This window comes from Octodon degus, unplaced genomic scaffold (assembly GCF_000260255.1).
Source record: "Octodon degus isolate 3935 unplaced genomic scaffold, OctDeg1.0 scaffold00167, whole genome shotgun sequence".
Lineage (NCBI taxonomy): Eukaryota > Metazoa > Chordata > Mammalia > Rodentia > Octodontidae > Octodon > Octodon degus.
This window is the reverse complement of record NW_004524743.1, coordinates 542,901-614,363: the sequence shown is the minus strand read 5'-3', so window position 1 is coordinate 614,363 and position 71,463 is coordinate 542,901. Positions and strand designations below refer to the sequence as shown.

Genomic DNA, 71,463 nt, shown 5'->3' with positions numbered 1-71,463 from the left:
GCCTGCCGAGGGGTCCTTTGCAATCACTCAGTGCTTAAAGGTTCTAAATAATGCAAAACGTCATCAAAGACAAGTCTTAGAAAAATATGTTGAATGATAGGGTAGATTATGTGTTTCAACGTGACTGAACATGACTGCCTAGGACGGATGGGTGTTACAGGGGAATAAGGGTTGACAAAAGTTTCTGTGATAAAAGATGTCACAATATTAGTAACAGAGGTAGGCTGGGGACAGTTGATGAGGGGGAAAACAGGGATGAAAAAAGACTTTGAGGACCTCTTAGTTAAAATAGGCTTCTGTAGCTCTTCTGCTCCAAGGAAACTGTTTAAAGAGGGGCACACATTCTCGGACTTGTCACATATCACAAGGTTCTCCTTAACAGGTTGAAAGAATCAATGTGAAAGAGACACATCATCTGTGTGAGTTAGGCTCCAATTATGAGGCATTATGAGGCCTCTTTTCAATTTTTGTATTTTTAGAGAGTACACGGTTGTATTAAAACAGGAAAAAATACAAATGATACAGAATTTCACTAAACAAAATAATACGAATTTCACAGTATTTGTTGCATTGTATAGTCTTGTCTTCAAATCAATTGTTCAGATTACCAGATATATGCATACAAAATTAGCAGAATAAAGAAAAAAAGAAATATATGAGAAAGTAAGAAGAGAGAAAATGGGAAAAGAATTGAAAAAAGGAGACAAAACAAATTAAGCACTAACTGCTCCTTTCCACAGACAAGCAGAAATCCACAGTAAAGTTGTCCAAACCATCCTGCTTATATACATAAATAAATCTCTTCCCTCCACTCCCTCTCCTGTCCTTTTCCTCAACTCATTGACTCTTTCCTTTTGAACAGTTTCATTCCCTTTTCCCAGTATCCACTGTACCCTTAAGATTTTATTTTCACTTTGACGTTCTCACACTAAAGAGATAATATGATGTTTGCATATGTGGGTTTGATTTATTTCACTTAAGAGTATGGTCTCTAGTTGCATTCATTTACTGATAAAAGTCTCAAATTTATCCATTTTTATAGCTGGATAATGCTCCATTGTGTAAAAATACCACATCTTCTTTATCCATTCCTCAATTGATGGGCATTTGGGTCGCTTCCAAGATTTAGCTATGACAAATTGTGCTGCTATAAACATGGGTGCACATATATTTCTGTGGTATGATGTTTTCAGTTCTGCTGGAAAAAAATACACAGGAGGAGAATAGCTGGGTTGAATGGGACCTCCAATCTTAGCTTCTTAAGGAATCTCCACACTGATTTCCATAGTGGTTGTACCAGCCTGCATTCCCTCCAACAATGGAGAAGGGTTCCCTTTTACCCTCAGCCCCTCCAGCATTTGTTATTGTTTGACTTTTTGATGATAGCCATTCTTTCTGGAGTGAGATGGAATCTCAGTGTTGTTTGAACTTGTGTTTGAGACCTCTTAAACCGAGGCTTCCTATTGGTGGAATGTGGGCCAATGGCAGAATTGTTACCTTATCAAGCCAATGTGCTTGCATCTCACTGCAATACCTAATGTGGCACCATGGGATTTGTCCATTAAAAGAGGAAAATGTGTCCCCAGAAAAGAATACTCTCACAATAACACCACCAACATAACACACTGTGTACTAAGGAGAGAACCTGAGATGGTTTTAGAAATTATCACACCTACCAATAATACATTACTATTCAAATTTCAGGAAAAAAAATTTATCAAGGGAGGAGGTAGGCTGAAAAGAAAGTTCTGTGTTAGTCTCTGTTTCTTTTTTGTATATGGTACCAGCAGGTAACACTCCCTCTGTGACCTTCCCAAACTTCACTTTCCCTGAGGGCCAGCATTTAGAGTACCTTCATATAGATAAAGTATATAGACTATCTTTATATTACTATTCAAATTTCAATAGAATTTTCTCCAAGATCCTTAGGGGACCCAAGAGAGGAAGAGACCATGATGCCTCACTCTAGGCAAGGTCTCCCATTGGTTGAAGAGGAGCCAATGGCTGCCCTACTTTGTGATGACATCATCTGCCCTACTTTGTGATGTGGATCCAGTATGCTTGTTTAACATCACAGAATTTTAAATCATAGGGTATGAACATTAAGAGTAATATATCATCAGTTATAGAAAGTGTTTCCCACATTACACTTAAACACCTATTCTTTGCACTCCACTCAAGGGAGGACTAAACATTCTCAAGCAATCATCCCTGATGTGATTATTCACATTTCTCCACAAGGTGCTCTGTGTGTGTCTGAGGGAACCCTGAGCAGGAAGAAGCCATGATGTCACCACTGTGATCATGGATGACCTCTCTACTAAAATTTCTCATTGATGACAGCTGTCTAGTGGTTGCCTTCCCACTAAATCAAGGCCTCTCTGTGACCAGCCAGTTCTCACTCCAGAACCTCTAGTCACAGAGCTAATAATTACAATACATTTTCGTGGCCTCAGAAGTTAATGCTTCCTTTAGAATCTCTGCCTCTCCACATGCTACACCCTCCCAGGTAAAGGGATTTATGATCTTACAGGTGCCATTACCTCTATTGATGATACATTAGCAGTAAAGGATTCTCTCTCAGTGGCTCTCAGGATACCTGACGTGAAGGACCTATGAAGTTCCTATTGTGAGCAGTGGTGGCCCACTGAAGTACCCCAGTATTGGAGAGAGACCCTGCTTCGGAAACATAGCCTCTCCATCATCAGCCAGTGTGCTTGAGTCTCACCCCAGTGCCTCACTTCACAGACTTAGGAAGCCCCGGAGGGTTTAGTCCTTTTCCATATCGTTCCCTTTTCAGCATAGTGCTTCCTGTCCTGGAGGAGTTCGTTGGGTTACAAAAGTCATCTCTGAGAGTATCATTCACATATTTGACCAAATTCCTTTATAATAGTGGGAAGTGCCATCATGTTTTGTGGTAGTGAGTGGCCTCTTAATCCACAGATCCCCATTGGTGGAATCTGAGCCAATGGCTGGCCTCCAGCTGGCTACTAGTCTTCTGTCTCTGCCAACCACCAATGGGGTTCATGTCAGATCTAAAGGTGAAAAGGTGTCTTTCCCATTACCACTCTCTTGAGTATACAAAAAGCCTATATGGGTTTTTATGAAAAGATTAAAATCTCACAGTCTTAAGATGTTTTAAGTGCAAAATGTCACTGATGGTTTGTGGAATAGGGTAGAATTGTTACACAAAATGGGAAAGACGTTTTAAAATCTCTCAGTCTAATTATATGTAAATGTATATAATATCTGACATATAATTTACATATTCAACAAATATATGAATTGATTATTAATGGCATTGCCAGTGAGAAAACATGTGAGCCTTTTCTTGACCCCATGTGAATCTTTTGAAACTCACTTTAATTTACTTTGGGGTATATATGAATTGGGCCATGGTTGCTATGGAGATCTCAAAGCTCATTGAAACTTCTCTGTGGTTATATCTGAAATTATGTCTTTGGGGAGATTCAAATTATGAGAATGAGAACTGTGGGTGTCTGCCTCTCAAGGTGCCACTTGTTATCAGCTACCATCATCTACTAAACTAGAAAGATTCATAGATTCCCAGTCTTAATAGATGATTACATTTCATAGTAGATCTTTTATCCTGTCAACCATTCTGAATAACATACCAAATTAATTTGGGGGCATAAATGGATGTGCTTTTTAGGAGAATTTGGCTCTATTTTCAGCTGTGAATTATGCATTAGTAAGAATTATTTGGACAGCATTCATCATCATTTCCAAAGTTAATGAAATTCCATTACACTTTGGTACATTTTCATTTTACCCAGTGGTAAATTAATTCTCCCTTGCTCTTTCCTTCTGCCTCTGTCTCTCACTACCCTTTTGCATCATTTACAGTAGTTACTTAGTGGGAACATAACTAGAAGTTAAATAAGGGCCAGGAAAATCAGATGTTAGCGATTCTGTCTAGAATGACGATGCGCTCCATAACTCAATGCCAAGATAAGCATGGAAGGCTGCTTGTTTTCTCATTCCACTAACCCAGAGTTCAGGGCAGGGCTGGGTTGGAGTTGGGGCCCGTTCATCTGGGTTACAGCTTTGAAGCCTCACGCCTCACCTCCTTGACACCCCCCTCACACCTGCGAGCTGTCAACAGAGCCAGCACGTGCCACTCCACCACTTGCTGAATGGACTGCTTGACTTGGCAGGAAGACTCGTTTGGCAAGTGCAGGGCCAAAAGCGCTGCACAGTCCAGGCTTGCCCAACTGAGAAGCGAGCCTGAGACTCTCCTCAGTGCTGGATGTTTCTGTTTATCATTAGCCTGGCCCCACTCTGAATCCAGACCCAGTCAAGGTCAGATCCTGCTCCCACAGGTACCCTGCCCAATAAGCAAACAAATGTCTTCTGTCTGGTTCCCTAGGAACAGACCCAAAGTACATCCTGGCAACCACTCTGACCTCCCTCTCATAAGTAGCCCTGTATATTTCTAGACTCTTCTCCCCAGCTAATAGTGTAGTGGTTCAAAAGTAGTTCTGACTCGGCACAGAAATATGGAGCTTGAGTGCCTTGGATGTTCTCTCTCGCCGATACTATGTGGATGAAATGAGATGGTGTAGGAGAAAATATCAAGCACAGGGGCTGAGATTTAAGAAATGGTAGTTGTTATGGTTATTACAAGCTCATTCTAATGATGTGTTCTGAGCACTTCTGAATCCTTTTGCCATTGTGCACAATTTCTTACATGTCCTCTGTGGGGCTTAGAGGGGTAATGGTAGTTACCAGCAGACCATTACACAACCAGCCCCAAATCACATGCACACAGTGCGGGAAGCATAGGGCTTCTTTCTGTTTTCTTTAGTTGATACATCTATGCATTCACATGAGTCCCACCATGCACTGTAGGAGGAAGGAAGGGAAGGAGAGAGGAAAGGAGGAGGAGGAAGAGGAGGAGGAGAGAGAAAGAAGGGGGGAGGAGGAGGTGTGGTGGCAGTGTCACATAAACTTCAGAGCCCATATTTGGTTTTTAGTTTTTTAGTTTTGGGGGGTTTTTTGTGGCCAGCTCAGCCTGCCCTGGGGGTGGGGCTGGTGCAGCATGTGGTGCCAGGGTTGATCTGCAGTCCTTGCACTTTGCCTAAACTTGCCTAAGTAGGTACTTTAGACCACTAAGCTATCTCATTGGCCCCAGATCCCATATTTGAACAGGCTCTTACTTCCCTGTAAGTGCTGGGAAATGCTGGGAGTCATGGGGTATCCTAGGAGGAAGGAGATAAAGACATTAAAGTCACCCTATAGGCAGGACTTGAGGATTTAAACAATTGTTTTTAGAGTGGTGATTTCATTACACATGCAATAGATGATATACCATTAACCTGCTTTGGGCAGATGTATGTTTTCCTTATGAAGGAGAACAGACCTTTTGAATCATTTACAGAGGAATAAGGATTCCACATTCCTATCAAAGCCATAAAAAAACAAGTTGGTCTCTCTGGTTGAAAAAGTGCTCAGTCAGTTCTGTCTGAGCAGTTAGAAATGGCCATAGTCAGAGGGATTGTTTTGTGGTTGATGGCATTCAGCCAAACAGGAATGAAATTCACCAGATGGTAATCCCATTGATCATACAATCATTGGTCATTTTCTAATCCCAAAAAATGGCTTCCCAGTGAGCAACTCAGGCATGCAATAACAACACAGACTCCTACCATATAGTGGTCATTACTTTAGATTACTTTTCAGCTTGACTTATTTGCCCTATGTAATACTATGAATGTTTATTCAGATTATTTGATGCTCTGTGTTTCAATTAACTCTAGACAGGTCCACTCCAGAAGCAAAAGACAGAGAACATTAGTTTATTTGCCTATATTAACCAAGTTGGCAAGTAGTCAGGCAAATATGACCATAGCAACATCTTTCTACTAAGCTGTGCAGAGCTCCCAAGCCAGGAGAGTAATTTGAGTCAGATGGAGATAAGAAGGGACCTTGACTGTAATTTATAGTTGTTGGGGAAATGACAGAGCCAGGGAGGTGCCCTACCTTTGCAGAAAGCGAAGGCCATTAATGAAGGGGAAGTAATCAATATTGATTGTGAAAGGCACAGTAAATCCTATGACCACATGCACCCCTTATCAGGCGATGTTCTCCAAGAATCACTGATACTGGGAAGCTGTACATAATCCTGAATTAGACCGGGCATCATCTTGGCTCCAAGCTATGGTGTAACCTTAGCAAAAATCATTCTCTCTCCCTTGGCCTCCCAGGTCCACCTGCAAAAAGAGACTGAGTTCTTTCCCTCCTCCTCCTCTCCTTTCTCCTTCTCTCTACTAGGAGGGTACTGAGGGAGTAGTGGCTGAAAATTGGAAGAAATAGGGACTCTGATGGAAGACCTTATTTCTAGAAACATGCAGTTTTCCTAACCATAATGATAACTAACCTCTTCTCTTCACACCCAGCTTCAAATTGAGATCAAGGACTTTATTTCTTTCTGGTTCTTCATTTTGACTGTTTTAGTTGACACACAACACATGGACACCACTGTTCTTAGGTTCTGGTCCTTTGGGAGCTATTCATACAATGCTTTTATTCCTTAGTCCTTGGAGGCGGGGGAGAAAAGTTCTCTTCTGGGCAGGAAACCAAATCATTACATGTTTTTATCCCACTTTCTTTGGAGAATTTTCATCTGGCTAGAAATATTCCGTGCATCATTGTCAGCATTTGGTATTATCAGTTTTTCCTTTGTTTCCGTTTTAGCTATATGCAGTGCGATCTCACTGCGATTTTAATCTGCACTTCCCGGCTGACTACTGATGTTGAGCATCTTTTCACATGCTTATTTGCCAACACTATGGCTAGTAGCTCCTTCCAAGATTTCAGCAGGCTTCTATCCTTTTCTTCCCAAATACATGATTTCAACAGATGCCCCCTAGAGGAAGAAACCCTACGACTTCAAATAGAAGCTTCATGCGTGGAGAAAAAAACTCTAAAGAGGAACTAGGTAAAAAAGCAAAAGGTTCTTTTGGAACTTCTCACACACTGCATCATGAAAGTGACCACAAACTTCTAAAAATAAGAGTTGCTCTAATTCTAAAAGTTCTTTTTAATTCTAACTTCTCTAGATTAAGCACATGTGCCTATGCGTACTTGTACACACACACACACACACACACACACACACACACACACACACAAAGTAACTGCTCTATAGAGCAGTTTTTTTTTTAATTTAAAATTATTTTAGCCGGGGAGATGGCTCAGTTGAATAAGCGCTTGCCTGGCAAGTGCAAGGACCTGAGTTCAAGCCCTGGCTCCACAAAAAAAAAAAAAAATATTTTAGTGTGAATCCACTCCAGTAAAGGTAGAAAGCTAGATTATAGAGGATCTATGACGTCACCAGAAATGGCCCTTATGTCCTGCATTCTCAATTATGTAAAATGAGATGAGAACATTTACATCTTTATAATTTTTCTTCATACTATGAAAAAAATGTTCCCATAGTTCTCATCTCTTTTGATTTTTTTAATACAGCTTTATTCTTGAAGCCTGGTGTCTGTTACAAAGGTGCTTTTTGATTCACTAAATATGTCCTAAGCACCCAAAACAGTTCAAGTGCTCAGTTAGACAACACGGGAGAAAGGACCGATACGTGAGACATTTTCAACTCCTAGGGGAAAATTGTACTCTTTTGTAGCTCCAGCTTGTTGTAGAAAACAGCCGAAAATTCTTTGTCATCCAGTCTTAACAACACGCAGGCTTGGCATGAAATGAGTCCTCTATTTTTTTTTTAAAAGGCTTTTTCTCTTTTGGTGACCCTCCAGCACAAAACTTCCTTTAGGGCCAGACTCACTTCCCCTTTTTAAAACAGCATTCTCAGCTTGCATTCAACTGTTTCCTGTTCACGTATTCAAAATGCCTTGTATTATTCTTTACCTTTAAAAACTACAAAGGAACACATAAAACGTTAAATTTGTTTACCATACATCCTTAGTCTAAGGAACACAGAGAAAACAAAGGAAGGGTGGGTGGGGACAAAAGTGAGATCATGCGTATCTTCTGTCCACATTGTATAGCTAGATATGTAATAAATAGATAGATGGTAAATGTATCCATACATGCATGCATACAGACGTAGCTTGTTTAAGGGATCTACTTATCTAATTAGTGGCTCAGTGAGAGGAGGAAGGGATTGTGTTTAGCAAGAAGCACCAGAAGGAAGTCCGTCTCTTTCCATGAATAATTCCGCAGTGATTGTCTATTACTGAAAACAATTTTGTGCGTGAAAGAGGAAGATTTGAATTACTCAACTACATAGCTAATTCTTAATCATTCTTGTTAATAAAGAGAAGCAATCGCTGATCATCTGAAACAACAGATAATCAAAAATTCTTCCCATTCATTAGTCACCTACCTTCCTGCAGTCAGGTTCCCCCTCTGTCTTCCCACCCAGCAAACAATTTTTGTACATTCGGGGAGATGTTTTCTCGAAGTAATCTCTCCCCCTACAGGCAACTCTCCTACCAAGCTGTGGCTCAGTTCCCTGAGGAGAGGCAGCAACGCCACTCCACCTGTGTACTGATTTACACCAGGGTCCATCCAGGCCTGGCGAGAGGGACCACCTCTCAGAGACGGCACCATGCATGGTCCCTAGCCAGAGTGTACAGTCACCTCCTGCCTCCTTGTTTTAGGTCATCCGGGCAGGCTGACAATGAGCCGAGGGAGTGAGGGAGAACCATGTGACTTTGGACACGCTGTTCTCTGAACCTCAGCTTCGTCAGCAGTGAAATGGGGATCGGAATAAGGACTTATTGTCAGTTCTATGAGAAAATGAATGCAAAGCACCGGAGACAATGGATGCCCGTGGTGATATCAGCCATTGCTGTTACTATTGTCATTATTATTAAGGTTAGTCACTGTGCAGGGAACCACTGTAAGAATAAGTGGTTCATCTCCACTAGGGGCTGTGACAATCCTCCTTTTGGGGGATTTGACAGCAATTAAAGCTTTCCAGTTTTTAAAAATGCGTTCTACCAGATTTCATTTATCCCACAATAATCTGCCTTTTACTCTCACGTCCCATATTCTTTCCTAAGAGCAGAGACCAAGATTTCACCTGGGGCGCTGCAAGCTCTGGGCACTCCCGCAGGGGTGAATGGATCTGAGCAAGGGTGCGATTGGCTGACCAGGGACATTCACTGCGTCCTAGGGGTGGATGAGGGACTGCTTCCTGCAGCTCAGCGGAGAGCGCCTCCTAGTGCCAGAAGCTCTTCTTCAGCTTCTCTTTCTCCAGGGACCCCTGCCAGAAAGACTTGTTTGCCTCTAAATACAAGTTCACATCATTGATATGTCTCCTAATCTTGGCAGAAGCCTAGGAGCTCTATTCTCCTGAGGAAGGTGATTTGATAAATATCCAATGTTATTTATTCTGAGCAGATTTTTTCACATCAGCTTTCCAAGTTCTGGAGTGAGTGGAGCCTGTGTGAGCTATCTCTGTGGCCTGGGTCAAACTGAGTTTGCTCTGCAGTCTGACCCAAGCTGGCCCTAGAAATTCTGAGAGGATGATTCCTTCCTTCTCAGACTTTCTAGGGTTCTGAGATTCTAGGTAGGAATGAATAGAACCAGGTCTTCTCCTAACCCGTTCATTTTTATCGAAAGAAAAAGATACTGCCTTGAATGTGATGGAATAAAAACTGTGGTATTCAACAAATACATCGTTGAAATCCCACAAGTTGAGTTCTGCTATTTGTCAGAAGGACCGGACCTTGCGCGAAAGCCATGCTCCTTTTACTCGCTAGGTGGCAGCAGCGCTCGGTTTTGCCAAACAGACACAGGCCTTTTAGTTGTCTTTTCCATGATGATCTCTATTATCCATATGTTAGATTTGGCAACACCTTCGTACTTTGCATTTCTATTTTTATTTTTCTGAGCAACTAAATAGGTTTAATTCCAATTAGATATAACTTCAAATAATTGAACAGTTTTGAGGGGCGAAAAGCATAGGCTCTAAAGCCCCAAAAGAATGGGAGCATAACCTTTGCAGAAGGTCACACAAGTAGTAAGCAGCCCAGAATTCTTAGCTGAGTGTCCCACCCTCTTCCTTTTTTCTTCTTTTAGGGGATGAATATGCCAGGTGTTTTCCCTTAGTCACTGTGTAACCGGGGGCGTGCTTGTTAACTTCTCTGCACCTCGAGTTCCTCATCCTCAATATGGGGATAATAAAAATATCTAACTTGTACACATCATTGAGACATAGAATTAAATGACACTAAAAACAATAGAAAAAAATTTTAAAAAGAATTAGATGAGACTACATGTAAGGGACAGAGAGGCACATCACAGTGCAGGAGGCACGTCTCAGGGAGGGACAGCACAAGTGGGTAGGCATGTCACGCACCGAGATGTCTGGTGGCATTATGTACCACTATTTCCTTTGACAGAGTCTGATACAGCACAGTATCTAGAGCTTTTCTTCTTTTTCCCATACTTGAAAGTACATGGATTGTTATCCAAAACAATCAGGCTATCTTCAAGAAGTAAGAAATGGGAAGCAGGTGGGCACCACGTGAGAGCTATCCAAGGCTTCTCCCAATGCCAATGAGTTCTTCAAGTTGTCTCACTTCAGCTTTCTCCCTTAGGAGAGGAAGTGGAAAGGACAGCAGCTCCTTCAGGCAACTGCCCGATTCATCCACCAATCACCTATGGGCACCAAAGACCTGGTAGAGACGAACTTCCTCTGACAGCCTCGGAGAACCACCTCTGCTTCATCAGACCCTATGACAACATGGACAAGGCTCTCAGAAAGAAAAACAGCTGCACAGGTGAGTCTCATTCAAGTGGGCATCTCATTTGCAAATGCAGTGCAACAGCACCAGCCACCCACTTCCAGGAGATCGCTCCTAGGACAAAAGCTATCGAATTTCTCCAAGCTATGGAGCATAACTTCTGGGCCAGATGGCTGTGGCTGGTAGCACCCTATAGAATCACTGTAGCAGGCCCAGTGAGTATATGGGAGAGCTTCTGTGCTCCCCTTTGCCTGCTGGATTTCTCTGGACCCAGCCCAGGCCCCACTTGTGAGTGAGTCCTTCTGTCCTGCTCTCTGGACCCCTCCAGACCCAGCCCAGGCCTGGCATATAGGCCTGGTGTGAAACTCTGCAGCTGAAGTCCCTGCAGAGAGGCTAGGGGCCAGAACCACCCAGCTAGTCCAGGAGCAGAACATCTTGGGAGAGGGGCACAGCAGGTTCACTTCCACAGGCTGCAGCAGGAAGAAGCTGAGCACAGCAGCCAGGCCCAAGCCAGGCACAACTGGATAAATTCAAACTTCGTAGAATCACTGTAGCTAAACGAAGTCCAATTGATGGTGGTGCCTTACATTAACCAAATAGCTATATATTTATACAACGTACTGTTCACTATTTACAAGGCACTTTGCAAATTTTGTCTCACTTGACCCTTGAAATAACACTGAAATCATTATGGCAGCTAATAAGTGACTATCTCAGAAATGAGATTATAAAAAAGAGGCAGAACTAGATCAAGAACAAAGGGGCACTGGGCAGTACTGGTAATCTCAGTACTCAGCATGCCAGGACAGGAGAATTACTTGAGCCCAGGGCAACACAGCCAGGCACCTTAGCAAGAAAAAAAGAAATAAAGAGAAAGAGAAAACAAAGGTCCTGAGTTAGAAGAAGTAGAGCTCTTGAGTGCGTTCATATCACAGCTCTGACAGTGACTCTGAGCAAATTAAATTATCTTTGTGAACTTCAGTTCATCCTTTATAAAATGGGCATGAAAAAGTTCAATCTAAGGTTTATTATGAGAATTAAATTGAATTTAAAAATGTGCCGAAGCTGGGGTTGGTGGCGTATCTGTGATTTCAGCTGCTCGAGAGGCCAAAGCAGGAGGATCACAAGTTCAAAACCAGTCTGAGCAATTTAGGAAGGTTCTGCCTGAGAATGCATAAAACTAAAAAGCCTGGGAGTATGACTCAGTGGTATTGCACTGTCCTGGGTTCAATCCCCTGGAAATATATATATATATATATATATATATATATATATCTCACAAGTAGTGAGTTCAAAACTCAAAATTGTTACTTCTTGGGGGCAGGGCAAGATAGTTTAGCAGACTAAGTGCCTGCTTAGGCAAATGCAAGGGCCGGGATTTGATCCCTGGCACAACACACCGCACTAGCCCCAACTCTAGGCGTGCTGAGCCGGCCATCAAGACTGGGCATGGTAGTGTGTGCCCACAACCGCAGTGCTGGAGAGGCTGAAAACAAGAGGATCACTATGAGTCCAAGCTGTGCAGTGAGACCCTGTATCAAATGCGCACACACACTCACACATGTACATACCATATGCACATGCGCACACACACACACACACACACACTCAAAAAAGTTACTTCTGGGGGCCAGGGAGATGGCTCAGTAGAATAAGTGCTTCCCTGGCAAGTGCAAGGGTCTGAGTTCAATCCCCAGTTCTGCCAAAAAAAAAAACCCACATGTTTATATAGATTCAGAGTCAGACTTTTCTTTCTTTAAGACAAAAGGGAGGAGCAGGGTTTTCCTTTCCATCGATCATTGAAAACAAAATCGTGTTTCACCCAAAACAAAAATTCACAGAGGAGTTTCACCATTTGATTTGGTGAAGCACTTGGGCATTCATGCTTGCTTGCTTGCTTGTAGCTTTTGTTCGGTTTTGCCTGGTCCTGGTGCAGAAACTGCTCATCGTGTTCTACAGCAGCATGGCCACATCAGCTGCAAGATTCTGCACAGGAGGAGGAAGTTTAAAAAGTGCCAGGAAAGCACTAACTGTGAGGGCAGTAGAGGGCTGGAGTGAGTGTGAGGAGATGAGTTGGAGCCAAGAAACCCAAACTTCCTTTTGCATGCCTGTGGAAGAGATAAAGCACTTCCGCCAGCACCACCACTGGCTATCTGGTCTACCAGTGCTGGCAACGTGCAAACATGGTAAACTGGTGGTAGTTCTTAAAGAGTAATTTGCTCTCAATCCTCTTTATACTTCTCCCCCATTCCTGAGACCTTATTCCCAAGAAACAATTCCCAAAGGACTATGGAGGGAAGGGTAGAAAATGACTTAAGGTCACTCCAAACCCCATTAATGGTGAAAAAACTGGAAACAATCCAAATGTTTGACCTTGGTAGAGTGTCTATAAAAGGTATCCTACTGATCCGAGAGAATGTTATCTTGGCACCCAAATGCTGAGTGTGTGGGGTGTGTGAAGTGAAGAAACAATATTCTAATGCAATATACATGCAAACTTGAGATATGTGGGCATTAGCACAAAGGAAAGAAAGCAAGTGTAGCGGGTAGAACATCTTAAGTGAGTTTGCTTTACCCATTGTGCAGACCACTTTATAAACACATCTCACTTAATCCTCATGGCAGTTGATAATCTTGCTAATTTCTCCATGAAAAACCCTGCCTAAAGTGACCAAAGTGGTGCACATCTGCAGTCCCAGCTACCCAGGAGAATGAGGCAAGACGAGGGCAAATTCCAGGTCAATTTAGAAAGACTCTTAATAAATAAAGAGGGTAGGGATGAAAGTCTGTGCAAGGTCCTGGGTTCAAGATTCAGTACAACAAAAATTAATTTTTGAAGCTCTGCCTGGATTATCATTTGTTTATGTGTAACAGCATTTTGCAAATGGAGCTTTGAATTAAATAGCTGGGCCACATACTGGCTATTTGACCTTAGGCAAGTCATTCCACCTAAATTATTTCCTTTGATAAATGATGGATTAAAGGTTAAATCTGAGTGCCTTGAAGCTAGTAAGTGAGTCATAATTTTAGTTTTCCAATGCTTCCGAGAATGGAAGCTCTAACTGTCTACCAGGAAGTGACCATTAACAGGTTTTAGAAAGTGTGAGGACAGATGCCACCATAGGAAAACATAACTGACCTTCCTACTTCCAAGTAAGGTGCAATTGGAAGTACCCTCTCTGTTGTCCATACTTCTGTGAACTTTGGGAAGCAGACAGAAAGTGGTCCCTTTGTACCACATCCAGACCATTGCCTGAGATTGGGGTCAGCGGGACAGAGTTATACCTAGGCAGAATCGCAAGCCATACGTGGAGAGTTGAAGTGAAAACTGTGGAAACCCTGTGCTGTGGCATTCCAAGGCTAAGGGGAGCTTGAAGCAGTGTGGTTTTCAGGTATCGCTGAGACCACCTCATCTTATGGGGACACCACTCCCATCCTTCTAGCACTAGGCACCCTTCTGAGGTGGGTCAGGTGAGCCTATCCCTACCCTGACCTTCCTCATGACTCCCATGGCTCTCTCTTCACCTCAAACTGCTGAGACTGGAGTTCCCGTCAGATGCTGCTTCCTCCTTTACCTCAGCCTTGGGAGAGGCCTCCTCCTCTTGCCAGAGCTATCTTGTGGCAAGGTGGTTTCCGTCTGTGAGAATGGAAGGAAGGGCTCAAGCACTTTGGTGGGTGCAATCTAACTTCTGGGACTGTTTGCTCTGCCTTCTGGCTTAGGCAAGAGGAAGTGTGTCTGGGAGTGGAGGTGGGTGGGTCTGTGACTGCACCACTGGCTTTGCCACCACCTCTGAGGAGTAGACCCCACCTTGTCTCCTTCTGAGCAGGCCTTTTCCTCCCCAACAGCAGAGGGAAATGGGGGAAGGAAGGGGGTGGGGCAGGAACACAAAGAGCGCTGGTGCTCTGTGAAGCTCTGCCATTCTGGCTTTTGAAAAAAAGATTTCAAGTATATGAATAGCTCCTGTGTTATTGCCCCCAAACAAGACTCTTTGTGAGATCGTTACACACAATTACTATTCTTTGCCTGAAAACTTGAACTCTTGTCTCAAACAGCAAACCTCTCTGACAGCATTTGGGTTACAAAATACCCCTGTCTTTATTTGCTGATAACCTGGTGAAATCCAGTATCCCCAGCCCTCTGCCCACTGATGCCGACACTGAGAGGCAGGGTGGCAGTGAGGGCTGATGAAGCAAAGGCTTTCCAGTAACTGGAGTAGGGACAGGGATACAAGCTTGGAGCTAGCTATTCCCAGCTGAGCTGTGCAATGTCTTATCATTATGTATAGTGTTTGCATTTTAAGGGATAGTTCTCCTGATTCTACTAAGCTTGTAGCACGATTGCCACAAACAAGTGAAGCAATGACAATAAAATGTTCAATTCAGTGTCTAACATATTCAGGACTGCCTCCTAGTATTAGCTAATATTATGACCACTAACCCTTTTATATTAAGCCTTTATGAGCATTGTACCTAATCCTCTATATCAACTGACTTGAATAATTAATAAAACAGTGATAAGGAGCTGTCATGTTATCCTCCTTTTACAGATGAAGAAAACAAGGCGTAAGGATTTGTAATCCTTAAGTGGCAGAACTGGGACCCTGGCCCAGCTGCATTACAGTCCAAGCCCACACTCCCCTTAGCACACTGAGGTGGCTGCAGGACACAGGAGGGGCCATGCATACTAACCAGTTACTGTCCTGGCCAGTCTATTGCTGAAATTTGAATGCTTATAAATGACAGTATTTCTCCCCAAACTAATTCCCTCCAAATGTCATATCCTCCTTATATAAACACATTCCTGACTCACATTTGAACAAAGTCATTTCACATTTCAGATTTTCTTTCCCCTGCAGTCAGCCCTCTGGCAACTCTACAGGCCCAGGGCCAAATTTGTGCTCAAAGTGAACATAGATGTGTTGAATACCATAGGCTAAGAAAATAGCACGAGATCAACTGACAGAGGTCCCCCAAGTGCTGCTTGGCCAGGCTACATCCGAGCAGGCTCTGGATTAAGATATAAATGGATCATACGGAGATGGGAAAAAGCATATGCCAGGCATGCTGTGGCTGATATTCTTGTCAAGTGCACACACTGGGTCATTTGTAATCCCCAAAACACCACCAAACAGGCTACCCCCAAATTTCCACAGAACCAAAATTCAAGCTATTGCTTTGTTTCTTAGGCCTGCTTAAATCAGTCTCATCTGCAGTATGACAGTGTACACACATCCAGAAGGAACGAGAATTGGTCACACCTACCCCATCCTTGAGACAAACAAGGGAGAAAAGAAGAGTTTGCTCCAAAAGAATGAGCAGCTCCTCCTGGGTCTGCTTCCATTGAATTAATGATACCCAGGCATAATAGTAAATGCCATCAGCAGCAGCAACAAAAACTTGCTGAACATAAACCCTGCACACAGCACTGTGTTGAATGCTGTGGAAAACACATACAAAAACTCTCTAGCCAGCCAGGCATGGTGGTGCACCTGTAGCCCAAGCTATTTGGGAGGCTGAGGCAGGGGGATAACTTGAGCCCAGCAATTGGAGACAGAGGCCAACTTGAACAGCATAGTGAGGTCCTGTCTCAAAACAAAACAAAATACAATAAAACAACAACAAAGCCTCTTTGGCAAAGCCTCTCAGGTCTGCTTGTGCTCACCCATCTTCCTAGCTTTCTGTCCTCACCAAGGATTTGCCCACTAATTTAGTTTGTGGCCTAGGCTGTCAAACATTCTCTCCAGCAACCTTCTTTCTTTCCCTTTGGCCCCTCAATCTACTGCAAATCTTTCTCCATCCACAGTGAGATTAGTGTCCCAAATTTGTTTTTTTTTTCCAGAATTTTATTGAGAAACGAATAGCAATGAGGAATTTGCAAATCAAATTAATGGGACAGTTTCAATAATTAACACATTGCATACTGTCTTCCTAGTGGTTATTTGCTGTACAAGATGCAGACATGATATTCCATTTAGAAACACTATTAGAACAAATCCCTCTGTTCATTGAATTAAGAGAATGTAGCTGTATATCTATCCTATTTTTTAATAAACAGATACAAAATGGACATTCTTCTGTATCCCTTTTTTTGTTTAGTTCCTTCATTTAAATATTATAGGTGTGTTAACTCAGCAAAATATTCCAAAATAGTCCAGTAGTCCATAATAGTATTGGATCTTCTGCTTCACTGGCAATATCGGAAGTTGCTGACCCCTACAGCTCAACATAACAACATGGCTTTACTTTTTATACTTCGTTTTTATACTTTTCTGCTGGATGGTTAAGACCAAGGTAAAGCAAGACCCATGCAACAAGAGTTGTAGCTTTTGGGTCTGATAAGGTCAGTGAAATCCCCTCAGGATTTATCCTGAGATCCTGTACCTCAGATTGTAGAACCTTTGTCGCAGTCAACCACGTGGATGAGTCACGGCCATTGCTTGGCCAATGTGCTCTCTGTGAAAGCCTGAGAGAATGTTTTCTCTCCATGTGACTCTCCTTAGGCACACTCTGCATCATTGATCACTTTCCTCTTTGGCCCCATAATCTCCTTGATCAGAAAATTTGGGACGCTACTGAGTTACATGATGTTACAGTACAAGTTCTCCTATGTCCTGAGTCTTAATTGACCTTGGAAGGCTAGGGCCAAAATGTTGGCTTTCCTTGCGGCCCTTCATTTTCTCTAATTTTGGTTTGAAAATGGCTTTACTTCTTATACTTCATTTTTATACTTTTCTGCTGGATGGTTAAGACCAAGATAAAGCAAGACCTATGCAACAAGAGTTGTAGCTTTTGGATCTGATAAGGTCAGTCAATTGCCCTCAGGATTTATCCTGAGATCCTGTACCTCAGATTTTAGAATCTTTGTCAGTGTCAGCCATGTGGATGAGTCACGGCCATTGCTTGGCCAACGTGCTCCCTGTGAAAGGCTAAGAGAATGCTTTCTCTCCATGTGACTCTCCTTAGGCACACTCTACATCATTGATCACTTTCCTCTTTGGCTCCATAATCTCTTTGATCAGGAAATTTGAGTGTCCCAAATTTGAGCCTGTCTCTGTGAGGTGGGTAAAGGATTAGGGTCAAGAGGCAGAGGTGACTGCTAGGGGAGCAGCAGTAAGAAGAGTCAGGGACAGCAAGGTGGGGCCAACTCCCAAGAACCTTCATGAAGAATGACTGCTGAACAGCCTTAGAAGTGTACCTTTCACGGTTTAACAGCATTTCCCTCCATTTCTGCCTTTTTTGTTTTTCAGTTTCATTTGGAGGGTATGGTGTGACTTCCAGCTGGATCACACAGTGGGTACTAGAACTACAACAGCAATACTTTATTTTTCTTCCCAAACCCTGTTTGGGCAGCCTCTGTGTGTGTGTGTGTGTGTGTGTGTGTGTGTGTGTGTGTGTGTGTGCATGCGTGCATCTAAAGAACATAGAGCATTAGCCTGGCTGTCAGGAGATCTGGGTTCTAGCAATGGGGACTTGAGTCAACTCTTGCTTCTGAGCCTCTGGAGCAAATGAAAGGCTTGGATGGTCACTCCTAGCCTGGCCATTCTGTCATCTGTCATCCAAAGCAACAACTGGAAACCAAAGCCCATGGGTTATGTGTCTTTTGTGACAGCAGAGAAATATAGTTTGTTTATCCCTTGATCTGAAGAAGGCATTTGCATTTTCTTTTTTCCCTCACCTTTTGCCTTGAATATTCCTGAAGTCTCTTTGCACCTTGGAAGGACTGACTTTTGGGATAACTCAAGGCTTAGAAGTTTTACTCTGCTTTTGTTGAATCCTTAGCCCCAGTGCATGCAGAGATGATGAGAATCCATAGTAGAACTCTGCTTTGGCTCTTGGCTGCCCCTTGAGCAAGCCAACAGACCATGAGTCCTAGAGCGCGTGTGCACGGGTCACTCCGTGACTCTGGCCCTTCTTCTTTCTTCAGTGTGCATCCTTAAATAGATGTTTGAGCTGACAAAGAAACAATGAGGTGTGCAGGGCAGCTTTGCAGTTGCACAACAGCAGTGGCCCAATGACAACTGAATTCTGCAAATGTTCTAAAGAGCCAGAGTAAGGACAGATTTGTAACCATTACAAATTCTTTGAACTTGGGTCTCAAAGTCTTAATGATCAAATACTTTTTAGAATGATAGGAGTTGATGATTCATGAAGTTTAATATATAAACATGAACAAAATTCCTTCCACCATGCAGCTTCCAAACCTCTGTATCAATCAATACTCAAAGCAACAAACAGTCCCTCTAAATCACATGATAAAGTAGGGGCTACATGTCTCAGGTGATGGGATGTGGTCACCTCTCAGTCTGGACCAAATTCCCTGATAACTTTCAATAGGAGTGCTTTTTGCCTTTCACGCCCTGCACAAGACCTCTAAATGTCTGGACTTTTCCCCTCTTATCTACTTAGCTTATTAGAAAAATGTAATTTGGTTTGTGTACACACTGTTCTGTATGAGGAGAAAAAGACCAATACTTTATCCTTTGCATAAACATTCCTGCTGCCTCTCCTTGTGTGTCATGTGGCCCCCATTTTCCTGCCTTGTAGTGTACTTTCTTTTGATGCTTGTCTGGTTTGCCATGTATCCAAGGATAAAGCTTCTACCTGCTCTTGGTTAAAAAAATAAAGGAAATATCCAGGATGCACATGACACTAGATCTGCATTAGCATTTCTAATAAGGCCCAATATCAGCACAGAATGTAAGCCCGCCAATGTAGTTGGCATCAAGTTTGACATGATACAGTCCCCCCCCCTTCCTCAGGAGTGTGTGCTCTAGAAATAACACCGATAGAATCAACACATCTAAGAATCTGTATGTTGCCAAACCACCCTGACTCCTCTTTTCTGCTCACTTTCTCCCACCTGGGTTTTACCAGTCAGAGATCTTGAAGTGTGGTAGTACTTGATGTTTTGCACTTTTGCCATCCAAAAATCTTCCCTTATATTCCAGGCCTGTATTTAGAATGAGAAAGCACAGCCTGTGTTTGCTCTACTTTATCTGAAGTTGTGAAAGAAAATGAGAACATTTTCTTATCCTTAAGCAATTTTAAGTCTAGACTTTACTTGCCAATGGCCACCCAAAATACTCTCATTTCTTTCTCCTTCAGTACCCAGGGAGTCTTTATTTTTTTGAGTCTTTATTTTTTAAGGTTTTTTTTGTGCAAGGTCTAACCACACAGCTAGGACTTGTAGTGATCCTACTGATTTCTGTCTCCCTAGTTCTGGGATTACAGGTATGCATCACCACGCCTGGCCTCTTGCCAGCTCAGCATGCTGCGGGGATGGGGCTGCTGCAGCATGTGGTGCCAAGGATCGAACCCTGCCCCCTGCGCTTACCTAAGCAAGTGCTTAGTCCACTGAGCTATACCCCAGCACTCCAGGGAGTCTTTTAGTATTGTCTTTCATTCGGTCAACAATATTCCTTATCAAATATAGAGTGTACCAAATGTGATTCTTTTCCCCTTATACATGTATTTTGATTGGGGCTGAGATTTTCTAAAAAGAGGCTGTTTTAATAGTCATTGCTAGACATATTAAACTCACACTTTCAATAGTTTCTTATTCAGTAATTTGAATAGTTGGTTCCATTAAGGACTTATGTGACAGCTGTGCTGATAGTTGGGCTGGGAGATGTCATGGTGGTAAGACCTTACCAATTAGAAAGTGCAACTTTACAAAGGTTCAGTAACCAGAATGTGAACACTGGATAAAGGAAGTAGTGGAAATCATTAGTTAGGCCTTCAGAATATACTAGAACTTATCAACTGGGAAAGTGACATGCACAATCGAAAGTGTGCTCCATGGTATTCACTTATACCTGAAGTGGAATCCAAAGTGCCACTTCCTGACTGAGCTATCCTTGAGCTAGTTAGTTATCACCTTGCTCCTGCTTTCTCATCTGTAAAATAGGGATAAGAACAGGAGCTACTCACAAAGTTGCAATGATGATTACACATTATCTATGCCAGACCTTTATCATGTGCCTGCCATTTAGTCACCTGACAAATGACAGCTCTTTCTGTCTACCAGTAAGTATCCAAGACCTTCCTACAGCTGCCACCTTGGCCATGCCCTTTCTGAGCTTTATCTGAATTTCCAGTGTGGAAAGAAATGTCCTCAGTGGTGGTTTCTTTCTCCTCCCCTCATAGGTTCACAAACCCCAGTGTGCTGAGTTTAGGCAATAAAAAGCAATGCCCCACCCCTATGCAGGGAGAGACTGGGAACCACTCCCCAAAAGAAGATGGCACAGATCTGCCTGCTGAAATTAGAGAATGAGGGGTGCTACAGGGCCCATTGGAGGTGGGAGGGCTGGCACAGTTGCTGTGGGCATTCCAGAACTAAGAAGGCTTCCATCAACCAAGTGAGAAATGAAATGACCAGATAGAGCTGTACCACAGGAGTCAAGAAAGTGCAGATTTGAGGAAGGGTAGGACAGTGTATGGGCTTGGCAAGAGAGGAGTCCAGAAGGTGGCATCACACCCAGGCTACAAGGGGTACAGGGCGAGACTCAGAAATGAAAGGAGAGGAGCCATGGAGATAGCTCAGCAATCTGAGCACCTGCCTAGGCAAGCACAAGGACCTGGGTTCTCTCTCCGGTACTACATGCTGTACCGGCCCCACACCCACCCTGGGCGTGCCAAAAGGGCCACCAAGACAGGGCATGGTGGCACACACCTGTAATCCCAGAGCTTGGGAAGCTTAAACAGGAGGATCACTATGAGTCCAAGCTGTGTAGTGAGATCCTGTACCAAATACATAGAATTAAAAGAAAATGAAAGGAGAAAGAACGCACAGCAGAGCTCTGTCTCAGCTGTGGGTACACTAGATGAATCTAATAGGTAGTTCAGAATGGACAGGAAAATCCTCCATATGGCTGGCAAGCTGAAACTTAGCAGTGTAAATGCAACTTTATTAGACTTGGGTAAGTTCTCTGAGTGTGTATTAAACGTGAAATTGATGTTTTAAAGCTCCATCTTATAATAGAAAACTGTCAAGTCCTGCTGGTATAAGGTCTAAGGCCCAAAAAAAAAAGTAGAAGAGGAAAAAGTGGGCATTTCTCTTTCACTCGCTGAACATGTTTTCCCAAAATAAGGAGGAAAGGAGCTGCTTGGATTCTTTCCTGTTCTGAGCCTGTTTTCACACCAATTTGCCTCTCCCAAGCCAGCAGTCTTCAGTTCCAGTATTCCCTATGAAGTGCTCAGTCTGGAGAGGGCTCTTAGGGAGCTGCTCTAGCCCAAGGCAACTTTATTTTATTGAGAAACAAATATCAACGAGACAGTTTCAAAGCTGATTAATAGGACAGTTTCAATAATTAATACATTGTACATTGTTATCTTCTTAGTGGTTATCCATAGTACAAGAAGCAGGGAGGATATCCTGTCCAAACACTATTAGTACAAATCTTTCTTCTCATTGAATTAAGCGAAAGTAGCTATATATCTATCCTAACTAATCTGTATATACAGATGCAAAATGGTCCTTCCTTTGCATCTCCTTTTATGTTCAGTCCTGTCAGAGATGGGTATTCCATTGACATCTAAATACTATAGGTGCGTGAATTCAGCAAAACAATCCAACATAGTCCAGCAGTCTACAATAGTAGTGGATTTTCTGCAGACGTTGTTGACTTGAGCCTTTCACAGCTCAGCATATTAATATGGCTTTAGTTTATATACCACGTTTTTATACTTTTCTGCTGGATGGTTAAGACCAACAGAAAGCAAGACCTATATAACAAGAAGTGTAACTTTTGTATCTGCCAAGGTCAGTCAAATTCCCTCAGGATTTACCCTGAAACCCTGTACCGCAGTTTGTAGATCCTTTGTCAGTGTCAGCCATGTGGATGAGTCACAGCCATTGCTTGACCAATTTGCTCTCTGTGAAAGCCTGAGAAAATGTTTTCTCTCCATGTGAGTCTCCTTAGCCCAAGGAAACTTCTAAGGCCACCCCAACATGAAGCAATAGCTTCGAGACACTGAGGTTTGCAGGTCTGGAGGACAAGGATTCTCTGTCAGTCTCAAAGACGGTGGTCAGTAGAAGTTTAACTGAATGCCTTCCTTCTGAATGTGTGGATGCTAAATTCACAGCCTATCAAAGATGTTACAGAAAAAAGGGCTATCTATACATTTAAAGACATTCAAAAAGAATTTTAAGGCAATGTATGGACCTTCTTAGGATCTTTATTCAAACATTAAATACAAAACAATCAGGAACTTTGGACACTGCTTACATATTTGATAGCTTTATTTGCCATGCACAGCATTTTACTTAAGCTTTAAATGCTCTCATCACTTTAATATAAGAGATCTGGTATAAAAGCTAGATCTGCTGCTTATTTTGAAAAAATGGGGGTATCTGGCCCCAGATGGGCCATCTCCGCACTCGATGACTATGGTCAGCCACGGTAGCTCTGATTCCCTTAGTCTCCACCTCAGGCCCACCATAAATGTCAGTTCTCCTGACACTGAAGCCCCAAACAGGACCAGTTTCTCATCCCTCTAAGCTCTTAGAAGCCACTGAAGTTACTAACTCCTCACGTATGCCGCCTGCTTTTGGTCATCTGTAGATGTCTTATCTCCACCCCCTCTCTCCCAACTCTTGCCAGACCACTAAACTAAGGCCTTTAAAAGCCCTAAACAATGAAAAGATTATGTAAGTTTCTCCCTATACGTAATTCATAATAAAGCCTTATTTTCAAGGTGGTGGTGTTTACAAGTAAGCTGAAGACAAACTTACTACACTACAAAAATATCCACTACAGAGCAGTTGGAACAATAGTAAAATGAACTTCATGTAACTTTTTAGATTTTTAACATCCCACAGTATTTGCTGTTATGTTTTTCCTCTGAACTACTCAGCAATATGTTTCAGATATTTGGGGGTTCATCCCTCGTTTTTTCAGTGTTTAAGAAAAAGGATATTATATAACTAAAATGCCATTCTTATACCTCAAACTGTAACTTTCATACAATATTATACAGCTCAAATTCAGAAGTTCCGAACTGTCTCCATAATGTCCTTGAAAGCTATTTTTCAATCCAGAGTCTGATCAGGATCATGCATTGCATTTGATCTTCTGTATTTTTTCTCGTCTAGAAGGCTTCCTGATGTTTCTTTCAATTGCTGTCATTTTAAGGAGTCCAGGTCACTTGTTTTGGAGAATGTCACAGCCTAGATTTGCCTAGATGTGCTATTTCTATAGGTGTAATACCTAGCAGTGTTTCTCTTTTGTCTTGACTACTAAAGAGTTATGTGTTATATGTGTTTCTCTCCAATTGGCAGGTCTCCTTATGCCTTTTGCCCACTTTTTTTTTTTTCAGAACTGGGGATTGAACTCAGGCCCTTGTACTTGCCAGGGAAGCACTTATTTTACTGAGCCATCTCCCCGGGCCCTTGCCCACTTTTTAGAGGTTCTTTTTCTTATGTACTTCTAGATCTCTGTGCATTCTGGATATTAATCATTAATATATTTTCTGGGTCTCAACTTTTAGGAAACAGTACGATTTAAGCTGAATCACATGACTACCAAAGCAGAATGTTTGGAGTTCAAATTCCAGTGCTGCCACTTACTATATGCCTCAGGACAAATGGTTTAAATGATGTCTCTGCTTGAATGATCTCATGTCTAAAGCAGGGGTGATAATGGCGAATGTCTCTTAGCATAATAGGGAGACTAGATGTATTGATAAATGTCATGCTGTCAGAACAGAACCTGGCACAGCAACTAGTGTCTGCTAGGATAGCTCCTATGTTATAGCTCCTATGTCATTTTGACAACTCAGTGGGCTCATTAAAGCTTTCATCCTCCGAGTCATCCCCTGCCTCATTTTGAACTCTCCTGCAACCCCATGACAACTTTTGGTCGTAACACACTTTAATATGCAGGATGACTCCACCTGCGCACGAAATGATGTACCTCAGACCTTTTCTTTCCCTCACGAATGGGAAAAAACCCTCCTTCACCTTGAAAGCCTACAAACACCCTAATGATTTTGTACTCAACTTTGAGACCTAACAGTATAACGGTTGGTTCTGCAACCCTGTAAGAAAGTTCCTCCTTGTGAATGGCGACCCCAACACCTCACAGAAACCTATACCCCTCCCAGCCTCTCCTTGGGTCTCCTACCTCAACTTGGACCTTTCTTTGTATAGTGTTTCAAATCTTAACAAACTCATGACACAAATGCACACAGAAGGTACGTCGTAAATGCTCCCTAACTAAATGAATGGGTGGGGAAGGATGGAATGTTACTGAGTTGTTAGGTAGGGTGATAAAGGGATGCTGGCTGGCCAAGCGGGCCACTGATTGGCTGGAGCTCAGGATGCGGATAGAACGCTGAAGACCAGAGGTTTCTTCAGAGAAGTTAGTTGCTACCCAGCCGGTGTAGCAGTGGGTGAAGAGCCCTGCCGCCTAGTTTGAAGGTCCCAAAGCAGCACCCAGGCCTGCGTGCCCCGCCCCGCCCCGCCCCGCCCCGCCCCCGTCCCCGTCCGGTCCCCGCCCCCGCTCCCCCCCCAGGGTCCCAGACGCGGCCGGCAGAGGCTGCTCCAGCGCCTGCGCACTGCGGACCCACAGCCACCGGTGGTTCCCAGCCGGGCTCTGAAGATGGCGGATCGCGCTGTCGCCGGTGGTGGCAGCACATCCTTGCGGGGGCTGCGGGAACGCATGGGTGAGCCGCCGGCAGCTGGGGAGCACCTCGGCCGCGCGGGAGGCGGGGTTCCGTGGCTTCGGGGAGCGGCGGCGCGGCGCGGCGGACTCTTGTAAACTTTTTACCGGAGTTGCCTAGCGCCGTCGGGTCCCCCCTGAGCCTCGCGATGGGACGCGACGGGGCGTCCTCGGCCTGGGGCGGGAGGGACACGGCCGAGCTCGCTGCTGCCCGCCACGCCGCTGGTGCTGGAGCTAACGGTACAGACCCGGGCGCGGCCGAGCCCCGCCTCGCACCGCGGGGCGCAGCCGGCTGTGGAGGAAGAGCGCCCGGCCCGCGGCCGCAGCGGCGCTTCCCGCTCGGAAAGTTCACCCTTTCCCCGGTGGCGCTCACGCCCTCTTGGTCGCGGCCCAGGGAGGAAGGCGCTGGGGGAAGGGGAGTTGAAAGTTGCGGGAGGGGGAAAAAACTTGACTCTGGGCATCTCCTGATTTGTCTGCTGTGCCACATGACTTAGACAAGATGTCACCTTCCGTGGGACATCTTGCAGTCCGTTAGGCCGAACTGAGCAGCACTTTGGAGTGCTCTCTTCTCCCATCACCAAAAATACTCCCCCATCCCAAAAGGTGTTCATTTAATCAAATTTGGGAGCGGAGCGCATTGCTTGGTTCCGGAGACTGCACCACGACTGAGCTACATAGTATTTTTTACTCGTAGGAGGTTGCTTTTAGCCTGTTTTTCGGCTAATTCCTACTACTGAGTAAAATGATTTTGTTGATTATTATTGTAATTCTTAGGGATTTTTTCACTGCCAATTAAAAAGCTAGTTTAGACTGACACTGGGAGGCCGCATGCTACCGAATAACGCTGTGCATCACCTCTGGAAGACTGGGTCAGAAGCAAATATGTTCTCACGGTGCCTCTCGCCTTCACCAAGGGAGTGAGCTTGCAATGGATTATTGCATTGCTTGTCCACACCTAAGGTTCTCTGATAATTAATTGATTCATTGATTGCTATTAACCAGTATGCATCCCAGTATGTTGAAGGAGCTGTGGTCAGGATAGTGCCCAAAATTTTTGTATGTGGAATGTTAGAGTTTAGTTTAAAATTGCTGGGCAGTTGCATGAATATACAGCATTTCAAAATAAATTTAAAAGTGAAACCCTACCAAAAAAAAGGCTAGATCTAAAAGCCTCATTTAAATCCTTCCTATTAGGAATTGAAGACAGATACTTGACTTTCACGGCGCTAGCATGCTTAGAACTGTTGAGTTAGAATTGTGTCCTGAACAAAATACCTTATGTAGGTCAGCGTAGAGTGTGCAAACACTTACTTTCCTCAGTTATAAATGTAACCATTAGTGGATATCATCTATAAGACATAAACGTAGACGTCTGCATTTACCAAGCTGTTTTCTATGGCTAGCACTGTGCTCGAGCTGTAAGAACATATTTTAATAAACTGCGTTTCACATTTAGAAAGATTTGCTTTAAAATGAAGGTTGTTTGCACATTTTGACCAGAGGAGCCACTGACTTGTCATCTTTTTCTTCTTTCTTTTCTCAATTCTCACACGACTTTTTAGTTTAGAATAAGATGTTCAAAGAATAGTTTCTGCAAATCAAAAAAACTACAGAGACTGAGAATCAGATGACTGTAGAATTTTAGAGTGGAAGGAAACAATGTTACTCTAGTGGCCCACACATCCGCTAGAAAATCCTGAGCAGCTACAACTTAAATGTGTTCTCTAACAGGGAGCTGAATATTTTTCCACATAGCCATTCTGCAGTAGGTAGCTTTAAATATAGAAAATTGCCCCCAGTTTTATTCAGGACATACTATCTTGGTTTGGATATAGGAGTCTGCTGGAAGATTCTACTTCCTGCAGAAGATAATTCCAAATTTATACAATTGTTGCAAGAATTAAATGAGGTACTGGGGCCGGGGAGATGGCTCAGTAGAATAAGCACCTGGGTCTGCAAAAATAAAGTACTGCGGATGAACTTTGTAAGTGGTAAGTTGATAAATATTATTTGGTATGACTGTTCTTACAAAACTACCATAAATATTAAGATTCAGAATTAAGTTTTAGTACTAATTTCTACCCATTTTCCTTATCTTCAGGCAGAAGGCAACCTTTTATCTTAATTTAGGTTTAGTGTTAGGATAAGAACTACAGACCTGCACCTTGCTATTAGTGCTGTTAATTTTATGTGTGTCTGCACTGATACATACATCTAACTGAACATTAAATCCTTTCTTCAGTGTAGTTGAATGAAATGTTCACTTTGTTAAGTCTGAACATGAAGACTTTCTCCCATTGTTGGTACATTTTCAAAGCCTGTCCATTTCATGAATCGATTTCGTGCCAGTAGGAATTTGGATAGAGTGGTCTAAAGAGCAGATCTGAGATTACTACATTTGTCTTTATATAGTTCAGTTCATTATTCCCACCATACCTACTTCTAAGGTTATTTGTGTTTAATAAAATCTTTAATCTGGTAAAATTATACATGTTGAAATTATCCTTATCATCAACTAATTTGTGTCATATACACACTACCAACCTTAAGGCTTCTAGGCAGGAGAACTAAATGTGCAAAAACAGTACTCATATAAAAATGTTGCGAGTGGGGGGGATATGTGGCAAGGTTTCATGTATAGACTGTATTTAGGAATTTTTGCTAATACACATGTCTCAAATCCAGAAGTTAACTGTTGAATATTAAGGAAGCTGAGAAGAGTTTCACCTTCAAATTTAGCTCTGTCATAGATTGTAAAAAAAAAAAATCCTCCTTTCTCTTGAAATGATGGTCCTGATGGCAGCTCCTGTGATGCTGTTTTGATTACAGTGTAAAATGGCTCCCAGAGAGCTTTCCCCAGGAGCAACTAAAATTTCAGAGTTTTTATAAGTGTGAGGATAGTCCCTCTGTTCCCTTAATTATTTTAACTACCTGTCTTTAACAACTATTTTTTTTGATAAATCATAGGGGTGTGTATCTTGTGCTTTTACACAAGGATAAAACAAGAGCTTTCTGTGTGCTTTTCCTGACCTGAGATGCCTAGGGGCATTGTTAGATATGGTCATAATGAGATTAAAGAGTTCAGGGATCCCCTATAGTTTTTTGTTGTTGTTGCTGCTGCTGTTTTGGCATGAGGGATTGAACTCAGGACCTTGCACTTGCCAGGCAGTAGCTTAAACCACTGAGCTATCTCCCTGGCCCTAGGGATCCCCTATGAAAATACCCATTTATAGCCTGTAGTTTTTCTCGCTCTCAAATTATGCCCTCCTAATCTTATTAATCTCCCTGAAGTCTTATTAATCACCTTCCTGCTATATATGTAAGATGTGTTTGAGCAATTTGCATTTAGATTTGTTTGCTTAACATTTTTCTATGGACAGTGATATGTCCTTGAAGATTCCTTGAGGACATGGGTCACCCTGCACCTTCACTGTTCATCAGAATAGAGCTTGGGGGGCTCAGGATTTCAGCGCAGTGATGGAGCTTCTGCCTAGAATATTAGAGGTCCTCAGTTCAGTTACATACACAAGGGCAAATGCCTGAACGCCACACCTGGAAGAGAGGCTTGGGCATTTTTTTAAAGTGACTTAAAAAAATAAATACAGTGACTTAGATGATGCTAGTGTACAAGTAGAGTAGACAGCCGCAGTCCAGTTAATTTATAAATACATTTCTTAATTTTGGGCTTAATCTCTGAGGATTCAGTGCTAAAAATTTGCTTCCAGATTTTGATCCATAAATTCTTAACCTCTTCTTCTCTAAATTCCCAAGTGTGGCAAAACTTTTTTTCAGTTCTTTGCCAACTCAGTTCTTCTAACACTTGGTGTCATGTTTTGTTTGAGCCATTTGGGAAAGCTATTAATCATTGGCTTCCTATTCAGCCACAAGCTTGTGCTGCCACTGCCACTACCAACTCCCTTATAGCCACAGACATCTCAGCACATCCATAGTAAACACTGAATTTTCACTAAAGTTCCGTCAAGCTTCGTACACATTCAGTGCATCTTTGCTATGGAGCCGCATCAGGATCTTTACTGAAAGTGATGTGACCTTTTATTATCAAGCATGTAGTTGAGTAAGCTTTGCTAACTCCCATGTTAACCGTTTGTACCCTTAATATCTAATTTGTTTCCTTTATCACCCCATATTGCAGTTGCTGAGGCTCAGGCAATTGCCGAAGAAAGACGAAGTCAAAGTGGAGTTAGTTCCTTGGCCACTCATTCACCAAATATAAGATCAGCAGTTAAACCTGGTACAGTTTCTGTAATGCTTTGATAGATGTCAGAATGTTGTCCCTTTAAAATATGATATATTAATATCTCACTGTATGTTTTTAGTTATAGACGGATCTGTGCTTAAAAATGATATAAAACAAAAGTTAGCAAAGGAGCGCAGAGAAGAAAGGAAAAGACAAGAAGAAGGTATGTTGTAAAAGTTCTTAATTTTGTGTGAAGGTTCATATTTCTAAATTGGTTTTACTTTTCCTATGCTTATATGATAGAGTATGACTTCTGTTATGTAAGTGTATTCAATTGGAGTAAATCTATTTAATCAGGTTTTTAAAAGCCCAGGAAAAATCTTTGACTAGCTGCATGCAGTAGTGCACACTTGTAATCCCAGCACTCCGGAGGCTGAGGCAGAAGGATTACTTTGAGTTCAAGGTCAGCCTGAGATACATAGTGGGTTCTGGGGCAGCCTGAACTGTGTAGCGAGACCTTGTCTCAACACAGAACAAAACAAAACAAAACACTTGTAAAAACAGATTGACTAAGAATTCAGTAAATGATAATTCTTAAAAAAAAAAGAAAAGAGGTATCTTTTTATGGGTTTCTGTGCTTCTAAAGTGTAATATTTTAAAATAAATTACAACGTAAAAGCACGATCTTTCAGCTGAGTATGGTGGCACATGCTTATAATCCCAGCACTTGGGAGGTGGAAGCAGGACGCTTACTATGAGCTTGACATCAGCCTGGGCTCCATAGTGACTTCAAGGCCGGCTTGCATTACGTAGCAAGACCCCGTCTCAAGAAAACAAAAGAAGAACATCTTCATGCAACTTAAAAGTATACTTTTCTTTGTTTCTTTCCCCAAAAGTATACTTTTCAATTATGTATCTTTTGTCTTGGATCTTCTAAAGCCATTGACAAAACTAGTGCTAAACTTGATTCAGCTTTATCTTTATTTTGATAGAGAAGATGTCAAAAGAAACACTGTTTAAGGAGAGCATTTTATAGCTGCATAGAAATCCTCCAGGTTTTAGTGGCAGAAAATTGGAACATAAGAAAAAAATGCTTCTCACTTTGACAAGCGCTGGGACCAGGTTCCATCCCTGGTCCCCCATGCCAAATCAGCCCCGCCCCCGGGGCTCACTGAGCCAGTGACTGAGTTCGGGCTGTGATGGCACACACCTGTAATCTCAGCACGGGGGAGGCTGAAAACAGAAGGATCACTAAGAGTCCAGGCTGCATAGTGAGACCCTGTACCATGTACCAAATACATACAATGAAAAAAGAAAGAGAAAATGTTTTTCTATAATATAGTATATAGTTAAGCCCACTAATCTAAGCCCTGTGTGCTCAACGTGGCCTGTAGGTACAGACTAAGAGAGAAGCTTACTAGTACACAAGAGCAAAGCATACATTTAGGCCATGTATTTTTGTTGCAGTTTATATTTTAAAATACAGCATATTAATCTGGAGAAGTTTGACTTCATCTCAAGCTAACGAAAATATTACATGAAAGAAAATATTTCTTTTTAATTTGGAATTTTGGTTTGGACAAGACGAGTGTCATCAGGCCTAAAAGACCCCAGGTTCTCCAGAGTGAAATGAACACCCTATGAAATAGAGCTCACTTCTGTAATACATTGTTAAGTTACTGTTATAGGTTGTATTATTTTAAGAAGCAGAATGAGACGTGTTAACTTTTTCCTTCTCTGTGTGTAATGTGGAAAACTTAAAGTATTTTCTTGGCTCTTGCACCTTGAAAATGTATTTGGAATATTTCAGCCAATAAGGAACTACAACTCCTTGAAAAAGAAAGAAAGGCCAAGCTCCAGTATGAAAAACATTTGGAAGAAAAACAACGAAAGCTAAGGGAGCAAAAAGAGAAAGATGAGCGGCGAAGAATATCTGCAGAAGAAAAAAGAAAACAAAAATTAGAGGAAGAAAGGGTATGTAGGGCGGGGGATATACCTTGGTGGCACAGTGCCTGCCTGGTAAGTACAAGGTCCTGAGTTCGATTCCATGTACCACAAAACAAGGGTATGTCATTTTGTAGCCTGTTCATCTCATGGTAAACACTATTGTCTGGGTGTGAAATACTGTTTTCTTGTAGTCCCTCTGTACCTTTTCTGGCCTGTGGGAAGGGAAACAGTTCCTGTTCTTTGGGCTCTTTTTGTCCCTTGCTGAGAAGGGCCCAGGGGCTTAGACCCACTAACTTCAGGCAGGAGGAGCCATATAAACCTTCAGGATGTGGCCCAGAGGGTACCTGCAGTCTGGGGTTTGCTCTAGCATTTCTTAACCCAATGCCCAGAGACTACTAGGGGCCCCGCCCCTGCCCCTTGACCAGCCTGTCTGCCTGATTTTGCCCAAGCCCCATGGTTGTGACTCCTTAGCCCAGTGAGCATTTGCTGTCCCTTGCCTGTTCTCTGGTCCTCCTCCCATGTCCTACAGCTCTCTCCCTCCCTGTCCCTGTCCCTCTGTTGCTCACAGTCCCTTTCCTCCTGGGGCCCCTCTGGACCTGTGATTCATAGTCAGCATTCTGCCTCTTGTTCCATGGCACTGCCCAGTCTTCCTCTGGCCGCGTCTTCTGGTGTCATTGGCACGCTGTTGGTGTGAGTCAGTGCCTTTGTTGCGCCCTCTCTTTTTCCCTTCTATGCTTCTTCAGTCCGTTTGCCTTTGGTTCTGTATGCTGGGCCTCTGGCTACCTTCTCTCACCGTGTGAACTTTTCTTTTTGACACTAAATATTTTTCTTGTTGGCCAGTCTGCTACTTTTCTGTGAGTATGCTTGCCTCCTTTTGAATCAGGCATGTGACGCCAGTTCTGTCTTTATTCCAGTGACTGTAGTTCTCTCAATATGTATTTCTCTTTGTCTGTCTCTTTCTCTCATTTTATTATTTGATTGATTGGTTGATTTTTGGAGTACTGGGACTTAAACCCAGTGTCTTGGCAGTGAGCTGCATCCCCAGCCCTGTTTTATTTTTAATTTTTTTGTTTTCAGACATGGTCTCACTGAGATGCTGAGGCTGGGCTCGAACGCATGATTTTCCTTCAGCTCCGCAAAGTACTGAATTGCAGGCTTTTACCACAAGGCCTGGCTTCCCCCTCTTGCTTTCTGTTGCTCTAGTTTTAGTGCTCCTTGTGCTCTCCTTTTCGCTTTGGCTCCACTCTGCCCAGGGCATTGCTTTGTCCTCCTCCGTGCTGTTCACTCTTCCTCCTTCCTGGTTGGCCAGTTGCTCCCACAAGCCTCACTCCCAGTCCTGGGCCCCAGCTGGAGATCATCCTTCTTCTAGGACTGCTCTTCTGCCATTTCCTCCCCATCTGTGGTCTACTACCTCTTCTCCTCTCTTTCTGAACTTTTTCTATTGCTGGTTGACCTCTTTATGCTTCATGGTCCAATATTTGGTAAAAATCTCATTCTGAATTTCTGTAACTTTCTGTCATCCTCTTTGAAACATCTCCTTATTTTACTTCTCAGGGGTAAAGAGATGAAATCCAGAGGGGTAGAAAGGACAAGAGGATGGAGAGAGGAAAGGAGAGACAGACAGACAGACAGAGGGAGGAGGGGGAGAGGGAGAGAGAGAGGAGAGGAGAAGGGAGGGCAGGAGGATGGGAAGAAAGAGAGAGAACTAAATGAAGACAGCTTGAGAACCAAAACATCTAAAATAGAAAACACAGGATGAGGGAGAGTCTCCTTGGAGGAGAGAGAGAGAGTCCTAAGGACAGAGAAAATAAAAGCAGAACCATGTAGGTGAAAGAGGAAGAGAAGAGGGTGTAGTAAAACAGTATTGTGGACAGAAAAGGCATGGGGGACATGGTGAGGGAAGTGGCAGGAAGCCCGGGAGAAGAGGTAGAAGAGAATCCCTGAGAGCTCCTGAGGGCAGTCTCCACACAGAGCAGGGAACCTGGAACCCAGAAAGAAGGCTAGGCATGGAAAAAGAGGAGTTCCAGAGAGCAGAGAAGTAAGGACACATGGAAGGGGCATGCACATGCTCAGGGAACAAACTCAGGTGTGAGCTCTGGGGGCCGCAGATGCCGGAAGAAATCTGCAAGAGCACAGAGGGCCAGTGCAGCTGCAAGCAGTGGGATAGAATTCTTAGGAATCAGAAATATATTAATAAGGCAAGAGTCATCTCTTATGATAGTCTGTTACAGTTCCAGGGAGTCTAAGTAATTTAGAATAACTCACTTTCTGTTAGTGTAATTTTCAGATATTGTCATTAGATAAATTTTATTCCACTTTCCTAGTATTTTAAATCTTTGCCCTCAGGGAAATGATGGGGACAGTCTAAGAACAATGTTGCTATGAAACTGGTGTTAGGGAAGAATAGAAAATGTCTAGCCCTGAAGTTGATGTGTTTTTGCAGGCATAGTCCGTGGCATGTCACAGTACAGGGATGAGAGGCTGCTGAGCGGAGAACTCGCTTCTGGCAGGTTTTTGTTGTCTTGATTTGTTCTGGTGCTGTGGATCGAAGCCAGGGCCTTGCACATGTTATACAAGTGCCGTCCCACTAAGCTACATCCTCAATAAATTATACAGGCAGGGCATCTGGTTAATGGAAGTAGCCTTTTCTTTTTCCCCTCCCTTCTTGTCCCCTCCTACCCCTTCCTGTCCCTTCCTGTCTTCTCCTTTGTCTTGTAGTTTGGAGCTTGAGACCCAGGTCTTTGCACATGTTAGGCAAGCGCTATCCTGTTGAGCTACACCTCCAGCCCCACTGCACCTCATTTCTAGAGGTGCACTTCCTCCACTGTAGTGTGATGTTTAATTTCTGTAGTTATTCTGACCCATTTAAGTTGCAGTTGCGATCAGGATGTCATTGGTCATCTTTGTTGAAACTTTCCTAGTTAACACCAGAATTTACTTTTTATAGATAAGGGTAGAATTCTGTCATAAATTTCACTTATATATACATGTGTTGGTATTTTCCCCCATAATTCCACAAAAAATGTTAAGGTAATTTTAATAATATCTGTGTACCACACTCAATGATAAAGTCTGTGGTTTGGGGAATGAGGCAAAGGAGAAAGTTGAGGTAGAAAAATACTAAAGTATAAGGTCTGAGTAGCTTACATGAATGCGTACCACTGGGTCTTTGTAAAGTTGCTAGAAATAGGCTAAAAGTTCAATTTGAAATTTCCTCATATAAACAAAAATGGTAATGTGATCAGCTCCTTGTTGCAAGATCCATAAGATAAAAGGTAAGTTATTCATGAGAAGCATTGGTATTGATCAGCACCTGAAATGTATTTCCAGTGGTACAAAAAAACTTCTAGCTGATGAAGAAATTTGGTGATGGAGTTGGTTATCAGAAACACAAGTCAAAGTTATACTAAGCCATGTTTAAACACGTTTTGGCATTTATTTTCCATAGGAAAGATACAAAGCTGTTCTTTCTCGTACTTTGGAACGAAGTAATCGTATGGATCAGCGGCAGAAGAGATGGTCATGGGAAGGCTTGGCCATGATGAATTCTGAAAACAAACCAGGTAACTGATAATGCAGTTGCCAATTTTAAGTGTGTGAGTGTTCATGCTTCAGTATTGTCTGTGGGTAGAATACTGCCTTTCTAGGGAACTTTTAATCTTTATGTACTGAATGCAAATGCTCTACCTAGTAAGTTGATAAGAAATTTTAGGTCAAAGGCTTGTGTTATAAATAAAATTCATTGCCAGAATTCTAAGCTACAGGATTCAGCTGGATAAAGGGGTGAGAGTCTGACTCTGAATGTGAGCTATGTGTTCATTTTGCCCAAATGGTCTCTAATGTTTATAGTTCAACTTCAGTTTTATACCTGTGTAAGCACTTCCATTTTCATTAAAATATTAACGAAAGCAAAAAAAAAAAAGAAATTTTAGGTCATATGCCAGTGCAGAAGAAACAGGTAATAGTTTATAATAGATCTGAACTCAGTATATCCCAAATCTTACCTAAATTCATAATCAACCTAAGAATAATAAATAACTACACAGATTATACAGTGCATATTTAAAAAAATAAAATGTCTGCCTTGGTTGGCCTTGATGTATTATAAGTATCCCTATGTGTGGACAGAATGTTATACAATTTCATAAAACATAAGCTAAATTTATTAGCTTGTAAGGAGTGACTGTAAGCATCATGTGCCTAATTAATGCATGTGTGTGTTCCAAAGAACTATATCATGAAAACTCACTTTGTTTCTACTAATGATAGTTTCTTAAAATATGATTAAATGGTATATCTTAGTCAATAAACAATCTGTACCTACTGGAAAACATCAACAGGACTCATGTTTTCATTAAACAATGCCTGTGTCATTTGCAGGTCTTCAAATTTCTATTGCAAAGAGTAAATAGTTATTTCACATATTCTACCGAATTTCAATTTAAGAAAATCAGTTGTATGTACTTTTACAGTGCTGCTTCTTTAGGTTACAGAACATGACATTTATTTCAAAGAGTGCCATATTAGTTTATAATACAGAGAGATTAATATTTTGTATTTTCATCAATATAAATTCTTGTGTCATGATTTTTTTGTTATTTGAGACAGGGTCTCCCTATATAATCCAGGCTAGCTTCCTTGTGACAATCCTCCTGCCTCAGTCTCCAGAGTACTGGGATTACGGGCATGTGACACCATGCCTGACACCATATTTTTTATTAATAATATTAGATGAGTTTGTTGGGCTCCAGTAGCTCAAACTGAAACTTATTTTGACCAAAAGATGTTTCCATTAAGTGGCATAATGACTTATTTTTCTTTTAAGTTAATTTGTGTCTAGCTAACTTATAAATGAAATTGTGTTTCCTAAGCTAGCTGGAGTAGTCATTGAATCCATTACAGGTTGGTCTGCTATGTTACCTCTACAAACATAAAGTTGATAGGCAAGTGTAATTACCTTCTTTGTTTTATAGTTTATTGTAACTGTCCTACTAACCTGTTTTGAAACTATTTTATCCTTTTTTCTCATTAAAATGAATTTTTAAAAAAACTTCTAATAACAGAAATACATTAAGAAAATTTACCAGATTTGTCAAAGATCAAAACAATACCAGAAATTTATTCAGTTCTAAAGTAGAAAGTGTGCTCCATAGAACTTTCAGAAGTATCTTCAGAACTGGCTAAGAGGTACCACCCTTTTCAGTAAATTGAAAGTTGATGACAAAAAAAAAACCCTCAAGAAACTCATTCATTTCTATTTTGACATGCTTGTCTATGATTTTATTTTGATCATTTAATAGGTAGATCACATTGTATGTTTCACTCAGAGGTCTGTTTGCCCACAAAATAAATGTTAGTGATAGCTCTATTGGCAAGCTCTGCTTTGTAACTCTTCATAGCAACAATGCAGTGCTGTTGTAAACAAAAGTTACCTTCCACAGATATTCCAAAAGCTTCATATTTTCTTTTTCTTTTTCTTTTTTCTTTTTTTTTTTCACGGAACTGGAGATTGAACTCAGGCCCTTGTGCTTGCCAGGGAAGTGTTTATTCCACTGAGCCATCTCTCCAGCCCCTATGCTTCATATTTTCTGTTGTTTACATTTGATTAGTATTTCTCATTTTGAAGAAGTGAGTCCTGAGTGTGTATCAATGGCCATTCTTGGCACATGGTGCTTCTCATTGATCATTAAGCGGTTTTAAGCAACCATATCCTTCAAGGCAGAGGGGAAAATCCTTTTTCTTTCTGAAGGAAGGAATGGGTGTGATCTTGGCAAGAAAATCACAAAGATATCTCCATCATTCTCTCCAACTTAGTCATTAAAGGATACAAAGATAGCGGGGTGTGGTGTGACGCATGATGCACCTGTAGCTGCAGCTATTTGGGAAGCGGAGGCAGTGGAATCCCTGGAGGCCTGGAAGTCCGAGCCAGCATGGGCAGCTTACCAAGGCCCCCACCTCAGAACAAAAGATAAAGCAGTACCACTTCAAATAACAGTGTGAATCATAAAACGTTTCCTTTATAATATCAGTTGCCTTGACCTTTTTTTGAGCAGTGTTGATAGCTATAAAATTCTAATACTCAAAAGATTCTGGGCAGTATCAGTTGAACAAGTATAATGAATTAAGTTAGTGGCTAACTTAGTGGAAAAGATTTCTGGTTTTGTCTAAAACAATGTTATAATTGTAATATGTTGGGGCAAAGAGGTTTTTGATAGGTTTTTAACGGTGTTGCAGCAAGAAAGAGGCAGAGGGAAAAAGGGAAAGAGTCTTTATTATAAAGGGAAAGGAAAGGGGCTTTATTATCTTGGGGGACGTGGAGAGAATTTGGGAAGATAAGGGATTCTCTGGATTGGAACAAAGGGATGCTGAGACTTTTATGGCCTTTGGCCGGAGGCTGGGCTTTAGGGGGATGTTTAGATACGCCTGAGCTGACTGGGGCCTTCCCTGAGGTGGTGGGAAAGGTGAAAGGAAATCGCACCCTGGGCTGAGTTGGAGAAGAAGGGAGAAGTGGTCTCTGGGAAGGTAAGCTGTTGTTTTAAGGACTTCAGCCATATTGGATGACCACCATAATTATTCAGCAATTCCTACTAGGGCCAGAACCTATCATTGAGGATCCTTCTATCACTATTTCCACCTGTAGCCCTCTCAGTCCTGCCACCTTCTTGTAAACCTCTGATGAGGCCCCTCAGTACAGTTGTGTTGAGGTCCTACAGATGATCCCAACTCCCTTTCCTTACACTGCTATCAAAAACTAAAAATCGATGCTCCTCCTCAACGTGGGCATGGTAAAATGACACATTCGGATCATAGACACCCCCCTCTTGCTTCCCCTTTTGTGTCCTTTAATCATGATGACATGTACTCATAACATGCTGTCTTTTTAAACTTTTTTAAAGGTTTCTTCAGTCTCCAAGCGGTCACTAACAATAAACTTCTAGTCCTAGCTGAGACACCTGGCACTAACTTCTACATGGGTGTGAACTGTCATTCTGTCAGCTCCCCTCACCCCCAGGACAATGCCCCAGGTCAGCAGGAAGCAAGCTAAGAGATATGTCACCCCGTCCATAAGAACCAAAAGATGAGAATGATAGGTTCTGGCCCTAGTATGAATTGCTGAATTATTATGGTGGTCATCCAATATGGCTGAAGCTCTTAAAACAACAGCTTATCTTCCCAAAGACCACCTCCCCCTTCTTCTCCAACTCAGCCCAGGATGCAAATTCCTTTCACCTTTCCCGCCACCTCAGGGAAGGCCCCAATCAGCTCCTCAGGTGTATCTAAACATCCCCCTCAAGCCCCGCCCCTGGCCAAAGGCCATAAAAGTCTGAGCCTCCCTTTGTTCCAATCCAGAGAATCCCTTATCTTCTCAAATTCTCTCCATGTCCTCCAAGATAATAAAGCCCCTTTCCTTTCCCTTTATAATAAAGCCCGTTTCCCTTTTTCCCTCTGCCTGTTTCTATCTGCGACACCATTGAAAACCTATCAGTTTTCTTTTGTTCTAACTCACATTATATTATTTGAACTTTCAGAGCTCTTGCCGTTGCCACAATGAGCTTGGGAGGTCTTGAATTTTGTTACTGGTCTGAGTGCATCCTTTTTTCTCTTGTAGTAGTCTAAGTTGATCCTCTTACCATGCACACCCTCACTGTGCTTTCCCAAGCACCTTTGCATATAGCCCAGGTTCATTCATAGATTAATGAAGTGAGATTGTCCTAGGACCTTGCTTGTCACATGGTAAAATTAATCTCTTGTTCAACAACTAAATCCTTTAGAAATATTAGGTAGCGCTCATTGCAATGTCATATTTATGTACTTTCATTCTAATACATCTTAGTTGTTCCACAACAGTTAACTGTTTCACTGCCTAATTCCTTTCAGGGTCTAGCAAAGATTTAATAGAACAAGCAAGCACTAGTATGCTTTCATTAATATGTCTACTTGTCATATTAATGAGCTGTATAAAGAAAAGAGACAGATGATGACATTCAAGGTAATAATTAGCTAAATTGCACTGAAGGAGTAATTCCAAGTAATCATTTAAATGATTTCTTTACTAGTTTTTAATACAAGGTATATGTGGAAGATGCTTTTTGAAATAATTCACTTAAAGGTAAAGTATGGTGTACACTCTGAAGTGATGAATACTGTAATTAATGATTCTAGAAAAGTCTCTTTAAATTGAAATGAAACTTGTTCAATCCTCCAGAGAGATCAACATCTGAAACTGAACTGGAATTCGTAATCTAACATGTAAGGGCTTAAGTAACCCTGTTTGAAATTTTGGTTGATTTAAATAGTCTGCTTTTCTTCTCTTCATTTTGCCTCATAATAGCTGTTCCCACTACTTTGTCCTTTCTTGCAGTATGCTGATGGAGGACACAAGCCTTAATCGCATTTGAATCACTTACACTCTGTGGTTCACACTGCATAGTCACGTTATCATTTTAAGGGCTTTTTCAAATCATACTATAGGGCCAATATGTACTAACTTTACAAGTCCCCAAAAGAGAATTTCTCTTTAGAACAGATGTTGCTAGAATAATTCAAGTAAAATGGACAAGCGTCTACACTTAAGCTGGGTTGTTTAAGTTGTGACAACTGTACCAAATATTAGTATTCAATTTGGTTTTTTAAAAAAATACCAGTTGTAACTAAGGTATAGATACTTGTAGTATTATATGTCATGGATAATGTTTAAAGGTTTTACATTCCTCATTTGGGAACTTGGATGCTGTCAAATAATATCAGACATTTTCCCTGTTAATTTTTGTAATACTCTAAACTTTCATTTCAGGTAACAAAAAGTAAACTAGTTCTAAGTTTGGAGACATAGAAACTCTGCACAATATGTAAAATTAAGTCAATTTTTACAAACAAGGGTAGAGCCTATTTTTCTAAAATTTTGAGAATAATGACTCTCTTGAAATATACATATGAGTAGCTTTTCACAAGTAATTCTCCTTCATACTTGATCTCTAGGGAAAACAGAAAATAAAAGAAGCTCATCTCTGAACAGAAGAGACAGCAAAATGCATTCCTCTGATGACACAGGACATGTGGAAGATAAGCCAGGTGATAAGTTATGTTTAAGTGTAAATCTTACATAGTAGTTTAAAAGAGATATATTTATGTCACTTGGTAATGCTTTGAAAAGTCATTCCTAAAACTGGAAGTCAAAATATCCCTTCTTTAAAAAGTATGCATCAGTGCTACACTTATTAGGCAGAAATCAGAGAAGTCTGTTCTTAAATGAAATATGTATTTCCTGTCACCGGTTGACAAGGGGCCTATAATGAAGCTGATAAAAGAAATTACAAACTGTTGTTATAGATGGATAGGTTCTGTACTGGAGGATTTGATTCTGTCCAAACATTTGATCAGTTTCTGTTTAGAAGGTATAAATCACTGGCCACATTTTGGATGTCAGGGCTTTGCTCTGTTGCCTCGTGGCATGACCCGCATAGATCTTTTGTGCGTGATTTCACTGCTGATTACTGTTAAAAATTATATAATTATTACTAAAGTGCCTCTTAGCTTTTTAAAACCTTTTTCCCATAGCATTTCCCTTTCCCCTGCATTCATTGCTTTTGTTTTGTACTGATCCATTTATTTACAGAAGAGCCTACTTAACTGATTCAAGTTAAAGGCTATTGGAGGGGCTGGGAGATGGCTCAGTGGAATAAGCGCTTCCCTGGCAAGCGCAAGGGCCTGAGTTCAATCCCTGGTTCCACCAAGAAAAAAAAAAAAAAAAAAAAGAATAAGCGCTTCCCTGGCAAGCGCAAGGGCCTGAGTTCAATCCCTGGTTCTAAAAAAAAAAAGGCTATTGGAACCAATGCTGTTGTCACAGGGATCTTTATGTACATAAAGATTTATTGGAGCAAAGTGTTTACAACAAATTTCACTTTTGATAAAAGAATTCAGTGAGTAATCCCTGGGAGCTTTTGGTAGTGAATTTTTGCCTGTGAACTGGAATATGTCTGTAGGAGTCCCTGTCAAAGTTTTCTCATATGCAATTTTTTTCTTCACGTGAGTTCCTTCACAGAGACTCCATAATGTGAGAACTGTTCTGTTAAGTACCTTACCTAGATTTTTCCTTATGTTATGCTGTGGCTGTGCATCCTTTATTTAGTGCTATCTGCCTTACACTGTGATCTATACAGATGGTAACATGAAGTCCTATGGTGTTATGTTCCTGAGAATGTTACTATTTTTATGGCAGTTCGTATTGCTCGTGCTCGCTTTGCCTGTATTCACATGTGAGACCTAAGCTGAATGGTTTCTGATGTGTTCTCCTCGTTTAGCTCATAGCTTTCCTAATACTACTCCAGAGAATAGTTTAATCAGCCGTCTCCTCATCCCAACAATAGCATCGGTGGCCAGAAGCAAGAGTGCTGCTTCATTATCCATCCCAGGAAAAGAAAGTCCAGGTAACAATCATACAGGAGAATACTGGAAGTACTGATGTGTGTTCTTCCCAAATGGGCTCAATCACTTGATTTGTGGCATTTAGTATTGAAAATCATTTTTTTTTGCATTAACGTACCTGCTTTATTCTTTTTAATTTTTATTCATTTTAATGAATAAAGTGATGAAACAGTTTCAAAACAGGTTAGTAGGATTTTTACAGTAATTAATACATTGCATATTGTTTTCTTCATAGTAGTTATTCAGAGGGCAAGACGCAGACATGATATCTTGTCTAAACAATATTAGTACAAACTTTTATTCTCAGTGAACTAAGAGAAAATAGCTGTATATCTATCCTAACTCTCTTGTGTATGCATCTATCTATCTATATTTTTAAATATTTTTGAGAATATGTATATATATATATATATATTTTAAAATATTTTTATTGAGAAACAAATAGCAATGAGACAGTTTCAAAACCGATTAGTAGGACAGTTTCAATAATTAATACATTGCATATTGTTGTCTTCTTAGTGGTTATTCATAGTACAAGATGAAGACCTGATATCCTGTCTCAAACACTATTAGAACAAACCTCTCTATTCATTGAATTAAGTATAAAAAATAAAGCCATATTAATATGAAGAGTTATAAAATGTTCAAGTCAACAACTTCGGACATTGACGTTCTTATGGAAAACCCACTACTGTTATGGACTATTGGACTATATTTAGATATTTTGCTGAATTCATGCACCTACAGTATTTAAATGACAATTGAATGCCCTTCTCTGACAAAACTAACCAAAAAAGGGGATACAAATGAACGACCATTTTGTATCTGTATACTCAAAATAGGATAGATATACAGCTCCATTCTCTTAATTGAAAATCATTTGAATCGTTGGTGTCCAGACTTTTTAGCATAGTAGAGTAATCTGAGTAACGGGTAATATATACAATAAAATAACTGTCTTTGGTGGTTATTATGACTTGTGTCTAGCGTCTCCAAAAGCCTCATGCAGTCATAGGTGGAGCTTTTTCAGAGGTGGCTGGATGCGAAGTGTATGACTCTGGGATTGATTCATGGTACAGTGCTAGGCTCAGGGGCACTAAGATTAAGGATGTGAGTGCTACTCACCCTTAGCAGCCTGGAGAAGATGTAAGGGGCAGAAGGAGCTGTGGTCAGTTTCCTTGCTTGCTCGCTCTAGCTGTCTTCTGCTTGGGGTGGGCTGTTGCTCCACTGCAGTGCCCCTCTCTGAGCTGCTCTGCCTTGGAGCCAGCCGATTATGATCCAAATGCTATCATAGCCCTCCTTTTAGTACAGCCTTTCTGCTTTTTTTTTTAAGCTGATTATGGGCTGAAACCTCTACCAACTGCAAGCTAAATAAAACTATCTACCTTTAAATTTGAGCATCAAGTATTTTGTCTCAGCAGTGAGAGAAAAGTAAGAGTGATGGTTGTTACACTTTAAAGTTCTATGGATTTGAAAGTGTAGGAAAATTTCATTAATACATTAATATCAAGGTAGAAATTTTCCTACTCTAGTTTCCTTTTTTTCCTAAAATATGGATCCATAATTTTGAATGTATCTTCCAGCTTTTTAACTGGGGGCATAAAAATTATTGGTAAAATAAACACATTTGCCGAGTTCTGTGGCCTTTCTCATTCTTAGCTCATATACAGGGCTAGATGTACCTGTAGGTAGCAGTAGCAGGCTCCTCCCAGCAATGGCAAGCACTAACGCATTGTCCTCTCTACTTCCTCACCCTCTACTTTTTCCTTTTCAAAACATGTCCTGCCTTTGTTGCTTTTTTGTCATTATTTATATGAGTAATAAAGTAAATCCAAACAGTATCATAGCCTTCTAGTACAGCCTTTCTGCTTATTTTTTAGATGCTTTTTTTCATTTATGTATTTGATACAGTGTCTCATTACGCAGCTCAGACTCATAGTGATCTTGCTGTTTTCAGCCTCCCCAGTGCTGGGATTACAGGCATGCACCACCATGCCCAGACTGGGTCACCAGCTCACCATAGCTCGAGGGTGGGGCCAGCACAGCATATGGGACTGGACATTGAACCCTCGTCCCTGCACTTGCCAAAGCAGACTCTTAGTCCACTGAGTTATCTTGCCAGCCTTTAGCCTCTCTGCTTTTGATTCTGATTTCCAACATTTTTTATGGCCAGTTACATATATGTCAGATTATTTCTTGCCAGTCTTCCCCACCATCAATCTATTGGAAGATATTTTGTTATTTGAAATTTCTGTAGCCAAATTATAATAATAGCTTAGTCATGATACTATATTTTCTTTCTTTCTTTCTTTTTTTTTTTTTTTTTTTTGTGGAACCGGTGATTGAACCTAGGCCCTTGTGCTTGCCGGGCAAGCGCTTATTCTACTGAGCCATCTCCCCGGCCCATAATACTATATTTTCTATAGCACAAGCTGATGGTGAATAATGAGACTATTTAGATACATGCAATATGTTAAAGAGGAGTTAAAGCAACAAGTTAAAAGTTTTATATAGTCAATGTTTGGTCATTTATTCTATTTTAATTCTGTGATAAGCTCATGTGCAAATTTGCCATCCATACTTAAAGATGAGATGGTGAATACGTTTACTAAATTGGAAAAAAGCACCTACCAAAATACCTTTTAAAAAGTGTTTATTATACCAACAGTAAATATTTAGCACAGAAAAACCTTTTAAATATCGTGTTCCTACTATCACAACACTTACTGGTAAAAAGGATTTTTGGGGGGGTCCTCTCAGGATGCCTTAAGGGGAGGTCTAGCAAAGCATGAGGATCTGGGGCTCGAACCACAGAATTCTGAGGCTGACTGCTTTGCTTAAGCAGGAACTTAAACAGCTGAGCCAATGGGTAGGCCCCCAGAGTTCAGAAAGATTTTTTTTTGGCTGTCTCAGGATGCTGTAAGGGCAAGTCTAGAAAGGCAGGAGGCTCTGGGGGCAAACCACACTATCCTGAGCCCCACTGCCTTTGCTTTAAGCAGGCATGTAAACAACTGAGCTAATGGGCAAGCCCCCAGCACTTACTGGTAACAATAATTTTCTTTGCATTTATATGTTTTATTCACAAACTGAGCTAACTTACATTTATTAAATTTAATGTGTACCATTTTCTGTGTCCTAAAATTCACTTGGTATATTCAAGGCTTCCTTAGTATGGTCTCAGTTTTTTGTTGTTGGGTATTTGGTGTATATTTTCAGCTATTTCAATATTATAAACAGTGGCAGAGCTGGGGATATAGCGCAGTGGCATAAGTGCCTGTCTGGCAAGTGCAAGGTCCTGAGTTCAATCCCCAGTACCCCCCAAAAAGGTAGCAACCTTGTATAAACATTTTTATGTATCTCTTATTAGCTAAGGATAAACATAGAAGTAGAATTGTAGAATTACTAGAAAAAAATCTTTTTAAGTGGTTTTTGATATATATTGTCAAAAGGAAAATATACTCATTTATACTCCTTCCAGCAGTATATGACGTTACCTGGTTCTGAACATTGGTATTACCATTTTCTTCCATCTTATTCAACATGGCATATTAGCATGTTTGTACATGTCCTAGGCAGAAATACTTGGGGTAGTTAAAGCTGGAAGAAGCATTGGAAGTTCTGTTCTTTTTGGTACAGTTTTTAGTATAGTGAAAAACCCCTCTGTAATTCTGTTCTAAAACAAATCCAGTATGGAGTACCTTACATAACCCTTGTAGTGATAACATCTCTAGCCTAGCAGAGGTTCAAATTGTTTTTATAAAATGTTGAAGATCTTACAGTTTTCATGCAAACCAATCTGAAATACAGAGTGATGCAAGTAAAAAAGCCTTATTGCAAACATCAGTAGGAAACCATTGTTGTCTCAGGAACCCTGTTAGTAGTGTTGCTGCTGAAGCATGAACTTTATCCTGGTTGTGTCTTGTGTCTGTGATGCATTACACTGACCGCTCACCACACTGTGTAATCCTTGTGATTTCCTAACAGCCTCTTTTGTCTGTTCTTCTTGTACTGTGTCCGTAGTGTTTTTAATCTTGTCGAATTTCTGACTTTATGGAATTTTATTGTCTATCCTTATGTACTACAGCTGTCAACAAAAAGTACATTCCCCAATATGGACCCACACCCTTACGGAGCCACAGTAGTGAGGAATTGAAGACTTCCAGCATGCACTGCAAGTCAACTGCAAAAACACCTCCAGACACAAAAGCAGAAGTGACTCCCCTGGAGAAGGTAGAAACAACTCTCAAGGCAAAAGTCAAAGTTCCTCCCACACCATCTTCTGCCACAAGCAGGGAAGAACTCCCCAAGGTGAAGCTGGACACCACCCGCAGGGCGAGTGTGGACAGGATCCCCACAATGAGCTCAGAGGCAACCCCTGAGGTGAATGTAGACCTCAGCTCAGTGAGCACAGATGCAACCCCGGGGGTGAGTGGCATGGCGTCAACCTCCAGCGTGAGCTCAGACATATTCCCAGAGGTGAGCATAGACACATCCTCTGAGGTGAGCGAGGAAACCTCCCCACTGACCAGTGTGGATGTGTCTCCAGTGGTGAGCTTGGACACCTCCCCGGAGGTGAGCACGGATGCTTCCCCTGTGGAGAGCGTTGACTTCTCTCCTGAGGGGAGCATCGAAGCCTCCCTGGAGGGTGTGCAGGTGTTGTCCGAAGCAAGTGTGGAAGCTGGGCCCAAAGCAAGTGTGAAAGAATCACGTAAAGAGAGTGAGGAAGACCCCCCTAAGGTGCTGGTAGAAGCAAGCCCCCAGGCGAATGTGGAAGAGCCCCCCAAGGAGCCCCCCAAGGTGAGTGGCAAAAGCATCTCTAAGACAAAACTGACTCTCCAGAGGTTTGCCAAGTGTCTTTCACTGACAGGTCTTCTAATAAAACATGTAGTTTCATTGTATAGACCACAGTGCAGCAGGCTTTACAACATGACTAATTTGTTATTTATTGTACTCTGCAATGAAAGGAACTAACTCACTTAAACTAATAATTTTACATTCTCTGATGTTCATTGTACCAGCATTCCCCCCATGCTAGGTTATCAGTTAATTTTTCATATGACAGAAAAAAATGTATCTGTTTATATGAACTGTTTCTAAATTCTGAAGTTTTTGAGAAATATTCCAAACCCTTAATTAAGACATGAAACGGAATTAGGTATTTGAAGTAAGATTTCTTTTAATTTATTTCTTTGATCTATTGAGCAGTGTCTTGAAGAAAATATCTCTGTGTAGAACAAGTTTCATGCACTGAAGGAAAATTGGGCATTAGAAAAACTACCAGTTGTATTTTATTCAGAATATTTCTCTTTTAGAAGAAAGCTAGCTGCAGTAAAATAATTGCTAATAATTTCTTATTACATTGATGTGCTCAGAAACCAGAAATGAACAAACAGACTACAAACCCTGTTATCAAGAAGCGCCCAGCAGGAAACATACCACGCTATAAATGGCCTTCATCTCCAACAAAAGAGAGGCGTCCACCCTCGCCCATAACTACTGTGTAAGTAGACTATGAGCAGTTGTTCTTTATAGGTGTTTTACTATGATCAGTTTCATTTCAGTATTCCATAAATGAAACAAATACAGAAATAGAAATATAAAGAAAAAACTTTAAGGTGGATTTACTTTTGTCAGTTTGAAAAATTCCCAGAGATTAATATTATTACCACACAGTGTTAAGACAAGCATATGTGCCTATGTGCATGGGGCGGGACTGGGCGTCAAACCCAGGACCTTGCATATGCTAGCAACCACTCTCGCCACTGAGCTGTATACTTCATTCCTAGACATTATATTTTATGAGATTGTATACTGAAATTAATTAGCATAATTTATTACTTTTTCTCAGGCAAAATCAAAAGAACCGCCCCCCATCACCTTCACCAGTCTTAAAACAATCACAGACACCTCTGTCCTACAAAATAGTGCCTGTTCAACGTACTCTACTTGTGCCAAATGCGTTAGGTACTTTCAAAAAGAAAAGAGAAATCGTTTCTAAAACTGCAAATGAGTTTGAGGCTGTGAGCCAAAAGCATATGATTCATGAGGGTAAGTTTATTGTCTTAAGAAGGGTTTTGGGAATATTCAATTGAGATAAAGTGAAGTTTAATCAGCCAGTGCTCCGGGATTGTCTTCTCTTCTTTCTTGTCCTTGTTGGGGCTTCTCACCCCATCTCTTTGCTTTTGGAAGGAATATTTTTGGATGAGAAGGTTGACCTAGGTCAGTGGTGCCAAACCTATGGCATGCATGCCACGATGAGCTGCTTGACATCATTGGAAGTGTTATACGGTTTGCCATCACTGGTCTGGGTGACCCCATGGACACTTCCAGCTTTGATTCTGGGAGGTGGTTGGAGACAGGATGTCTGCTTAGTGGTGGGCGAGCAGGTTTTCACAGGAAATATAGATCATTTTCCGTGCTAGGCCTAACATATGCCATGTCTTGGCTCGTGTTCTGCGTAGGTTCCTGAAAGTGTCACGCTGCTGTTTTGCCTGTAAAGTGCATTTGTATACCAGTAGACATTATTTAATTTCTAACACACTAGGGGATTTTGCTTTTCCAAGGAATTCCACAGTGAAGTATTTGTAACAGAAATAATCCTTTTCTTATGCATTATTCATCCTTGATATGTCTTAAAATTTTCATTTCTACATGTGATTTATTTAAAATAAGAACATGTGTTACACAAAATATTACAGTGTGCCCTCATATGTTCACTTTATTTTACTGATAATCTTGGTTTCTTTTGTTTTCTACAGTTGCTTGTTTTATGATAACCAGATAGATACAGTGTTATCAGAGTTTCATTGAACAGTAATAAAAACAATGTACTAATCTCCAAATGTATGCCAGGTGTACTTTGGGCTGGTTGAGTATTTTCACATTTGTAGTGTACACATGGACTAAATACAAGCCAGCTTTTTCCAGTTTTTAGTATTTCTTAATCTTTTCCTAGGGTCACCTGATTCAGTTCTTTCAAAATGGCTAAAGTCAAAGTAGAAGTACATTGTTGTATTTTGGAAGAAGTACTGGTTTAAATGAAACAAAATGCTGATTCTGTTGTTGGGCGGCAGGTGGGGCTTTGAATAATTCACCTGTGTTTTGCATGATATGTAGAAATTTTATTTTATTTTATTTTTTCCGATAATTTTTAGCAATTTTAGTCTCCTGTTTATTTATTTATTTATTTTTTGGTGGAACCAAGGATTGAACTTGGGCCTTTGTGCTTGCCAGGCAAGCACGTATTCTACTGAGCTGTCTCCCTAACCTCCGACATTTTAGTCTAGGCACACATGGTTTGATGTTTTGATGTTTTCATTTGTGCTGGACTTTGTTGGACAAAGAGGCAATTAGTTCCCTAAACTAACTATGTCACGTGTTTATTTAAACTAGACTCTGGTAATAAAAGCACACCAGGAACCATGAGTGCTGAGGAAGCAACAAAAATTTTGGCAGAAAAGCGCCGTCTTGCTCGAGAACAGAAAGACAAAAAGGAAGAAGAGAGACTCCAGAAAGAAGTTGAACAGAGGTCAGCACAAAGCCTTTCTACATTCTGAATCTTGACTAAGGCCCCAAATTTGAAACTTTTTCCTCAAACAATTGATTTTTTTTCTTCATTGAGGATCAGAAATCTTTCACTGCTTTCTAAGGAGAGAAAGTATAGGCAGCACTTCAGGGCTTTGTAACTGGCTGAGTGGAGAGGACCCTGACATCTCTGTACATGTGTGCTGTGAAGGTGCACTAGGGGAACGCAGCAAGAGAGCAAGCTCACCTCCAGGGTCCCGTCGCTGAGCAGTGGCACCTGGCTGATCGCAAACCTGGGCTGCTTGCCTTCACTGGTGTCAGCCTGTCTCTTTACTTTAAAGACTTGTAATTTTAAGCTTTGTCACCTAAAAACCACACTGTTTTAATTTGGCTGCTTTCTGGTGACTTTTGTGACTTCTGAAGGATGTCCTATGGGCAGTGAATCTTATGTGCAATGATGTGCTTTTCAGTTTGAAAGAGAGGTTCTTGCTTTTCCATGTGGAGGCTCCTTTTATGTTGGGCCCTGTAGTGTGAATCCATCTCCACTGTTGCGAAGAATAGCTGCAGTACTTGACTTCATTTTCAAGTATTAAGTGTCCTGAAATATAGTCACATACTTTGTATGGGATTAGAGTAGGGAAGGGAAAAGAGATATTAAGATTACCAAGAAATTGTAACTGGAAGAATATCATTCATTGCCTCATGTGAACAGAACTAACTAAGCCTTTGAAAGCACTAAACACCAGGACACCTTTACACTCTCTTATAATTAACCCTCATCCCCAGGTGAGGCTTGAGTGTGAGCAGGTGTAAGTAAGGCCTTGAGAGTAGTCTCAGTGTCTTCTAACAGAGATTATTTCTTTCTTGCATGTGTGCACATGTATGTATTTTTAAGATGTGAAGTTGGCCAGTACTTGATGGAAATCTTTTTTACTCCCATTCTTTTTCACCTTGATTTAAAAGGGTTAAAAGGGGGCTGGTGAAGTATTGCAGCAGACTAAAGCACCTGCTTAGGTAAGCACAGGGACTAGGATTCAATCCCCGACACCACATGCCACACCAGCCCTGTCTGCAGGGTGGGCTGAGCCGGCCAGAGTCTGGGCGTGGTGGTGCACGCTGTGTTCCCAGCACTGGGGAGACTGAAAGCAGGAGGATCACCATGAGTTCTAGCTGTGTGTTGAGACCCTGCAGCAACCAAATACATTAATAAGAGTTAAAATTATGGAAGTCCTGTGTAGTAACCACACAAAGTTTTATGAATCTAATGTAAATATAAATTGTGTTACTGTACCCAAGTAGTTTCACTTAATACTGTAAGTTGTATGTGGTAGTGACTAAGATGAATACTAAGATGTATTTATATGTACTCCATGTTACTAGGAAAGTGGCAGATGCGGCAAAGAGGGTGGACGAAGCCCAAGTTGAACAGTTATCAAAATGTGAAGATAGACCACAGGAAAAAGAGACTGAAAAGAGCAGAGGACCTCAGCCCCAAGAATACCAGGGAACAATGCAGCAGGTTTGCTGGCTTCATATTTTATCACCAGCTAAGAACCAGTTGAAACTCAGATTAGCAGTCTGTTTCTGAGCAGATAGATCATCTCCAGCCAAAGGCAGCATCTCCCAAGGGCAGCAAACAAACACAGAAAGCAACATGTTATACGTTACCACTCCTGTACTTGGCTTAAACAGCCAGGTCAATTTTTTGTCTTACATTCTGCAAGGCTACACCTGGCCCTCGCAGCTGCACCTCACACCCTTCAGCAGTTAAGAAAGAAAGAGATTGGGGATGCCTCTGAAAGTTTAAAATTATCAAACTCACCAAGAAGAATGGATCACCCTTGTAAATTCAAACTGCCAGCTAAGTAAAGCCCCAAACTGAGCACAGACTACACTCACTTTGCAGTATTACCACAGCCCAATTTATGTGCCCAGCATTAGTGTATCATGTTTCCTAAATGAATGTGTCCCCTGGCAGTCCTTGAGAAGACACTTCTGAATTCTCTTGGTGCTTTTGAGAAACCTAAGACGTTGGTTCCTAAGATGTTTTCATTACTGTTTTAATGTATAGCTCCATAGCCACTTACATACTTTTACAGTAAAGTAATCTGTTGTGTATAATAACTTTGACATCCCAGGCCTTTCAGATAAAGTCTGTGCATTCTAACTAATGTTTTAAAAATGACAACCTATGACTGTCATATATATATATATATATATATATATATATATATATAATTGAATCAAAAGACTGCAACTGTTTAATATTTTAAACTAAGATTCTCTTTCACTCGGATACATTGAGATTAAATGACATTCTTATGTCAATTTCTTAGAAAGGGGAGGCCAAAATAAAGGCTCATGAAGAAGCTGATAAACGCAAGAAGGAACATGAGAGAATTATGTTACAAAATCTACAAGAAAGATTAGAAAGAAAAAAGGTATTTGTTCTCTGTTGTCTGGATTTGGGTTGTATTAAATAGTGTTGGAGATGTGATACCAGAACGTTCTTGAAAACCGCAGATTGGATATGTGTTAGTCCCTGGCTGTTTTTCCACTAGGCATACTCTCTTCTTCCTTATCCAAGTAGCTGACTTCTACATAAAAGGCTCTCCTGTTCCTGAGCATCCATACCCTTGCTAGCCATTACAGCAGTGCCTCTGTATCAGATCCAGGGGAACAGAGCCCCCCTGAACAGGTGCCTCCAGCCGTAGTAGGCGTTGGTGGGACTTACTTTCTTCTCCACTGGGTTGGCATTTGCAGCAGCTGTGGTGCAAAGAAGTGTAGTCCTCTTTGAAAAGCCAATGCACAGCCCATGGTAGGGCCACTTTTGTGCAACTCACATGGCTCATCTACCATTCAGTCAAATGTTAGTTGAAGACTTCCAAGTCAGGAGTGGCAAGAAAAATGATGACAGTTAAGAATGATGGTCCAGGTGCTGGGGAGATAGCTCAGCAGTCTAAGTGCCTGCTTGGCAAGCGCAGGGTCCTGGGTTTGATCTCTGGCACCACATGCCGTGCTGGCCCCACCCCAGGCATACTGAGCCAGCCACGGAGACCGGGCATGGTGGTACATGCCTATAATCCCAGTTCTGGGGAGGCTGAGACAGGAGGATCACTATGAGTCCCAGCGACATAGTAAGACCCTGTACCAAACACATAAAAAAATGGTGTTTCACACAAAAGTGACAAAAAATTGCAGATCACAAAATGCAGAAAACATTTATTTCACATAAGGTAAAGGCATTAAGTACATCAGTTACCTCACATGACATACTGAATTATGAAGGTTCACATTGAACATAATCATGTCCACTTGTTATTTGGTGCGCATGATATTCATGTGTTGTCTGTACTCCAATTGGTCATTTGACAATAACTTTCCAGTTCTGTTTACATAGACATTTACCTCTCTTCTGAAGGCACCTGCTTGGGTATTTAAAAATACTTAATTTATGTTATCATGCATTTTAAGTATTAATTTCCATAATATTTGTATGTGGTTATATTAACATTATTTCTAATTCATGTGTCTGTTATGTGTTACAACAAACACTACATGTGTCTGTCTGGCTGACGATCTTGACTAGGGCTGATGTTAGAGGTAGTGCTTATACTGCAAGCACCCTGAAAAATCATGCTAGGGCATATTCTCCAGTTAGGTCTTATTTTGGGGGAAACACAGCAGAAGCCTGGTATGTGAGATGCTACAAGGCCTCTCCGTCAATAGACCTGGTGCCCTGAGGTGGCCAAGGAGCCACAGCTGGCCTCATGTCATGAAGAAGAAGAAAGAATTCTTATCCCACCCTAGGATACATTCCTCCTCTGCCGCCTGTCTTCTCTTTTTCGTAACTAACTCTCTTGACCCTATTACCATAGGGTCTTAGGGTTGAGGTACCTTACATTCATTAAAATCAGCTTCCTGAATAATGCGTTAAGACTAAAATTCTATTAGATGCTCTCATTGATTTGCAATAGTATGTGCTTAGTCTCAGGAAATGAATGTCCATGTCTGTGAAAATAAGAATGAGGAGCTGGCATTTGAGTGTCTGTGTTATGATACCAAGGACAGCTATTGGCATTCATGGCCTTTTGTAGCTGAAACCAGAACGGGAAGAGGACCTCAGCTGCCACCTGGGCGTTTTGTTGGCTTAATCTGTGGTTTTAGAGCAATTAGGGTCATTGACTGCCTCTGAGAAGTGGAGATATTAACTGCTTCATGACCACTGGTTTTAATCTTTTTGTTTCATTTTTTATTTCCTTTAAATAGAGAATTGAGGAAATAATGAAGCGGACAAGAAAGACAGACACAAATGTCTCCAAGGTAACCTCTCCTGCTGCCCACAGTACATAAGAATTCCGCGAGTTTCATGTTCTTGCCAGTTTTACACTTTTGAAATCTGGTAGTAAAGAAAGTATCAAATTCACATGTCCGTGATTATTAAAGATTTGAGCATGTTTTGTACCTTTGGATAGCTTTCCTGCTTTCTCTTGTGTGAAATGCTTGTTTAGGTCTTTTTGCCTAAACTCTTGGGCTGATTGGTCTATTGTTTTTTCTCTAGTCCTCTGAATGTTCTAAATTCTTCTGCTTTCTGGACCATGATACAGATGGCTCCTCCTGAAGTGTGGCTTGTCTTGTCTTGCTCTCTGTCATCTTCTGCTAGATAGAAGCTCCTGATGTTAATGTTGTTGTTGAATTTTGAGTGCTTTTTCATATGCTACTATTAATTTGGAGATCCACTTAGGTCATGTGGCTTTTCAAGTCATTGGCCCATTTTCTTATTTTATCCTTTTTCTTATTTTTGTTTGTTAATTGTATTTCTTTATTTACTTATTTGATACAGGGTCTCACTACACAGTTGGCACTCATAATGGTCCTCCTGTCTCAACCTCCCTAGTACTGGGATTGCAGGCCTGCACCACCACACTGGGTTTTGGTGGCTGGCATGGTGTTCCTGGGATTCAGGGGCCAGCAGAGCATGTGGTACCAGATATTGAACTCAGATCCTTGTGCTTTCCAGGCAGCTATCTCCCCAGAGATATTTCTTATGGATTGTAGGAATTTTTATGTGCTCTGGCCAGGAGTCCTTTGATACATGTATTGGTAGGAGGTACCAGGAATCAAACTCAAGACTGCACACTTGCCAGGCAGGTGCTGTGCCACCGAGTGATGTGTGTATTGCAGTGCTCTTCTCCCATGCCATATAAGAACTGATCAAGAGGCCAGTGAGATAGCTCAGCAGACTAAAGTGCCTGTTTAGGCAAGCACAGGGACTGAGGTTCAATCCCCAGCACCACATGCCTTGCCAGCCCCGCCCTCAGGGCTGGCTGAGCCAGCCGGAGTCCAGGTGTAGTGGTGCATACCTGTATTCCAGAAAGAAGGAAGATCACCACGAGTCTGAGCTGTGTAGTGAGACTACAACAACCAAATACATTTAAAAAATAATAAAAGAATTGATCAAGTAATATGGTATATGTTTAAATTTTTTAAATTGATTACATTAATAGATACATTGCCATTACTATCCATTAGAACATGCACCTTGGCTGGGGAGATGGCTCAGTAGAGTAAGTGCTTCCCTGGCAAGCGCAAGGGCCTGTGTTCAATCCCTGGTTCCCCCCAAAAAAAAAAAAAAGAACACACACCTTGCTGCAAATACTCTGAAGCAGTTCAGGAAATCCTCTTTCATGAATGCGTTTAAGAGGTCTAACCAAAACTAAGGTGAGTGCTACTGCTAAATGCCAGTCAGTGGAAAGGCAGGCTGGAAAAAGCTGTGTGTCCCCGTCGGCCACATTCACCAGAGCTGGCACCTTAGACCTTGAGGCTCTTCCTTAAAGTCAAAATGAGCAGGAAAGTAAATGTTAGAATCAATTTAGGACACTGAGATGACCACAACAGCCCAACTAAAGACACAAAAGAGTGTAACAATGACAATAGGGTGTGTCTGAAGTGAGGGGGAGTAATTTAAATGAGATTAGTGGCAAAGCATAAACGTTCACTCTATTTTTTTGATCACACCACTTGGTTTGCCTCATCTCTCAATGTGGTCATTATCGAATGAGCAGTTTTCATTTCAGGGAACTCATATTTACCTTTTTTTTCCTTTATGATGAATCCATTTTGGATCTTTTGCAGTTTTGCTTCCTCCAGCATCATATCTTTTAATGGAACACATGCATTTAATCTTTGCTGTGGGGCTATAATTCATACATCTCACTGCCGGGAGGCTCTGATTTGATGAAATAAATATGTTGAGTACTCTAATAATTTTAATTGGTATGAATAGTATTCATATTTATATTCGGGCAGTAATGATTCAAATTCAAGCAACTAGATTTGGTTCATTTATAGACTCTTTATTTTTGTTAGTAAAAGACTGATAAAATTGATGTGATCTATTTGTACCACCAGTGGTACAAGCTGCATAGTGAGACCGCTGGTGGTTCAGGCTGGCAGGGGCAAGTTAAGGCCTTTGTCTTCCGGAATCTGCATTCTTCACGTTCTGTGTTATAGAACTTACATGTTGCCTGTTTACAGTTGCCCATTGCTAGTTTTCAAACCACGAAGTAGCATGAGACGAAGGCCAGGTCAGTCAGATCTGAGAAGTGCCAGGACTCAGTTCACTGGCCCATGCAGTTTTACTGCAAGCAACCAAGAACTTTCTAGCTCTTCATCACTTGTCAAACCGCAGCTTAGTTGGAATTTGGAGCAGGGAGAGAACAGATGGCAGTCCAGAGCTATAGCCCCTGGACCCTCCCTCAGGGAAAGCCTTCATTTTTGAGTATCTTTCCCTAGCTGAATGACCTGACTAAGGGCCTCTGTCACTGTCCCCTGATTCTTGGGACCAGTTAAAGAGGTGATTTTTTTTTGTACCTTTTAACTGAAAAGTTAACCATCAATCCAGCCTCAAAATCAGACTTCTTTAAAATTCTAAGCCAGGGCAATTGAACATTATTTATAATTATTATTTTCTTTTTTAACTGCAGGCTACAAGAACATCTGGCAATGACACAACTGAAGAAGATGAAGCCGATGAGGAAGGGGACACCGGAAGTGATGAGGACTCCCTTGATGGCGTGCGCACATCAGGTTTGCTTGTTCCCACTGCTTCTGTTAGTCACCATTCAGGGGTCTGGCTGCCTCAAGAGCTGTGTGGCCCTGGGAAGGTCATTTCACCTCTTTGCTCAGGAGGGAAAGTTACTGTTGTCTTCATCCTGGCAGGCATGAGGGTGGAATGAGATACATCTGAGTGATACAAAGCATAGTGTCTAACATGTGGTAAACTGTAATAAACACTAGCTGCTGCTGCTATTACCTTATGGGTCACGCTAATGGGCTGTAGGTGGCAGCTTTTCCTCAGTTGAATGTGAGCATTGCTGGCATTTTCAGCTCAGGGCCTCAGAAGAGATCCATGATTGACTGCATGTAGAATTCCACTTTCTACCTCCTTAGTAAAAATTGAAATCGTGTCATGATATGCGTGCCGTCCAAATCATATTGCTGCCTCCCTGTGAGTGGGAAATGCTGTAGAGTAGCAACACTTGGCAAAGCCATCCATACTAACCCTGCAAGTGGTTAATGAGTAGGTAAGGAAGGTGTTGTGCAGGGCTAGCAGTGGAGAGATGAGGAGCCGTGGCCTTCAGCCTGAAAGAGCCATGGCCAGTGGGCAAACCATGAGTGAACAAGACAGTGCCTCTGTGAGTAGGGCACAAGGGCTTGTCAGGGTGCAGTAAGAACAGAGCAGTGGGAGCCTTGGCTTTGCTTTTGAGCATTGATGAGAGCTGCAGACAGGAAGGAGCACTAGAAGTGAGACCAAGCTCAGAGGCAGAGCTGGCTCTGAGTCCTCAGGGCCAGGGTGAGAGGCAAGGAGCAGTCCTGTTGTCCACGCCATCAGCTGTCGCAGCATTTTCTTAAATGTGGTCTCTTGTGCACTGAGGGTGGTGTGAGTGTGTACACTGGGCCACACTCAGGCTACAGCTGAGAAACATACAACAACTTAGGGGTGGCCAGCCTGGCCCCCAGAGCACCACCAGCCTTCCATATCCTACCTCAGGCAGACACCCCCATCTTACCAGAATCATATCCTTGGCTTTTCTTGTATTGATTATTGAAACCCCAATTTTAATTATTTATTTTTTATCCTTAGGCATTGGAAACAATGGAGATTCATCTACCAAACTCACAATGCCTTGTGAAAATGCCACAAGAACACCTCAGAAGCTGGTGCTTTTACAGGCCAAAACTAGTGAGGTCAATGAGGAGCAGACCTCATACTTCAATGGTGATATGAAAACCTTCAGACAGCAGGACCCCAAAGACCCTTCAAATCATGCAGAAGGCTCACGGTGAGTCACTTGACACCTTATTTACCAGAGTGAAGTTGGGTTATGATTAAGTGCTAAGCAGACCATATTACATACTGAGCTCTTTGTGTGCACATTCCAAACACTCTGTCAGACATCAACCTGACAGAAGCCAGCTAATCCCCAACAGCCTCATTAGGTAAGGACCACCGTCCACTGTCTCAGAGATAAGCAAACTGAGGTATAAAGCAGCCAAGGGCCTTATTTGCCTAACAGCCCACTACTAAAGGGCAGAGCCCAAATTCAAACCAAGATTTATCTGACTCCAGACTATTTTTGTTCACATGGTTAATACCTCATAAAGTCAGGGAAGAAGACATTTATGGAGCAACTGCCATAAACTAGGCATTTTACTTCACTTTTTGTGCGGTCCTGGCTCTCACACTCACATGTCTGGCCCTTTTTTATTTTGATATGGGATCTCACAATGTCACTGTATTGTCCAGGCTCAGCTAAAATGTGGTCCTCCTGCCTCAGCCTCCTTAGAGTGCTGGGATTTAGGCACACACCAGCGTGCCTGGCTATGTTGTCTATTTTATATCTCACTATACCTCTGAGATGTATCATTATTCCACATATGTGGAAACAGCAGCAGAGGTGAGCTCAGGGGAACAGAGACAATTTCTTAGGAGGAGACACTGCTCAGGCAACTACCTGAAGAGACCCTAAAGCTATAAGACCTATGGGGATAGGAGCATGCTAGGAATCTTGGCACCTCTGCCATGGGGAAAGAGTACCAGAGGAGGAAATCCCACACCTCACTGTTCACTCTTGACCAACTTGAAGGAGGGGGCCAGGGTCCCTGGCACCCTGCGTGTGTGCATGGCTGCTCCTTGGTCATGGTGCTCCCTGGCACCCTAGGGCTTTCTAGAAGACACCAGGTTCTCTGAGCTCCAGGGTCCTAAAAGTTCAGGTTTCTTTCAGGCAGAGCCTTGGTGTTGGGATTATCAGAGTTCTCATGAAAATGTCTTTCCAGACCATCTACCGAAAGAACATCCACCTGCACTGACAAATCAGGCAAAGCGAGGGAAGCCGCCACCAGCACCCAGCCCACCCAGAGTGTCATCACTAATCAGGATTGGATTTGTAACCAGGCTTTTGACTTTGCTCATCATAACACGGCGTTACCTGCCACCGAGAGCACTCGTAATAGCCACAGCCACAATTTGAGGGATTCTATGCCAACTCACCAAAGTCCTCAGACACCTTCAGACCACGAGAACAGGAGCAAGCCTGTTTCTCCTTAGTCTGGTAAGCCTCCAGCCCATCCTCACTTTGCCTGAGCCCTTTCCTCACAGCCCTCTCCTGCTCCTGGCTCCCAGACAAATAGTTGAGAGTACAGGAATGATTTAGAGGAATCTTCCACTCACACATTTACAGTGGGGCTGTGTTTCATGTGTCTCACTGCCAGGTGGCTTAAACCATCATTAGTGCCTGCATGGCTGGCTTTTTATGAATTTTGTTAGTAAAAAAACCAGAAAAGTGGTTAGATCTGTTTGTGCCACCACTGGTATGAGCCGCTCAATGGAACAGTCATTCTGGTTAAAACTGGCAGGAATCTGTTGTTGCTTTTGAGAGTAGATGACTTGATTCCAGTTTTGATTTCTCACATTTCTTGCCAGACATGAAAAAAGTGAGTTCCCTTCAAAATGCAGGTTCTCCTGGACTCCTAACCCACCGGCTGCTTGACAAGCTTATAGATGCCCCTTTAGGGCCAAGTTCTGACATTTAGAGTAGAAAGTTCTGACATTAGTTCCTTATTCTGTGTTTCTAAAATCAAAGGCTATTGCTTTTCTTTCTTTCACAAGATTTCTTTGGGAAAAGAAAACAAACTTTTGTTGTACTGATAAGGCTTGGACCTAGGGTCTTTGTCCTAAACTATATCTTCAGCCTTTTTTATGTTATTAATTTGTTAGAGACAAGGTCTTCCTAAGTCATCCTGGATGGCCCTAAACTTGTGATCCTTGTGCCTCAGCCTTCCAGAGTGCTAGGATGGTGTTACTACACCTCAGATTCGGGGATTACAAAGCATCTTTTGGGGGTTGAGGAAATGGGGGACATTTCTAAGAGCATCAGCAAGTCAGCCACCCCAGGGACTGCTGAAGGTGTTAGGCCTGCCCCAAAGGGAGGCCAGGGTTGCTGTGAGATCTTCAGTGTCTTCTCTAATTTTTCTTTTCCTTTTCTCTCTGGTCAGATATGTAAACTTCGTGATAAGCTTCCTATTTCTCAAAATTTTTCTGCTTCGTGCTTGAATCCAGCAAAGGAAATGACCATTGAAAGAGGAAGAAACAAGACATCCAAGATCACCTTACCATCTATCTCAGAAGATACTCATGTCATCTCATTTTCTTGTGAGTTCTAAGTAAAAAGATGTCTTTGGTTTTCTTGAAAAATCCCCATTGTCTCTTGTGTTTTCCTACCAATGTGTGTGCACTTAGAACATTTTTGTAAATGGTAATAATCAGATTTTAAAAGAATCCTGTTGGAGGGACCGTCCGGTTTTCCATGTGTTTTTGAAATCTTAGTGTTTCTTCTGTTTAACAGTGACATCAGTTTTGACACATAAAAGCTCCTCTTGGTCTTGTTAAGAACCTGCTAGATTCTGTGAGGCTTGGGACTGCTTGCAAGAGCTGTGTCCAGCTGTTGCTAACACATAAGTATCATTTCCCCTTGATATGTGTCTCCTTCCTTCTACTGTCCTTCGTGCCTGGCATTCATACCCCCAGTGCATCTATCACCGTCATCAATACAGTATTTCCTGTCGAAGGACATACTGGGATTTAACAACAAAAATGGGGATCACTTTTGTTATGTATGTAAAGCAGTACTTAGCTGCTGTCTCTTGATGGTGTTGAATTCTCCTACATGTTGAACGTGTATCACCTTTTTCTCTCTGTTCTCCTCAGTCCTGTTCCTCAGCATATACTCAGGCTTGGGCTTTGAAACCAAAATATGCTCGCTTTTTTCTAGGCACTGGCTACAAGTGAGGACAGGGACAGCGTTCCTACTGTCCCCATGAGGAGCACACGCATGTACACACACACGAGTACACATGCACACACGCGCGCACCAGATATATGATTCCATAAAACTTGAATTTGAATTCCTTGTCCTAACACTAATGAGTTTCATGGTGTTGAATAACAGAGTTTGAAATAGACCAATGATTCCTCTTGGCTACCAGTCTTGGGGTTGTAAAAGGAGGTAACTATTCTTTCTAATCCTTCGTTTTTTGCTACTTTAAGTACTGTACCTTTGTTAAGATTAGGGAAGGCTGTCTTACATTTAAAAACTTTTATATACTAGCTTTCATATAGAAGGCAGAGACAATCTCCCTAAAATGAAGTTCTGATGTTTTTCTGCACCAGTGGCACATGTTGAAACACTGTTACAGCTCTGTGTAAGTGTGTGCTCTATGAAATAAACTTGGCAGATAAAATCCATTTTGTTTCATTATGATGGTAAGAAATACCCTGGTCATGGTATAAATGTGGGCCCAATTGCTGACTAACTCAGCACAGGCAAATAGCACCCTCAGCAAGCAGTAGGCAGACCCCGACTTCCCTCTTCTTGCAGTTGGTCACGCGGAGTCTCCTTCAGGACAGCAAGGCGCCCATTCCAGACTCTGGTCTTCTTACTACAGCTACTCAGTGCTTGCCACTGTTTGCTCTGAGGGCTTTCACTTACTGATAAAGGTCTGTTGTGAAAGTATCTTTCTATTGTGGCAAAATTCATGTAATGGTCATCATTTTTTTTCTTTTCCCCCCCTTTTTTTCCCTGAGATGGGTTCTGGCTGTGTTGCCCAGGCTGGGCTCATGCCACCCTCCCATACCTGAGTAAAAATCACCATTTTAACCAAAGAATACATGCACAGGCTGTGCAGTCATCTCCACTGTCCAATTTCAGAACATTTCTGAGGAGAAACCCATCCCCTTCCCAACCCTTTTAAGCCCTGAATGTGGCATTTGCTTAGATGAAGAAAACCCACTTGATTTTTTTTTGTCTCACTTTTTAAGGTGTGCGTGCATCTGAGCAGTTTATGCACTCGTTTGTTGCCCCTAGTACTAGGGGTAGAGCCCAAGGGTGCTCTATGATTGAGCTGTCTCCCCAGTCCTTTCTTACATTTTTATTTGGAGATAGGATCTTACTAAGTTTCCCAGGCTGCCCTTGAAGTTGCGCTCTCCTGGCCTTAGCTGGGATTACAGGCAGGCACTAGGCGCCCAGCTGTGTGTTCATTTACATATGCATTTCTTCATGACATCACTGTGACTCTGAATGGCAAAACAAATATTGTGATATCCTGTAAATGTTTCCTTTCCAATCTTAAAACACGCTTTATCACTAGTTTTAGTTTAGCTCTCATCTTTGTAGCCTGAGCACCCATACACACAAGCTGAACACATCCCACTCTTGCGAGCGGCCCCACCCTGATGACTTCATCTGCACTTAGAGCCCCTGCCTGCCAAGTCTGCCATGAGGGCCCTTGGTCCACCTCTTGAGTAGGGTTTCGGCCACAACTCCAAGGCATGAGTGGAGTCCCTAGCCTTCTTGCCCCCCACCTGATGCTGCGGTCTCCTCACATTTCCCTTCCTCCCTGCAGGACAGATCCCTGGTCTCTACTAAGAGATTCTTTGGAGTACCGTTTTTCCCACACCTGTGTCACCAAGGTCACCACATGTGACAACTCTAGTACCCAGAAGTCCTGCTCCCTGGGACCCTGAAGGCCAAGTCCTAGCCAAGAAGGCTGCCAGCTGGGTCTGTGGCCCTGTGCATGCTGCCTCCTCTGGGCCTGGCTTATCTATCAAACCAGGTGGCTCTACTGCAGGCCCTGTGTCCTCTGCACTTCACCCCTTCCCAGGTGCCCTCCCTGGCCAGAGGAGTACTGGGAGCCATCTGGCCCCTGAGCAGGGCTCAGGCCCTATGCTCTACCAGGTTGGTCAGAGCAGGCCCCAGCTCTCCTGCAGCCCAGCCACAGTGTCTCCAAGGGGTCCTGCTTGCACCCCAAACTCTGAGGATGCCAACTAAATCACAAGTGCAGGTCTCGCATAGGACATGTCAGGTTCCTCAGAAGCATCAGCGCAAGGATGGGAGTTGATTTTTATCTACATGATCATTACGGTGGAACTGGGCATTTGTTCCCAGTCACACAACTAGAAAGAAGCAAGGCTGGTACTGAAGCCCAGGCCTGTCCTACCCCACCCCTAGTTTGGGAGCCACACAAAACGAGGCTTGTAGGGCAGGTGAGACACCAGAACACTGTCTTTGGAGCTGGGGACAAAACCCTTGCCAATGCTGATGGAGCACTTAGTCTCATTTTATAGGTGAAATGATCTCAGAGAGGTCAGGTAACTTGCCCGAGGTATCATTCCTAGAGAGTCGGAGAGTAATCAGGTTTCGAACCCAGGTCTGGCTCCAGACACCACTGCCTTCACCACATGTTAGTATGTTCTTGAGATTCTGACCTCTTTTGAGGGGGAAAATGCTTCTCTGCTGGCATTATAGTAAGGAAATTGCCCTCATTCTTTCCAAGTCTTATGGTTGTCTCTCTTTCCACAAACACAAGTTCCTTCTAAATGCTGAGTACCATGTGTGACAACTCTCCTCAGTGAAATGCAAGAGGTGTGCCCAAGGTGCAGTTTGTCACTTACAAGCTGTGAAAACCCAGGAAAACTTCTTAACCCCTTTGAACTTCCATTTCTCACCCGGAAGAATGGGGCTGATGCACCCTCAGCTGGCTGTGCTGATTAGACCCAATGTGTGGGAGGGGTTTGCTTCTGAAGAAGCTGAAGTATTAAGGGCAGGCATCCAGTGGCAAAGAGTAGCTACAGGCACATGCCTGATGGGTCTGATTCCTGGGCAGGAAGGTGGAGGGGGCTACCTTTTGGGAACATGGAGCAGGGTGTGGAGTGGTAGTCCTGGGAATTTTAGACAGTGTGGCTTTTCCTCAGCAGAGCTTAGGCCACAGGCTCAGGCTCTGCAGACCAACCACAACAGGAGCACCAAGTGGTCCCAAGACTGAGGTGGGAAGCATGGCTAAGGCACAGGGCAGAGCTACAGAAGGCCAGGTAGGATGAGTCTGAGAGGATGGCGAGAGCCAGGACCGGAGGGAAAGACCAGCCCTGAGGAGAGTTAGAGCTCCCAGGCCTGCAGGAGGGTATCTGGGCATGGCAGAGGCCCAGGGCTGAGCAAGGGAGCAGCGCAGACAGGGAGATGGGGTGTGGGTACATGGTCTTCTGGGAGGAAGAGCAGAAACCAGGTGCCATGTTCTCGGGGGGCCCATGCCCTCTGGGGTCCTTTGCTAGCTGCTGCCACAGGAACCTGTCCCCTGGACAAGCAGCGGACAGCTACTGTCAAAAGCACAACCACCCTGCCCCTCATGCAGCTCAGAACACTGGATAGACAGGCTTTTGTCACTGGTGTGAAGATTTAATAGCTCATTTCTCTAGAGGTACACATACAAGGGGCTAGCCCAAGTTCTTCAAAATGCTCATGGTGGTACAAAGCCCTAGATTTGATCCCTGGAGGAGGGGGTGCCTCCAGACACCAACAAAAGGCTCAGAGCTCATAGTTCCTCACTGACAGGCTTCAATTCTTCTCTAAATGGCTAAGGGTTAGCACACAAGAGCCATGTCCTCACCAGCGGAGCCCACAGAAGCCTGATACCCTCCGTTCTTTCCACTGAGCCTTTAGCTGAGGTGTTCTGATGCGGTGCCTTAGAGCGTGTGGCTCCTTCAGAAAGCAGGTGAGCTCTGCCACCATCCCTTGACCTGGGCCTCGTAGGGCACCTGAAAGTAACAAGTAGGGGTAGGGTGGATGTCCCAAGAGCAATAGTCTCAGGGGAACTGGTGGCACAGCTGCCCATCCCTCCCCACCCACCGCCTAAGTAGAGACCTGAGCCCAAGCAGGAGGAGTAGCAAGGGTCCACTAGGACAGAGCAGGCAGGTGGCCACAGTGGAGGGTACAGCAGTGCTCCACATGAATGCAGAGCCCAACAGGAAAGAACCATGAGGAAGCTCAAAGCAAATAGGGCTTCTCCGGGACATGCCTCACCAGGGCTTCCTCCCCCTTGCCCACCATCCTGGCCCAATATTAACCTATTTTTTAAGGGATATGCAAATCTGGGAAACACTCTCTGGGGTCAGAGTGAACTCCCAGTTTTCCCTTAATCTATAGCAGAGCTGTGCTATGGGCCTGTCAGATGTATAGTTCCTATGCTGCATGCGACTGCCCCGAGCTGAGTATATCCTTGAGTTAGGGGAAAAGAGCACTCAGGTTTGTAGGTTAACAGCATCACCTTATGGTCTCATTCTGGGCAGAATACAAAGACAAGAGGCAAGGTATTTCTATGCTGCTTTATTTCTGTAAGGATACACAAACATTGGATAATAAGAGCTAATGACAAAATGTAAAAATGAGGCATCAGTTCTACATCCACTCCTACAAGAACATTAATATGTACTGTCATTACATGTTTACTTTGGGTACTGTCATGTGATAGTATGTAATATAATAAGGGAGGATACAGTGAGTAGGTGTTCCTGCCTCTCAGGGATGCAGGAGATGGAAATTGGGTTCTGCTTGTGAGGGCAGTGGCCTCCCCACTTCCCCAGAGAGTCAGCTAAGCTCTTGAGGAGACGTCCTAGGAATCACGGCAGAGGGGATTCTGCAACCCTCTTGAACACACAGACAAAGAGCAGACAACTACTATGTCACAAGGGATTCAACTTGTCACGGTTTCAAAATGTCAGATCCACATGAACAACACCCTGACGCCTGCTCAGCTACCCCTCTTGAGTTTTGCAGTCACTGCTGGAGGATGAATATCAAGACCGCAGGACTATCTGAGGGGGCTCAAATATTGTCATGCAAGTTTCCAAACTCATAAACTATTTGACTATTAATTAAAACAAAAATATCGTTAATTAAAAAAAATTAAAAAGACAGCAGGGTTAGTTCTGTTAAGCCCCCAGCAGTATTCACTGGGATGCTGCCGCTCTAACACGGGCTCCTTTCCTCCGATCTGCTCACACACTCCTGTGGGTTCCACGCTGTGAAGCAGGAACGCACAGAACACATGCCACACACGGAAAGCGAATCCCAGTGTGCGGAAATGGTCAGCTGGAAATTACAGCTAAGTCTAAATGTTAACGTTTTGGAAATTCTTGTTAGTCATGTAAAAGCACAAAAGAACAGAAGAAGGGTCAGAGTTTTAACTAGGAAGCTAAACCATGCATCCCAGCAAGTTCGTTTTCTGCTCACAGAAGAAAGTGAGCAGCGAGTTGGAGCAGCCGCTGCAACTCTTGCACGTCTTCTGACTGCATGATGGGTCCCCACTGAGCCACGAAGGGCAGTCAGCAGGACTTTGTCGCTTATGCTTCTTGCTTACATCATGAAGTGGCTACATGGTTAGTACTTTTCTGCTCTATGATAAACATGCAGAAGAGTCAATCTATCTAAATTTTCATTTCTTCATTGCAGCTATAGAAAAATTAAGTTTGCTGCAACTTTGCTTTTGGCTAAATACTAATATGATCACTGTGTGCCCTTATTTGAGTAATACTGTAAAATGGGAGAAAAGACACAAGGAACAACTTTAAGAGGTGAAAGAGCACTCCTGTCCCATTGATGGTGTAGGGCAGAGAGAGCAAGGACACAAATAACATGATGCAAATTCCATTTTACAGGACAGGAGCCCCTGTCACTTTACAGCTTTTTGGCACAGTCAGGGCAATACACCTGCTCCTGGTGATAAACAAAGCGCTTGTTGGCCAGATTCACGGAGCATTTTTTGCAGTGGAAGCAGTAGTCGTGCCAGGATTGTCCTTCATAGGCCACCACACTGGAGCCTTTACCAAACCCTGTGGAGAAACAAAAGAAAACGAGAGAGATAGTTGAATGAATACAGGTGAGGAAGCAGACATTCAAAGCTAAAATGATGACTTGCCCCAGTCAGAGCCAGCAAGCGCACAGAGCCAACGTCTGCATGGCTCCCAGGCCCCCCCTCCACCACACACTGTCCCCCATGCTGCCACTGTGCCCCATGCTGCCGCAAGCCTGCTACGGCTCTCAAGGACCTGAGAGGATGCCGGAGCTCAGCCAAGGGCTTCTCTGAGGTAAGGAACCCTCATTCCCACACCACCACTATCACCCTGTGGCGCGCACAGACCTCCCACCATAACCAGTTTCTTTGATTTAGGTCAAGGCCATGGCATCAAAGTGGCCACCAGGAGGCAAACTTGGGCTGTTCGTGAGGTCTGCACTTACCGGGCCTCGAGGAGCTGCTAAGCTTCGATTTTTTCTATAAAGAACCACCACCCATGAGGGACAAGTCCTTTCTCCACCCGGATGCCTGCCCCGGAGGTTGGCGCTGGGAAACAGGGTGAGAGGCAAGCGTTTCCCGTGGCACACTGGGGGCTTCCTAGCTTTAGACACTGGGTGGCTCACTCTTGACACAGTCCTTTTCCCTGAGGATGGCAAAAGTCTTCTCAAATGTACATTTCAAGGCTCCCCGGGGAAATGGGAAAGTTGGAGGTAGGGGGAAAGGGCCCAGGGCACGTGGATCGCGGCCGCGAGATGAGGGATGAAGTGATAAGCTTGGCTTCTGATCACAAAAAATTTTTTTAAAAAAACCCACTAAAAATACCCCTGCCAACAGGCACCTCAACACTAGCCTTCAGTTATGGGTTGTTGTGACACACCAGGTTATCGCTCTCCGGCCTCCCTGGCCCTCCCCGACCCCACCCCACCCCTCCCCCACCCACCTCCCTTTTCCAAGCCCCTCCCCATCCTTCAATCCCCCCACTCCCTCTTTGCAGTGCCTGACTGTGGCCCAAGGTTCTCAGGCCTGTGAACTTCTGGCATTATTAGTCAGCAGTAGTCATGAAGTGTTCTGTAGTGCAAAAGCTAGCCTGGCCTGCAGAAGAATCCGAACTGTTGGGGGACCTTTAGAACCACATTGGCAGGGAGAGAAGGGCATTCTCTGGGGGCCTTTGTGGATGAAACCGACGACACAGGAAAATGAGAGGTGGTTATCATGCGCAACACCTAGCCTGGCAGACTTAGCAAGGACTCTTTAAGCCTACCAGTGATGGGGTTCTTGCATCCAGCACACTTCTTGGCCACAAAGTTCTTGTAGCAATCCACGCAGTAATACTGGTCCTCCACAGCGGTGAAACGCTGCCCAGCCAGCTTCTTAGAGCAGGTAACACACACAAAGCAATCGGCATGCCAGGGCTGATCCTGGTAAGTGATTCCTCCAGATGTGATGGCCTAGACCAGGGAGTGTAGCACCGGATTCAGATTCAACAACCATTTTGTTGAATGCCTACCACAAGCCAGGCACTGTGCTGGGCGCTTTGGTTTACAGTATCTCATTTAATCTCCACTACGGCCATGGGAGGCAGGTGCCATTATTATCCCCAATTTACAGGTGAAGACACGAAGGGCTGGGGAAGATGAGCCCCTTGGCAAGGTGACACTGCGACCGAGTGGGGGAGGCTGGCCTCAAGAGCCAGGGCTGCCCTCCCCACCGCCACCAGACAGTCTGCATTCTCATGCCTTGTCTCCTCATCTGTAAACTAGGCATAATAATTCCTACGTCACAGGGCCGTCGTGAGGATGGAATGGGATAGTGTGTGTGCAAGTGCTCTGCAAACTGTCCGCATGTCTAGAAACAGCAGTCACCGCAAGTCCCTTGCCAAAGTACCTTGTTACACTTCACGCAGTGCTTGGCAAACTTGGTCTCGTGACAAGTCACGCAGTAGAAGTCCTCCCCTTTTGGGAAGAAGCTTCCGGTCCCAATGACTTGCTTGCAGTTGCTGCAGGTGAAGCAGTCTTTGTGCCAGACGGTGCCCTTGTACTCCACATTCTGGTCTCCTGCAGGGGAAAACAGGTTGCTAGCCCCACGGACAGGCTCTGCAGGGGGCTGCATCCACTCAGCCCCTTCCCTGGGCCCTCCAGAGCTGGGGGGATGCAGGCCCTGCAGTCACTGGCCTCACACCTCCAACTAACCCGAACCCCGAGCTCCGGGCCGGGGTGTCCACCCGGGACTGGTGGGCGGGGCCCCAGCAGTATGATTTCCTAAGAGAGGCTGAATTCCCACTCCCCCACCTCTACCCACTGCCTGGACTAAGACAGTCAACTATGGGGGCTGCCTGACCCCTGATCCCGAAATATGCCCTGAGGGGAAGCACGCCTGGATCACTTACTGCACCCAAACGAGAAAGCGCTACATACTGTTCACTTCATTCTCTTGCCACAGGCTGTTTTCGCCAGTGTTCTTTAGTCTCCAAGTGTGTGCGTGTGTGCGAGCATATATGTGTACGATATATACGTGTAGGTATATGTGTACATATATATGCTAAAGTCTCAAAGCAGCTCACAGAAACATTAGCCCCCTGGTGCCAAGCAAGCCCATATCATGTCTGCCCACAGGGCTCCTCCCTGGCAGTCTGGGTGGGAGGGGGACAGTACCTGCTACAATGGCCTTGAAGCACCCTTTGCACTTGGGGGAGTCCTCCCGAGTGGCACACTTGTTGCACAGGATCTTGTTGTCCTTGGACACAAAGGTCTCGCTGGCCAAGGGGTGAAGGCACTTGGCACAGCGAAAGCAGGTGTCGTGCCAGTAGCGGTTTTTGTAGTGCACCTCCTAGGAAGCAAGCAAAGCAGGGAGGCCCCTGTGAGGGGCATGGAGGCAGGGGCACCTGGTGTCCCCGGGCTCACCACCCAGTGACACACTGGCTCACACCTAGGGCAACCTGAGCTGAGGGTCCTTTAAAGTGGTGAGAGGGACACTGGAATGAGGAGGAAACCTCAGAATTCCCAGGGGACTTAAAAGTGCAAGCTGAGCATCTCTAATCCCCAAATGTTCCAAAGCCTGAAACTGTGAGTGTGAGCACAGGGCCACAAGTTGGAAAATTCCACACTTGACCTCATTTGCTGAGTTGCAGCCAAAACAGGCACTTAAGACACAATTTATTCAGTGTCCCCAAGCTGTGATGCACAAACTTTGTTTCAGGTACACAATTAAAATATTGCTTAAAATTACCTTCAGCCTCTGTAGGTAAGGCATACATGAAACATAAATGAATTTCCTGTTTAGTCTCATGTCTTATCCCCAAGTTGTCTCATTACATATATGCAAATTATTCCACAATTTTTTAAATGCAGAATCTGAAGCATTTCTGCTCCCAAGTATTTCACAGAAGGGAATTCAACCAGTACGAGCAAAAGAGCTGACATAGGCCTCAGGGTCAATCTAGCCCAACAGGCTGGGGCGAGAGGCAGGAGGACCAGGAATGCCTTCAGGAAGCAGAGATTCCCTCTAGGCCTCATGGCTGCCGTGAGGAGAACTCTTAAAGGTGCCTGCTGTTGTCGGGGCAGCAGGAAATCCACGCCCCAAAGCCCAGCTTGCATTGCTGACCCCCGGGGAGGCCCAATACCTTGGAGTCGGCGCCGATGGGCTTGCGGCACTCCACACAGGTGTTGGCACAGAACTTGTCAAAGCACTTCAGGCAGCAGTGGTGGCCATCCTTCTGCACGTACTTCTTCCCCTGCAAAGGGTCCCTGCAGTAGTGGCAGTCGAATTTCTCAGCCATGGTGCCCACCTTATAGCTGGAGGGACCTACAGGGGCAAGCAGGAAGACGAAATGAGCAAGGGGAGTGCCAGAGCACTTGGCACAGTGGTGCTGCACATGGCCAAGAAGACACTTCAAGTTGGCATACTCCCAGAGCCCAGAGGGCACTCAACACTGGCCGGCCGGGAGACCCCGGCAACTGACACGTCACTTCAACTCCCAGGAAGCCACAGCCTTGGAGCTGAGCTGAGCTGAGCTTCTCGAGGGCCGGAGGCCAAGGGCTGGCGCCTCCCTGAGGAGACAGCACAAGCCCCTGCTTGGATGTATCACTGTGCTGACTCACAAAGGACACTGGCCGGGTCACCACATAGACTCTGGGAAGCGTGCGATTGTGAGCAGAGACCTGACAGAAGAGAGGGCTGAGGCAGCAGCTGAGGCAAGCAAAAGGAAACTGCTCTGCGGGAATAAAGACCTGGGCAGCGGAAGGCTTCTCACAGGAACAGGGAGGCAGGCCCTCTGCCCACGCGCTGCCTGCCGCAAGCAAGCCAGTAGCCTCCCTGCCAGCTTTTGTCACTTTCACTGTCACTTTTGCTGGGGGAAAGTATTCTCCAGAGGCGTCACTTTCCTCCTTCCTATATGTTTCTAGGCGTCCGAACAAAACCTTAACAGCTGCCTCTACCCCACTAGGCACGCGAACAGTCCTCACTCATTAAAAATGCTTAAATGTATTTAAAATCAGGCAGAAACCACTCTAGTCCATGGAGAGACCCCAAACATTTATTCCAGAAAGTGTGCTGATTTTTGGGGCCTGACCTGTAGGGCAGAGGAGTACTTATCTACACAGCCTTTTTGACTGGCACCAGCACATTTTGAAAGTGAATTACTTATGACAGTAACACGTAGTCCTGTGACTTATCAAAATCGAACCCTCATGACACGAGAGAATCAGTTATATTCACTTTGGGACATTGACCGTTTTAAATGCTGCAAATTTAAAGTATGCTCTGGAAAAAAAAATGCCTGACAAAG

General features: G+C 43.1%; 2 protein-coding genes across 6 annotated transcripts in view; one reads left to right on the top strand and one right to left on the bottom strand.

Annotated features, from left to right (window-relative positions):
• Positions 1-25,311: 25,311 nt before the first annotated feature.
• Positions 25,312-60,253, top strand: Map7d3 (MAP7 domain containing 3). Its single transcript, XM_023703285.1, has 18 exons — positions 25,312-25,406; positions 29,556-29,654; positions 29,740-29,823; positions 31,411-31,574; positions 34,996-35,110; positions 40,527-40,619; positions 41,849-41,974; positions 46,057-46,769; positions 47,345-47,472; positions 47,821-48,020; positions 49,365-49,500; positions 50,877-51,015; positions 51,833-51,937; positions 53,766-53,819; positions 56,483-56,585; positions 57,643-57,841; positions 58,836-59,110; positions 60,054-60,253. Exons 1-17 carry the CDS (start codon positions 25,343-25,345, stop codon positions 59,104-59,106), a joined length of 2,793 nt encoding a protein of 930 aa, XP_023559053.1. The 5' UTR covers positions 25,312-25,342; the 3' UTR covers positions 59,107-59,110; positions 60,054-60,253.
• Positions 60,254-65,196: 4,943 nt separating this feature from the next.
• The window catches only part of Fhl1 (four and a half LIM domains 1), a 56,760-nt gene continuing 50,493 nt past the window's right edge, over positions 65,197-71,463 (bottom strand). For 3 of the 5 annotated variants that reach the window (XM_004643153.2, XM_004643152.2, XM_023703242.1), the window contains 6 exons: positions 70,300-70,481; positions 69,332-69,506; positions 68,565-68,734; positions 67,942-68,128; positions 67,124-67,323; positions 65,197-66,717 (listed from right to left, as the gene is read on the bottom strand). In XM_004643153.2, the coding sequence (XP_004643210.1) occupies positions 66,634-66,717; positions 67,124-67,323; positions 67,942-68,128; positions 68,565-68,734; positions 69,332-69,506; positions 70,300-70,455 (972 nt within the window). In that variant the 5' untranslated portion in view covers positions 70,456-70,481 and the 3' untranslated portion in view covers positions 65,197-66,633. The remainder of the gene's footprint in view (positions 66,718-67,123; positions 67,324-67,941; positions 68,129-68,564; positions 68,735-69,331; positions 69,507-70,299; positions 70,482-71,463) is intronic. The other 2 variants (XM_004643155.2, XM_023703243.1) reach the window with 1 other exon arrangement.

Excerpts from the sequence above, each read along its gene's own strand:
- Map7d3 (XM_023703285.1), top strand. The coding sequence starts at position 25,343 with ATGGCGGATCGCGCTGTCGCCGGTGGTGGCAGCACATCCTTGCGGGGG. Across the intron at positions 25,407-29,555 it reads GGGGCTGCGGGAACGCATGG|TTGCTGAGGCTCAGGCAATT; the intron begins GTGAGCCGCCGG and ends CCCATATTGCAG. Across the intron at positions 46,770-47,344 it reads CCCCCAAGGAGCCCCCCAAG|AAACCAGAAATGAACAAACA; the intron begins GTGAGTGGCAAA and ends TGATGTGCTCAG.